A 72089-nucleotide genomic window follows, 5' to 3' on the forward strand; every position below is an offset into this window, starting at 1 on the left:
GTCCATCAGTAGTAGTTTAGGTATTATTTAGATCTAAAAAGTTTTTTGGATTTTGACACTATAGTAATTTTATTTTTTATTTGATAAATGTTATCCAATTATAAAGTAATTAGGCTTAAAAAATTTGTCTCGCGATTTATAGATAACTGTATAATTAGTTTTTATTTTGATCTATATTTAGTGCTCTATGCATGTACCGTAAAATTCGATATGATGAAGAATTTTGAAAAGTTTTTGGTTTTTGAGAGGACGCTTGTCAGTGCTTAATCATACTATGCAACACAGTTCATTGCACTTGCCTTGCTTTATGACACGCAACAGCAAGTCAGCAAAAACACTGTGGATGCATTCACCTCGAATGCATGCATGCACTCGCCAGTCTGCACAGCACTTGATTCAATGTTTGTGTTGGGATTTGGTCGAATTCCCCCCTCTACAAAGGCCTCGTTTATATAGGCCATGTTTAGTTCACCCCGAAATCCAAAAAGTTTTCAAAATTCTCTGTCACATCGAATCTTACGGCACATGCATGAAGCATTAAATATAGACGAAAACAAAAACTAATCATACAGTTTGACTGTAAATCACGAGACGAATCTTTTGACTCTAATTAGTCTATAATTGGACAATATTTACCACAAACAAACGAAAGTGCTACAGTTGCGAAAACTTTTCAGTTTTCGGAACTAAACAAGGCCATAGAATCGGAGCTCCTCTGCTCTAGAGAAGTTTTGCCAAACATTTTCTGAAGAAGTTGTTTTTAAGTAAAATATAGAGAAATCGGAGTCGTTTTGGCAAAACTATAAATTATAGCTTCTTCAAAATAGCTCTGGCTCATCTGGAGAAGCCCCTCGTGAAGAGCCTTGCCAAACACTCTCTTAGTTTCCAAAAAAAATTTCAAAATTTTTCAGATTCATCGTCACATCGAATCTTGCGACACATGCATGGAACATTACATATAGATAAAAATAATAATTAATTGCACAGTTTACCCGTAACTTGTGAGACGAATCTTTTGAGCATAATTAGTCCATGATTGGACAATATTTGTCAAATATAAACAGAAGTGCTACACTGCCATTTTGCAACATTTTTTTTGGAACTAACAAGGCTAAAATAGTTGGAACCCAGATTATATTATTTCGAGTCTGTGTCTAAAAAGCCATGACTGAAAGTACTGTTTATAGATTTATTGTGAGAGAAAATTACTAAGACAAGCGAACGGATTTCATGTTCTTTTTGTTATTTATGAGAGAGGGGGGGGGGGGGGGGAGAGAGAAAATATATATACAAGATTATTGCCTAGCTACGCTGTCAAGCATGGGCACACATGCCCTGAAACTTACTGATAAGATAGGCATAGCTTAACGAGCTGCAACATTGGAACACACTTCTTTGTGATTGTGATCAGGGTCACCAGAGATGCATCACGCATGCCAATATAATGTCAATGTCAATGCACGGTTAATGCCTCATCCATGTGCCCTGAAAAACAAACTTTTTCATTGGAGATGGCAACGAGTAGCAGTAGAGTAGTAGTAGTATAATATAGAGTGCTAGCTATAGCCTAACATAATCCCATTCCCCCTCAGTAACCCTTTCAGTTAACCACCGGCCCAATGCAAGAGCCGCTTTTAATCTGGCGATATTCTTTGTCTGATAGCTAGCTCGTGCCTGTAATTGGGAGCTGTGCTTCAATCATGGTGAACAGAAGGAACATGGGGCTTGTGATTCCTCCTCTTAGGCCAACAGTCAGTCAGTCAGAGGGTAGGCTACTCACATCTATGTGAACGGCTAACAGAATACTACCACTGACATCTTTTCCTCATTTCTTTTTACCGTCATGGGAACATGCAGCTTTTCATGAGTCCACTGGGCTCACATAGCTCATACTCTACCATGAGGTGGGCTACACCTGCTCTAGGACCATCCATGCCTAGAGAATTTTGGAAACAAATGTAAATGGTCTCTATCTCTATGGAGTAGTATAGGAGTAGTTTTTTTACTCTCAAGAGGCGAGTAGACTAGTAGAGTGTAGGAGTACATATTTTCACAGGCTCCTCCTTCCTAGAGCATTTGTGTATTTCAGCTGCGCGCTGTGTTCTTCCCCTCCTGTTCCATTCTGCTTCCATTGCATCAGGGAGGTACTCGTAGTAGCTAGGGCTGCTGTACTATGATCTGAAGGCATCTTTTTACTGTTGGCTACCAGTGAGATGAGCATGTGCCATGTTCTTGAGTGAGTGGAGAATGATTGCTCACACAGCCCATGCCAATATAATGCCAACAATGGAGATCTAATACCTAGTAGCCCTAGCATACTGATAATCTAGCTAGAGATGCACTAAACAGAATACTGATTCTTAATTAGCATCGACAATGCTAACTAGTAACTAACATATTGGCATAACATTCCTTACATTTCCATCTCAATAATTCGATAAGAACCCAAGGATGCTTACGTACAAGCTCCTTGAATTTTTCAAAACATTTTTTACTACATCAAGGAAACAACACACCATATTTTCATGCATTGCAGTAGATATAGTGTAGTATTATTGCAATAGGTAAATGCAAGTGAATGTGATGTTTCTGCTGGTAGCCACGACAACAGTAATGAAACATCATCAAATGCCCAATCAGTGGCTAGGTTTTGGACTCTATGATTATTAACCACTATTTTACTGCAGCAATTATTGCACATGAAAAGTTTCTCTGCAGACTGCAGTAGGCTGATGTGTGCTAGTGTTAGAAAGGTGATTGCGTTCTTAGAACTGTACTGACTCCTGAAAGATTTCCTGAACTTTTCTGGTAAAAAGTCGTGAGCTACATATAGAGCAATAAATTTTAATTTTAACACCAGTGCATGAACAAATTTATCACCTTGAAGTTATTTTGCATATGTATGTTAGAAGTTACCCTTTTATAATTGAAGTAATATAAACAGACAAAAGTTACTGCCAAACAGCAAGGACACTCACAAGAACCATAACAATCATTAGTGTGTATGTTACATAAGCTAATCTGCCCCCACATACTATTATCTAGCAAAAGCAGGATTTAGGACCACATGAGCAGCTCTGCCTGTCCCTGTGTGATGTCCAATGGGAAGCAGCCATAAGCAACACACTGCCAGTACCACCATTCAGATTTCAGAGAGGCTCATGATGACATCACACATCTCTCTTGGAGGACCCCACCTTGCCACTACCAACACTTGGGCCTTGTTTAGTTCCAAAAAATTTTACAAAATAGAAATAGTATCACTTTCGTTTGTATTTGACAAATATCATCTAATTATGGACTAACTAGACTCAAAAGATTCGTCTCGTCAATTCCGACCAAACTGTGCAATTATTTTTTATTTTTGTCTATATTTAATAATTCATGCATGCGTCTAAAGATTTGATGTGACGGGAACTCTGAAAAATTTTGCAAAATTTTTTGGGAACTAAACAAGCCTTTGCAATGGTCATGCTGCCATGGCACAGGCCTCTGACTCAGCTCAAGTGAATGGAGTATCTTTTCCAATGGAATCCCTGCACTACATAGGAATCCAGTGAAGGCATGTGGCTGCATCAGACATTGCCCATCAGCGGTTAGTTAATAAAGGAGCCAGCAGGGAATCTTTCTGCAATGTGGCATCTGCTGTTGCTGTGGTCTTGGTCTTGTGCCATGGATGAAATCCATGGTCCTTGCCTACATACACATAGTACACAGAGCTGTTGCAGAGGGTCTGAGGGTGGTCAAGGACACTTGTTGAGATGATGTGGAGAGGTAGGAGACATGGCAGTTGATATGTAGTACATGTGTCTTCTGCTACTACTGTTCCCTGATGTTAAGGCTCATGGTTTCACTGTCACACCAATGCTGATGCAACAGTTGTGGTGGTACTTAACTGTTTCATTGCCTTCAGTTGCAATCATCTGGTTAATCTGAAAACCTTGGATTATTCAGTCAGTTTAGAACTGTCCAAATAAAACACTGCCTATGGCTGGCTATCTTATCCGGGAAGCATGGAGTGAACAAAATCGCCAGTGTAATGTTCGTCTACATGCCTATTTTGCTCATCTGTCTTGCGAAAGGGAAACCCCAGTCATAATCTCTAGCAGGTGCATTTGGTCACCAGGATTAGCCTGTTTACAAGCATGGCCAATGCTGTTCACCGAGACAGGCACATGAGCATTACACAAACATGCAGTGCAGCAACAGCGGAGCGGCTCCCACATCACATGGGGCTGCTGCATCTGCATCCATTCTTGCATATGTCCTCGAGACAATGCTCCCTTGCTCAGCGCCCACCCATGATGATATGCATAGCAAATCACAAAGGCCCCTTGCTGTTAGTACAGTAGCAAGATTATATTTATTTCTTGATGACCACTTGTTGGTCCACACCACACACTCTAGATCAGATGCAGTGCAGGGACATCAGCTAGTAGCTAGTGATGTGGTCCATGGCTGCAGGATTGGTCTATACATAGATAATGTTCTTCCTTATGGGAAGCAGCAAGGAATGGTAGTAAAAGGGGGACTGATAGATGCATTTGAATAGTGCTAGCTTGGTTGATTTGAGGCATTGGTAATTGGAACCAACGTTAGTGACTGACCACGGTGCTGATGTAATATGACCTAATGCTGTGGGTTTATAACTAGGACAGAGTGAATAAGCTATTGGGTAGTATATCACTGTTCAAACCTGCAAGTGGATATGGCAATCGAGGTTGGATTCCCTTGATCGACGAGGATAATGCAAATTTTAAACCTGCCATTTCTGTCTAATATTCTAATGTATTATGCACCCAAAATATAACTCAAAGAATCCAGTCAAGCGGCACCTGCAGTCCATCTCTTGTTTTTCCCCGCTTTCATGCTTAATTAGCATATTTTTTCTCGAACACGATTAATTAGCATATAAGTACGTTATTGAAATGGATGGATAATAGAAGATCCATGGTAGTAGTGACGACAGACTATTTTATTTACTGAACTCCCAGGATATTTAGGAGACCGTGTATTCATTTGTAAATGCAAGTGTTTATTAAGAAACAAAAAAAAGTTCCCTTCGAACGTAAAATGATCTCAACTCGGAGTAGTAGAGTAAATTAGAATATGCTTATTAGATTGCCAAGACGTTGGGACATGTAATCAAAGTAAGTCATGTGAGTCACTTTTGGCCTTGGGCCTCATCTCCAAGGCAGGCACAGCCATGAGAAGACACAGAGACAACATGGGCACTGAACCAACCAATATCCTTGTGTGCAGGGCAGCAGCAGACAGTTTTTTTTTTTTCTGGTTCACCATAGATTGTCTCTGAAAACTCTGAAATCCAAGGCAGATGGATCACCAAGTGACCGTAAATGAGTAGCATTTACAGAGCTAATTAACCGCTCCGTCCGCTTAGCAAGTAAAACAAGTTACTCCGATCCTGACCGAGGTTTGTTTTCTTTGTTATAGAAGCACCTTGCTATTGATACTGCAAGACATCATCAGCATAAAACATGTACTGGTTCTCTTGGGGACTCACAACCGTGGAGCAAAGCACAACGCATGATGATCTGCAGTACTACCAGTTATGATTTGCTAGCAATCGTGGGGTTTTGTGAGAGTGAGGTCATCGGCCATCATAGAGAGCTGTGTAGTACAGTACTCTGCAGCCATGCTGAAAATATACTGCGTGTACTGCGTACGTATAGTACATTGGAGTTAGTAACCACAGCTCAGCTGTCAGTGGACTATCTGTCGGCAACCTCACCGTGTGTTGACAGATGCCCTCACTGTGGATCCCCCCGTCCCCATCTCTACCTTGATTTATCTCTCGAAAATATTGGCAGTTGCAAAGTCTGTTTTGGCGCTAGACAACTGCTGCTGTCCTCTTGACGTCTCTGAATCCTTTGCTTGCCTGTACCCTCTATATAGACTGTAGGCCGTGCCCATGCCGGCGTAAAAACTGGTGAATACTGAATAGTGTACTACCGTTAAGCTTGTGAATACTGTACTGCCGTTAAGTTTTTAAGGTACAGATGCAAAGAACTTTTCCAACCATTTCGCGCCTATAGTTTTATCATCATCGAGTTCCATGCACAAACCAGTTCATCACTAATTAAAAGACAGTACTAGCCCCCCGATACCAATACCAGTAATTTCAACCGCACAAATTTGGGGATCAGCTGACGAAGAACAATCAGCAGTCTCCCGGGTAATATCATGTCCGGGTAATATTTTGCTCGTGGACAAGAACGGCGAGTGCCTGCCTCCTTTTGGGTCAGCATGACAGTGACTTGAGAGAAGGCAGTGGTATTATTGGTGCATCCACTAGTTTAGCTGTTGGTATATGAGTCTGAAACCTTGCATCAAATACGATCAGCGAGGTGTCTGCCGCCAGCAACACATGCAATGGGGCTAAGCTAGCACATGGACGTGTTGGTGATCTCTCTCTACCGTACCTCTTGCTCTGTTCATGAGCCTTGCTGATGAGAAGCCAAGAGGCGTCCTAACAAAGCACATGTGACTTGTGAGTCGTCCTTGCAGGGAGAAACACAGCTGCTTCTCCCTTCAGATTTGCAGTTTTGTCCTTTGAGTACACTGACCATTACATTTACATTTACATTTAACAGAGTTTATTACGCGATAGAATGCGTGGTTCACTAGCTAGCATCATTGCTCCAATGGTGGTGGAAGTGGAACAGCATGCATTGACATGACAATAATGGAAGTTTCCATGGCACGATAACGAAATGCTGCAGAGCTGCGTAGTGCTATCGCGTGACAGGATCGCAGGTAGTAAGATGGAGAATCCTTTAAGCAGGTAACGTGGCTGCCTTCTCCAACACTTGGTCTCAAGACTATGCAAGTTAAGAAAAGAAGCTAATTGAGCAGCAACCTTTTGTTCTTCTAGGCATAGGACGGCATTTGTGGCTTGCAGCTGGTTGCCAGTTAACACATCATAAACTAAAAAACACCATACAAAATAGCTGTTAATTAAGATTGTCAGTTTGGTGGACGACCCTCATTCACAAAATTATTCTATGATCGAGTTAATCTCTATATCTTTATATAAAGAATAAGAAATGGAGATACTTATCCATTGCTCAAATGAAAATAATAAGAAATAGAGATACTTATCCATTGCTCAAATGAAAATAATAAGAAATAGAAATACTCGTCCATTGCTCAGCTGAAAACAAAAACAATTAATGGAGCAGAATATGAGCAATGATCATATTCATCTCTCAGTGTCACCGCTAACAAAATTTGTAGTTTATGATGGGTGCCCTACTAACATCCACATAATGCAGGCTACATGGTGATGGACCACAACACCTATAGACTTCATTTTTCTGAAATATGCTAGGTAAAGCTTGAGAGACCGAAACAAGTAATAATCTTTCAATTTAAGCAATAATAAATAGCCACTGTTAAACACTAAATAGGAAAACAAAAGTATTGATAGGGAAGTGACATAAAAAAATGTCCACCTTAAAAAGTCTTCATGATATCCAACTTATGAAGTAATTTGATTTTCTTTCTTCTAATATCTCAATTGAGCAATATTTGTGCCCAAAAGATCACTGAACTGATCGAAGCTCTCACTAGTCACTACAATAGTGTTATATATCCACAACCAGACTACAATATATACACATAGTCCTCATTTGGTCTACCATCAAAGTAAGTAGGAGTGCCTTGCTTCTTGCATGCCTGTGGCACTTGATTTGCATGAGCTTTCCTAAAACCTTACATGAAGCTCAGCATGAACCAGGATGGAACACATGACAATGATATACTTAACACAACAGGCGGAGCAATATGCAAAGGCTTCATAACCATTTTAGCATCTTCCCCATTTTTTTTAAAAAAAATAAACCGCAGGTCCTACTAGTTTACATACTAAAAATTAATCATTTTAGCATTGATGTATTTTTCCAACAACAAGCAATGCATGCATCTCATCACTTCATATATAACAGAAAACGGCACAGCCGGTTCAAAGATGGCAGATGAGGTGTTTTTTTTTTCCTATTTCGCGAGGAAGTTCTAGTATTTTCGTGTTGGTTTCATGTTCCTCATTGCGTTCCATGCACCATCGAGTTCACTGGAAGGTAGTATCGGTTGGACTACTCACACATTGGATTCACACCCTCTCACAGGTTCACAGCCATATATCAGACAATGGGTCCCACCCCCTATCCATGAAGAAATGAAAATGAAATGTTTTGAGAAGGAGTGTAAGAGCAGGATATATACTAGTCCCTATACATGTCTCTTTTGGGCCAGCATGACAGTGACTTGAGAGAATGGCAAAGGCATGATTCATCTCATAACCAACCATGAGAGTGAGACACACTGAACAATGATCCCATGGGAGGTGTTAGCGAGAGGGTGCCTGCCCCAGCAAGCATGGGGGCCGCCGCAGCCTCACATGGATTGTGTTGTGTGCGATCGATCGATCTCGTTCGATCCATCTCTATCTATCTCGCCCTCTTGCACACATCCTGCAATGCAAACCCCACATAGCAGCAGCAGCAGCAGCAATTATGCTCCTGTCATGCATCTTACACTTTCCGCTGTGTTTTCCGTCCCCAACCTTGCTCTACTCCCAAACAAAGCACATGTGACTATGCGAGGGCTTTGCCGGGAGCAGGAAGCTACTAGATCTTTATTTGCAGTTGCAGACGCTACAAACTCACAATGCTAGCTTAATTTTCAGACTCACAAGGCACACGGCAGCTATATATAATTAAAGATGATACTACGAGGAATTGAATGTCTCACTTGGTTGAAAAATCATAGTTGCTAATTTATTATGAGAGAAAAATGCTATTGAATGACTGACATATTAGACAGATAAACTCAAGCGAACAAACTTCAGATTTGTTGGTCACAAAACAGGGCATGATCCCTCTTTCTCGATGTGGCCATGAAACGGCACGTGCCGGATCGTGACGCTTGAAAGTTTTGCACCAAAAAAACAGTGGCCATGGTCGTCTTCCTCGATGTGGCCATGAAGCGGCACGTGCCGGATCGTGGACGCTGAAAAGTTCCCATGGCCATGGCACGACGCAGTGCGTGCCAAAGTGTGCCTGGAGCTAGTAGCGTTTGTTGACACGTGACGGGATGAACCAAAAAGGTTCTAGGACTCCATGCTACGCAAAATGCTAGATTGCTTGGCATGTTAGCATGGAATATATCCATCCTCCGGTGGTGGCTCCAAAAGCAGAGGAGCTAATAGCGTGCCCTGCCTTTGGGCAAATACTTCGGTCTCAAGGTTACCTAAAAGTTCAGTACATTTCTTTTTTACGGAAATCGCCCCCCTCTGCCCTTGCCGTACCACGGTGAAATGCTTTTTACAAAAGTGTGGTCTATTGGGTGGTGGTGGAGATCATCGGCGTCGCTCCGGACCTACAAGGTCCTCGTTCATCTGAAGCGGTTTGATCCACAGCTTCTGTGCAAAATTCAGCCCATGCCCCGGCCCCAGATCATGATATCTCGAAAAAAAAAAATACTCCGGCAGTTGGGCTCTATCTACTACTATGACAGATTCATTTCTAGACCCCAAGCCCAATACGCACAGTAACGGCCCAGTAAGTTGTATGATTGATGAGAGGCAAAAGAGAGAGAGACCATCAATCAGCTTCCTTTCCTGCAAGAAACGAGCAGAGCACAGCCAAACTGCCCAACCAAACAATGAGCCCAACTAATCCCAGCAGAACATGAACATGTTTAACCGACCAAGAAGCCCAAGAAGGTTCAGGCACCGTAGCCGATACATCTCATCACAGATTACTACAATGTATGTATATATGATTCAGCAGCCACAGGTCTGACAGCAGGGCAATCTTCAGGTTACCAGGTTTGTCTCAGTCTCAGAGGATATCAGGACAAGAACCACAGCGCCGCCGAGTCACGGTCACCCGACAGACTTGCTCGATCACTCCTTGACACCCTTGTTGATGAGGGACTTGTGGATGTGGGGGATGACGCCGCCGCCGGCGATGGTGCCCTTGATCAGCGTGTCCAGCTCCTCGTCCCCGCGGATCGCCAGCTGCAGGTGCCGGGGGCTGATGCGCTTCATCTTGAGGTCCTTGCTCGCGTTCCCGGCCAGCTCCAGGACCTCGGCCGTCAGGTACTCCAGGATCGCTGCCGCGTACACGGCCGCCGTTGCTCCCACCCGCCCGCTCGCCTGCGACCTTTCTTTCAGCTGGCGGTGGATGCGTCCGACGGGGAACTGAATGAAATTTACACATCATGATCAGCTTATAAGGTTATAATAGCTTATGTAATCAATCAATCATTTACTTGTTCATCTACTATTTGATGTTCTTCTGAAACAAGAGTGCATGATACTTCAGGAAGACACAGAAAATACAGGCGACTGAAGAAACGTTTGTGACTCTGGCAAATCAACACCTAACAATACATGAGACAATACTATCAACAACACAACAAATTGAGGACAGAAGCCAATGTCAGCCTAAACAGGTGCTACGTAAGGGCAGTCAGTCTGTAAAGACAATAGTCAATTTTTTCTTCATTCTTTTTTCAGTGTAGTGACTTTGACATGCAAAGCTCTACTAAGAACACTTCATATCTACAAACCATTGTTTTTTCAGAAGTTCAGTGGGCCCGAGTTGGCCCAAGACCCTGATGCCTAGAGGCCTCAGTGGAATAATCACATTTTAATAGACATTGGTGACACATGATCTGGTTTGAATCAGTGCAAAGATTAGGACTAATATATGATTTCCACTATGTGGGGAAGACATGTTTGAAAATATCAGGGTGCAAAAGGATATTGAAAACATGGGCAGTTTCGCCTTGGAATAGTTCTAGCAAACCCAGGGCTACACATTTCCAAGCAGAAACAGGGCACACAGTTGTGGCGGTATGATGACTTGGACAAGAAAAGCAAATCTCAAAGTTTTCTCAAATCCAAAGGAACAACAAATAAATGATAGCCTACTGAAGATAAAGCCTCTAGGGATTGGATTTCCTGACAAACTCAACTAACCAAAAATAGACCATCGTGCAGAGAGAAGAGCTAAAAACAAAATAAGTTCATTCCAATGTACAGTTTCACTAATTAAATTGTATATCCAACTCTGGATCAAGTAATGGACAACAGACAGGGATGTATAATTGAAACAAAGCTAGCACTTGTGCATATTCTGTATCATATATAGTTTGAATGAAACACAAAATAAGCATTAACTGTCAGGACAGAACATGAGAATTAGCATATAATTTGAATGAAACGCTAAATAAGAAATAACTGTCAGGATAGAACATTATGGCCCTAGGGGCACGACCAAGCAAGGTTAGCAATGCAGACAACTTGTAAGACCCATGTAAACCACCCAGACCAACAGTTCATGGGCCAATTTTGTGGATGGTGTCTAATATATATACACATGCTCTGAAGAAAAGATGAACACAAATTATAAAAATTCCACTAATTTCATAGCTACATATCTACTTCAACTAGCTTGGTTGCATTTTATCTGGGTGAACATGACAAGTCCTCAGGGACAGCTTGTCAGTTGGCACTAGAATACACATGATCAAAACATGAAAAGTTGAAGCCCAACGTATGTACTCTGTTCCTCAACACGTGTAAGGTAATCCAAACACAAAATTGATGTTTATGTTCAGTTTCACCTCTAGATGGTTCCAATTCATTCAGAACGTGGAGTTAAGCCCCTGAGCCAGAGACTCAAAGAAAGCAAACTTTGCACAACATCCCTACATATAGACCACAGAAGGAAAGAACCAGCACAGGCAATAATTAGATGACCAATCAATCAAAACTATACCATGCACCTCATTGGCGACCCTTGAATGTAGTATTGCACCCACACATGCCGTGTCAATGCCCAGAGCCCCAGAATACATGACCAAACAAGCAAATCAAACAATTAAACATCTTAATGAGTTACTGCCTACTGGTGTTCCAGGCCAACGCCCGTGATCAAATAAGCAAACCAGCAAATAAAAGAGGCCAACGCCCAATCCTCAAACAAGCAAACCAGCAAATAAGCATCTCGAACGTGAATGCTCTACTTCAAAAGTTCCAGCTTTCCAGGCCAAAGGCCGACTACGCAGACTAACATAAGAAATTCCCCAACCAAGAAGTCAAATCTTTTGGTCTTCCACTCCAAGCAGACGACCACCGCAAAAACAATCCACACCCCGTATGCTAAAGAACGCACAGAAAGCAGGCGTCAATCTCAATCCTACGCCCAAGAACGAGCCTTCATTGCGCAACGAACGAAGCAAAGCAACAACGCCCAACGCCAGGAACGAGCCTTCGTCACGGAAGGGACGAAGCAAAGCGACGACGCCCAAGAACGAACGCTTTCCACTCCAAGCGGACAAATGGCAGACCACACCGAAAACAATCGACACACGCCCCGTATGCTAAGAACGCACGGAAAGCAGCAGGCCTCACGCCCAAGAACGAGCCTTCATCGCGCAAGGGACGAAGCAGAGCGACGAGCGGACCAAGAACAAGCGAGCGGAGAAAAGGGGGCGACCTGGAGGCCGGCGCGCGCGGAGCGGGTGATCGGCGGCTTCTTCTCCTTGTCCATGCCGGCCGCAATCTTCGCGGCGATCAGCCCCTTCCCTCCCTTCCCGGCCATGCTCTCCTTCCTCCTCGCTCCCGGCCGCGAAGCGCACCTGGAAAACGAAACGAAAAACCCCCCAACGATTTCAGGAAAAACCACCAAAGAAAACGACCGGAATTTTGCGACGAAACCGTGTGGAAGAAGAAGAACAGAGACGCGCGGATTCCGGATGGAATTGGGCTAGAGGGCTTACGACTCGGAGAATGTGGTGGCGGCGGATTCGAGCAAGACGAGCAAGCGATTGCAAGGGCGGTTCTTGCCGGCGTTGGGGTTTTCGCCTCCCGGGCAAGGGTTTATACCCCGAGGAGAGAAAGCATGGGGGCATTTGCGGTGTGGGCTTTTACTGGGCTACAAAATAGCAGGCCCAGGCCCAGTTCGTCCTGGCCCCAAGACCTGTCACGGGGGAACGCTCCCTACTCCACTTCACCAGATGGGGGATGAATTTCGCCTATTATGCTTCCTGTGGGGATGGAAAACATCCTATTTTTATCCTCTAATAATGGATGAAATCCCCATCAGGGATTGGGCCCCTGTTGCCATCCCTTGACACAGGAAGCTATTTTTTTTTTCTTTTTTTTTTTGAGAGGAACGGGATATTATTCTATTATAATAACTGGGTAAATAAAAGGAAAGGCTCGCCAGGTAATCGCGTCTGGCGGCCTGGCCTGTCAGCCCGAGAACTGAAACCGGCCTGGAAACAAGAAAATATCTGCCAAACAATTTTCTACTGATAAATTGCCTGGATCAAACTCTTCTTAAAAAAAAGTTGCCTGGATCAAACTCTGCAAGTACCATGCTGTCACCTGGTGATTCTCTCAAGCATGATTTCAAGACTGCTTTGAGTTATTTTCACAAAATATAACAAAGAAATGCTGAACCTTAATTTATTCATTGCTATTTTTGTGAAATAAAATGACACCAGTTTACAGAAGCGTTGTACCTCTTTAATACGCTATTGTACAGACACAGAAAAGAAAAAGAAACATGGAAATTATTATGTGTTTGGACGATGGCTATTTTGTCAGAATTTTTTTGTATTTAGTTCAAATTTGAACTGAATCTCCTAATTGCCAACAAAATATCCATCATCCAAACCATCCTCTTGTGGAGTCAAAAGTGAATCAAGAAATGGTGTATAGGTGGTGACTACAAATCATGGAAACTGAAACCACTGTGTATACTGGTATATCATGTTGTCTGAGCCTCAGGCAACTGACTGGCGCGCAGTCGAAGTTCACTCCTTGCCATCAGCGGCACGAAGGGAGCCAAGCTGAACCGGGGCCTGGGTCTGCACGACCTTGGATGATCCGTATACCGACAGATCCATGCCCTCAGCCTTCTCCTTCTCAAGCTGCTCCTTGATCCAGAAGTAGGTGATCCTCAGCCCATCCTGCAGGCCAAATTGGGTTCAGTGCAACGAATGATCAGATTATGTAGGTGTGAGTTCAGGGACTGAAACGATGGTACATGTGAGATTTGGTAGAGTACCTTCAGCCTCATAGTCGGAGCCCAGCCAAGCTTCTCCTTAATGAGTGTGTTGTCCGAGTTGCGCCCACGCACACCCTCCGGCCCAGGAATGTGGTGGATGGGCAGCTGCTTGTTCTCAAAGCTCAGGACTATTTCTGCCATCTCGTTCATGCTCACCATTTCGTCACTTCCAATGTTTACAGGCTCACGGAAGTCAGACTTTGTTAACCTGATGCATTTGACAAAATAACAGCTTAGTTCACCATAAAAGGATTTCCCTTAGAACTTTCTGTGTCACTATAGTTACTCCTTATTCTGAAACTTTTCAATTTCATTTGAACCAAAACGAGAATTATTCAGAACTTAAATAAGCCTTTTTGTAGAACATGTGCAAAGTAATGCCAAGGGAACAAGATTTACTTGCTTGTTACTATAAAATAAGGAGCTACTCTTTAATGCATAATATTTACTAGCTTACTGTTACATGTTGTGCTGTTTTTCAACTCCGACCTCTGATGTACAAGCAGAGACAAAGGTGATGACAGCAACAGATTTTATGAGCTTTGGAAGGTCCTTGCCGCAGATGTATATGGCTTCAAGAATAGTCATTCAAAGCTCAAAAGCAGAAGGCCACATTCACATTGTTTAATTTATAATATATGTTGTGCTGTTTTTCAACTTCGATCTCTGATATTCAAGCAAAGACAAAGGTGATGACAGCACAGACTTTCTGAGCTTTGGAAGATCAAGGATACTGATTCAGAGCTCAGAAGCAAAGAAAGATAAATTCACTCTTTTTTGTTTTCTACCCAATGTTGTGTCGTTTTTCAACTCCAATCTCTGATGTTCAAGCAAAGACAGGGTGATGACAACATGGTTTTCTACCAAATGTTGTGTTGCTTTTCAACTCCGATCTCTGATGTTCAAGCAGAGACAAAGGTGATCACAACACAGACTTTGTGAGCTTTGGAAGATCCTTGCCGCAGATGTCAATCAAAGCTTCAAGGATACTTATTCAAAGCTCAGAAATGGAAGGCAGATTTCATAGTTTTTTTGCTTTCTCCAATGCTCCTTAACTATTAGTTGTTGGCAAAATAGTACCTTTTAGCAGATTGCACTGTTAGGTTGCAGTTTAAGGTTGAACTTATGCAAATATGGCCATAGCATCCAAGCTAAATAGTGACATAAACAACAGGACATTTTGCCTGTTTCAGATGGAGCATGTCTGTTTTAGAAGTGAAGAACTACCCTGTCATTGGATCTTGTAGAATTTGCAGTGATTATGAATTTCTAAAGAGCGAAAACCAAATTAGCAGTGCCCTAATCGATCTGTAGGGACTACATTAATGTTTCAAGAAAGGCCTTACACAAAAAACTAAGGCCCATATAAAACATGTTTACCAAAGCATATCATTTTGTCCAACTACACCCCTAGAAAACTGCATGTCAGAGACAACTAAACCTTGCTCTTGGGACATAGTAGCAAAACTAGGTTGATGTTAATTAGTATGATCTTAACCTAAGATATCTGAAAGAAAAGGAAAGTATTATATAATGTAGCAGCCAAAGGTGAGACGAAATTTTGCTTACCTAAGGACACCTTCAACACATTCATCAATAAATGTGAAGGATCTGGTTTGCAGGCCATCGCCCCACATCTCAAAGTGCCCAGTGGAGGTTAAAGCCTTTCTGCAGAAAGCAGCAGGCGCCTTCTCCCTTCCACCTATATTGCCAAGTAATAAACATAGGACAACCTCATTTAGAAAATTGAGAGCACCACCAAAAACTGGTAAAATATTACTAGATAGCAACTTACCCTTCCATGTTCCAAAGGGACCATATATGTTGTGAAAGCGACCGACCCGGCACTCAATGCCAAAATCCTTTGTATAGTGCTTGCACAGTTCCTCAGTAGCAAGTTTTTCCAAGCCATAAGCATCTTGAGGCTAAAAAAGGCATCACTTAGTTAAAACCATTTTGCCACCACAAGTCGCAGCTCAAGTAAGAGACAATTAACACAAGCACAAAGAAATTTGAAAGTTTAGAAACCTCAGCAGGCCAAGCATCTGACTCCTTTAAGCTAACTACAGTTTCCAACTGCTTAAATTCAGGGTAGATGCAGGCACTTGATGCATAAAAGAACCTGTCACGGAAACAAACAGAAACTTAAAACTTTGTGTCAAGAGATTAGCACTAAATGAACCTCAGTTGCATTCGACAGTAATGCTCTCATAAAGTAGTTTGTTTTAAAGCCTTCAAACAAACGCGACAAGAAAGTTATGAGAGGAACCTTATCTGCGCAAAAGAAATGGACAAGCTGAGTACCTCCACGTCACAACCAAGAGACAAAGGCACATATATACTTGTCCGGCATCACCAACTCAACAAGTGGAAAAACCCGCCAATGCATATTTCACAATGAGCTATTTATGTCTACACATGAATATGCTATGTGCAACATGGGAACCGGACAATAAATCTTAACATGATACTTTCCTATGTTGTCGCTTAGTGCCATCAATCAAATGAGCCTAAGACACCAATGAATACTTCCCCCTTGTGGGCCAATTCAAACCCAAAAAGGAATTTTCTTAAGTGCTGGTGCACGTACAAACATATCAACTGTAATAACTTTACATAATATAGTAATTAATGCGGACTGTTTAATTCTTCAGATGTAGAAAACCAGCGAAAAAATCCATGTACAAAAGTATTATCTTTGCAGTTTATTTGCATTTCAAGATCTACTCATTGAACAATTTCAGCATTGAGACAATAAGATTAGTTCATCAGGGGTAAAAGCATGGTAAACAAAGGGCTACCTTCGGGCGAGAAATTACCTCTTGACACCGTTAATTCTAGCAGCCTCAAGCATGTTAAAGCTGATCATGGTGTTGTTGTACATGATCACAGAGTGGTTGGACTGGATGAACCCCATCCCACCCATATCAGCCGCGAGGTTGAACACATGGTCAACCCCCGTGGTGACCTTGAGGCAGTTGTCCATCACCCTTAGGTCGACGAGGTGGAACTCGTGGCAGAACATGTCCTCGGACATGTGCTCGTTCTTCTTCCAGTCAGAGGCGATGATGTAGTGGCCCTCGCTCTTGAGGCGGCGCGCGATGTGGGAGGCAATGAACCCACCAGCACCAGTGATGGAGATCCGCAGCTTCTCGAACGGCCAGTATGGCTCCTTCTCCAGCTCCGCGTAGGTGTACTCCTTGTTGAGTGCCATTCTGAACAAGCGAAAGCTCAAGCTTTAGGATGAGAAGTATACTGAAATAGAGTCAGCATAGATCCTTCTATTTCTATAGCTCATGGCCAATGAGAATGAACCCCCAATCTTTCCAGGAAAACAGTCTTGAACGTTTGTAATAGAGAGCAAAAGTTTTCGCTCCTCTGTTTTTGATTAAGCAAAACAAAGGATCAAGAGCACCCACAGCCACCGGCGGAGCCAAGGCCCGGCCACCCTGGGCAGCTGGCCGGGCTCCCACGTTACAGCAGAGACGGGAGGGGGAGAGGGAGTTGCGTACGCAGGGTCGCCGGCCGGTGCGCGGAGGACGGAGGCGAAGGCGCGAGGCGACTGGCGAGAGGAGGGAGGGGGAGCCGCCGACGCCGCCGCCGAGACTGGGACTGCCCCTCCGTCGCTGGACGCCGTCGAGGGGGAGCCGCCGACGTGCGGAAGAAGATCTGCGCTGAGGACCGAGCCTGAGCGGGGCTGCGAGGAAGATAGAGCGTCTGCAAGGAGCCGGCGGTGAGTGGGTTTGATGGGCCACTAAATAAAAGCTCATACAATTTTTTCTTTTTTATTTTTCATTTTTTTTAGCAATTTTTATTTTTTTTCTAACCTCTTTTGACAAATTAGCACCTATACAATTAATATCTATATATTTAAAATAATATATGTTAGGAATCATAATAGTGTCTACAGAGTCCAATCACATAACATTGTGACATAACTATTTCTCTAAAAATATTTTTTTTAAATACAAACCCTAGAGGAAATTATGAAAATTTTCCCTCACACCTTTCCTATAAAAAGGAAAGAGGAGAGATAGACAAGGATATTCATTTGCTCTTTCTCAATTGCTCTCTACTCTCTCCCCTCTGTTTATTCGGTTTAAGATTAAAATTGTAATGTCTACTACATCACATAACTTTTAAGCGATTAATGACGCTTAAGCGTGACGCTTAAGCATGTTTAAACTTAGTCAGCGAGTCACTACTCGTTTAACACTTAACCTCTATTACAATCTTGTGTTATATTTATCTTGTTAGTATTAGTATGATATTACGTCTAGGCTTTATAAAATTTTGGCTCTGCCACTACCCATGGCAGCCACGCAACTCACTACGATTTTTAACTAGCACAGTTGACTATTTACAGGATTATCCAACATTCCGTACCGTAGTGCCGCTGTTGAATGAGTAGTGCTGCATCTGCACTAGTTCACACTTCACAACAAATAAAACTCCACCTCACCAGATATACGTCCTACGGCAGTGGAATCCATAGAACTAGGCAGGCTATCTTGCGCAATGGACAGGAATAAAGATTCGGATCTGATTCGTCTCGGCGAAGGAAGTAAACCCTACAACAATGGGATCCATTCAACCAGGAGAGCCACCCAAAACAAGAAGATAGCGCGGCGCCGGCCCCCAGGAGACAAAAAATTCGACTCACGGCGCCGGTGAGGGTGGCCCCGGCGACGGCGCGCGAGCGAGCAAACAAATGCGCAGGTACGAGCGCGCGATCCTAAACCATGCCGCGACCCTAGAACTGGTGCTCTAGAGTCTAGACCCTGGGCGCCGGCGGAACAAAAAAATCCCCAAAGCGCGAAGGGACAACTTGTATACCTGGCAATGGCAAACGGTGGCGCGGCGGGCCGACGGCTTGAACGAGACGGGAGGGAGGACCGGAGGAGTCTGGTTCCTGAATCTTGACAGGAGAAACGGCTCCTCCCACCTCCGGCGGCAGCTCTTAAATAGGAGTAGCAGCGATGGCGAGGCGAGACGACCTCGTCTTCTTGTCTCTTGTGGAGGTGGAGACGGAGAGTGTGGGGTAGGGCGGCTTGACTCTGTTTTCTTGCACATTGGACCCTCATTTTTTCAGTTTTCTTGCACATTGTAAGATTCAGTCACCACTCGTTTTAGCTCATTTTTTGTCCATTTCTTCTCTTTGCATGTACACAAACAACACCTGGTTCTAAAATCAACATTTTTTTTTGTGGCTGTAAGAACAAAGCGGCTTTGGACCCAAAGTATTCATCGAGCTCAGTTTTGATGCTCAAGAAGAAGAGAGGCAAACAAATAGGCCCACTCCCATAACTGGGCTGACTGAATCTTACACAAAACATGGGTATCCAATAAGATCCAGTCCATCGAAGTACAGTCAATGGCTTATTTGTTTGTACAAATTTCTAAGTTTGGATAGAGTTTCGTTCACCACATTGGGCTGCCTTGAAGTTTGTATAGTTTGTCTTTTATTCTGGTGCCAAACCCAAAGAATTTACGTCAAATCTAAAACTTTGTAGCTGATAAAACTTTTATTTGAGATCATATAAGGGCCACACAATACAAATTATTAGATTTTGAATTTCAGTCTCTTTATTTTTTTTCAATAACCTTGGATGGAGACACGCCTGTAGCAAAAATTTAGTGCTCAATAAGATTTAAAACTTTATTGTTGATTTTTCCCCATTGAAGGTTGTTTACAAGTTAAAATGTTGATTAGATTTATATGAGTTTATACAAAATGCATATCATATATGTAGTTATATACTTATATATGACAGTGTTGTGCAGTAAGTAGGAGGTGAGCATGTGAGGTAGTCTCAAGCAAGTTGGGATAGCTTTTATAGAATAGTTTTTAATGTAATTATATTGTTGATGCAAAACTGATCGCAAACGCAAAGGGCTAATACCCAATTCAAACGTTAAGGCGTGCCAGCCGATTTGACCTTACTATCGGCAAAGGTGATAACTCGAATACTTTAGTCCTGACAACAGCGATGCGTCCGGATGTCACGGCTAAGAGGTACTCACGCGGAACTTGAGAACACACCGAGCTTAAGTCGACGAATTCCTAAGAACTCGTAATAAAAGGGAAAAAGTATGACGAAGTCGTCGAAAAGTAGATGCTGGAATATGAGTAAAAACGTATGTTTGATTGATTGATGTCTCATTACAAAGCCCTAGGGTCCATATTTATACCCTGCTCAAAGAGCTATAGCTAAACACGACCAGAATTCGAATTCCAAATTACACAGAATCCGTATACAAAACGACTTAAACAAATAAGGAAATAACTTAGCTATCACTCGTGACAAATTGAAACTCTTCCACAACCCGATCAGCAGCTTCCAGACTCCCCCTCTGTATCATCGGCAGACTCTTTTGCCATGGTCATCGGCAGACCTCCTCATCATAGTCATCGGCACAGACACATCATCACCTGTAAACTTAGTCACGTCCAACCTCTCCTTTATCGGCAACCATCCTCATCGGCAACTCATCCTGTAAACCACATACTGTCATCTTATCCTGCCATCCTGGACACGTGTCCAAAAACGGTGTCAACACATGCCCCCCAATTTCGGAGTATGAAACTATTAATGCTCCGAAATTTTCTGCAGTAATGATGCCTTTTCCCGCAATTAATGCTCCTAATCTGGTAACCGACAACCTCAATCCAAACAACTCCGATCCTATTCTCCTGCAGATTCCTCGAAATCCTCAACTTCCTGAACGGGCACTTCCTTCTCATCCGCACATTGGCAATATTACCGTTACGTAGATCTACCGATGGACTAATCAGGACGTTCGTACAAATGGCTACCTTTACTTTATCCGCCCATCGGCAATATGACCGTTACAGTATGCTGCCGATGGACCGACCAGAAGATCCCGCACAGTAAAATATCTCCAGGTAATGACCGCTCCCCGTCAAATCACCTGCACAATCCCTTGATTACCGTGCGAACAGTTACCATATCTACCTGAGCATCCTCGGGTTTCTCGGATGCGGCAAAGAGATAAGTCAGATTTGCCCTTGCCCGTTTTATCCTATAAATAGTTCCTTCTCGGGTACTCCTTCTCCATCACATCATTTCACCATCCTTACTTTTACTTTTCCAGCGGCGGCGCCATTCACAACCTTCAAGACCTCCGACAAGCACTCCTCTTCATCAACTCCGGTGCCCTCAAACGTTCTCTTCACGACAAGATGGCCATTGGCTTCATCGTCCCTGAGGTCAGATCTCCATCTCATCTCCTGTATTTTTTCTCGTATTCCTGTTCATCCGCGATTCATCTTACTGAATATCTTCCTTTTCCTTTTTCTTTGTATTTTTTTATTCCCCAAAACACTAGGAGTTGTCCAACAAAATTGTCATCCCCACCGATCAACCACACCTCCAATGTCTCGGCCCTCTAGGGGATCCAGATCCAACTGACCTTATCAATGCAGAAACCAACAGGATTCCCTTTAGAGCCAAAAATTTTTCTTTAGATCTGTGGAAAGACACCTTTCGCTCTTGGCCCAGCCCTACTGTAGGGTGGAAAGACTGGTTCTTGAGAGTCAGCAATTCGAATGAAGTCCAGTGGGGTGAAAGGAAGCTAGCCCAATGCATCAGGCTATCTATTGCCGATATGCACAAGAACGAGTCGCTGTTGATAGCTGCGTCTTATTTTTGGTCAGATACCCTTAATGCTTTCGTCTTTGGCCACGGCCCTGTTTCTCCCACTCTTGCCGATGTAGCTATGCTCACTGGTCTAGACGTCTCTTCTGCCGATAGCACCCACTTCTTTGATACCGCTCCTAGTGCCAAAGTGGAGACTCGCGCTATCGGCGGTTGGTCGGGGTACATTCAGAAGTACCGTGGGAAAGGGCCTGTCACCATAAAGGAACAAACCACCTTTCTGAACAAGTGGCTGGACAAGTTCGTATTCTGTGGTCGATCGGCAGGACCGACTTCTGTCTATCTATCGGCAGCAGAGAGACTGGCTAACGGTGGCCAATTTCCTCTCGGCCGATACTTGCTTGGCGCTGCTTACCATCTTCTCCATCAGGTAGCCCAGAAACTCCTGCTTGGTCAGTCTATCGGCAACTTGGGAGGTCCTTGGTGGTTTATTAACATGTGGCTCAATCTGCACTTGCATAAGCGCCTTGACTTCAACTTGTTCACACAGCATTTCCCAAGAGATATAGCCAAAAATCATGTGTTGGGCGAAGAGGAATCGGCAACACGTGCCCCCCTGAACTTTGGCGAAGCTGCCATAGTTCTACCTGGTTCAGGGAGTAATCCGGATCAAATTGGCCGATTCTTCCAGACTCTGTATGAGGGATTGGCCAGAGATGAACGACCATGGTTGGCTTATGATGACCCAGACAGCATGCTCCCTCTAACCTTCAATCCATTTGATGAAGCTCTTGACAGGGATAATGAGGTGATGATGGCAATTCTGACTCCCAGAGCCATACCAGTGAATTTCTTTGGTAGCACAAAAACCTCTCCCCAAACCTATGAATTTTACAATCCATCGGCCTTAGCCCGTCAGCTAGCTTTTGGCCAGTTGCCGATTGCACTTCCTTATGCCGATGTGATAAAACCCAGAGAACCCATCACCAACTTTCTTGAATGGATTCGAGTAGCCCAACTACCACCAAATGCCGATACAGATGTAGATCTGTCAGAATGGGTTCCAGCTGCCTTTATTACTCAGGCATACAAGCTATGGTGGGCAGAATGGAAAGAGCATCTATTCTGCAGATCGGCCCTCTCATACCGCGGTATGATCGACCCCGAATACGAAGTCCCCGATGACACTGTAAGTATTTTAAACCGATGTTTCATTTTTCAATACTATTTCCATCGGTAGCTTACCCTTGTATTCTTTTTTGCAGGTTGACAACATCCCCCCATCGGTTAGCAGGAGTGGCAAGCCGATCGACTTGTTTCCATCAGGCCCGATCTCCTCAATCGGCCACAATGCTCCCACTTTGGCTTCCGTCGTGCATCGGGGTGTGCGCCTTAGGAAAGTCACCACCAAGAGAGCTCAGACATCACCTACGGTAGCTGCTTCCACTCTGGCGCAGGCTTTCAAGGCAATTTGTCAAATCTTTTTCTTTTACACTGACCATCTTTATATCGGCTACATCTGCGCTTATAAACCCCTTTTCGTTGTTGCAGCAAACCGGTACATCGGCAAAAGCCAAGCGCCAAAGTGCCGATGCCCCCCAGTCTAGCCAGCCAAAGAGAAAAGGCACCAAAGGTGCTAAGGCTGGAACAAAGCGCCAGAAAGTGGCAAGTCCCCCTCCTCCTCCGGTGTCTCCAATTCCGGTGGAGTCCTCTCCTTCTTCTCCAGGAGTCCAGACACAGCAAGCACCATCTCCCCAACCAATGCAGGAAGCACCACAGATGGAAGAACCCCAGCAGGAAGAACCTCAAACAGAAGGTACATCAGCTGACGTGGGTGAACAAACAACTGGCCCGGCAGGTCCAATTATATCATCGGCGGTTCCCCCGATTCAGACAACTGTTGTTCCTCCTCCAGGTAACATATTTCAACAATACTTCCGCCGATAAACTTATTCTCATTTAGTCTCATAACCCTTCCTGTCTTCTTTCAGTCGATATCGTCCCATCGGCAACCTTAGCCGATCAACCTGCATCTCCATTGGCATCTTTCAGACAAAGGCAGGAAATAGCCTTAAAACAAGTAAGCCACCCAACCTTTACTAGCATTATTTGCCGATTCTCCGAGTATGAACTAACTTTGCTCTCCCTCCGAGGAACAAGATTCTCCCGACAGTCTGTTCTCCTTCGCCATCGATCTCTCTGAAGAAGAAGGCGAAGAGGCAAGCTCTTCTCAGACAGTTGGCATTACATCGGCAGAGATCAGGACCAGACTGGAGGAATTGTCAGCTCTCCTTCACCAGGACACAGCGCAGTTGGTTGACGACTCCGACCCTACCAAGACCCTGTTCAGAACTCTCAGAGGCCAAATCCCAGCCGATGTCGAAGAAACCCTTTTCCAAGCCGCTCATTTGGAGAGTCGCCAGCTGCAGTACCAGAGAGCTTCTCGGCGTCTTGCCGATAGAGCTGCTCAGACTCAACTCTCCGACGAAATGAGGAAAGAGAAGCTCTTGACCGATGAGAAGCACAAGAACATCGACATCCTGAGATCTTCAGGAGACGCGCTGAAGCAGAAAATATCCGATCTATCGGCAAGAAGAGAATCCTTGTTGGCAGAACTCAAGGAAGTGGAGGACGCCTTATCCCAAGTTCAACAGGAAGAGAGCCAACTGCAAGAGACCATCAAGCTTCTTGAGCACGAGCGAAACGTTCATGGTCGCAAGGCACTTCAACTAAAGAAGAAACTGAAGCCGATAGAGGGTTCTGCCGATGATGACATTAAGGAGATAGAAGCAGCCAACCAAATCCGGCTACGTGCTATATCGGCAATCCAGGCGCTGCTTAACACATAAAGTTTTCATCGGCATCATATCTGTGCTTTCCTGCTTCCTCAGCTTTTAGTCTAGCCGATAGGACTGTTATCGGCATCTTTTGAAACACTAAGCCCCCAAACATTTGAATCCAGCCGATAGGAGTGTTATCGGCATTTAAACTTTTATGCATCGACCCATATGCTGGGGTAGTACTTCTTTAAATATTTGCCATTTAATGCTCTAGGAAATTCAACTCCTTCGAGAGTTTCTAGAATATAGGCATTACCAGGAGCCGATCGACTTATCCGATAAGGACCTTCCCAATTAGGAGACCACTTTCCAAACTTCGCACTTTTAGTCCCGACTGGCAAAATTAATTTCCATACCAAATCCCCATCGACAAACTCCTTAGCCTTCACTTTCTTATCATACCATCTAGCAACTCTCTTCTTATTTTCTTCTATACTCATTAAAGCTTTTAACCGATGCCCTGCTAGATCATCCAACTCATCGGTCATCAAAGTAGCATAATCATCGGCGGTTAAACGATCTTGAAAAGATAATCGCCTGGATCCGGCCTTAATCTCCCAAGGCAACACTGCATCATGTCCATACACCAATTGATAGGGTGACACCTTGGTTGATCCATGACAAGCCATCCGATAAGACCACAGTGCTTCATTTAACAATGTATGCCACCGCTTAGGATTTTCTTCAATCTTTCATTTAATAAGCTTGATAATCCCTTAGTTAGATGCTTCGGCCTGCCCATTGGCTTGAGCATAATAAGGAGAAGAATTCAACACTTTAATCCCCATACCGATTGCGAATTCATCAAACTCCCCCGATGTGAACATAGTGCCCTGATCGGTAGTAATTGTCTGAGGAATCCCAAATCGGTAAATAATGTGTTCCTTCACAAAATCAATCATATTGGCCGAGGTGACCTTCTTCAAAGGAATAGCTTCAACCCATTTAGTGAAATAATCAGTGGCAACCAAAATAAACTTATGCCCCTTACTAGATGGTGGATAAATCTGGCCGATCAGATCGATAGCCCATCCCCGAAACGGCCAAGGCTTGATAATAGGATTCATAGCCGATGCGGGTGCTCTTTGAATGTTATCAAACTTTTGACAACCTTGACATCCCTTGAAATACTTAAAGCAATCCTCAAGTATAGTCGGCCAAAAATATCCATTCCTTCTAATCATCCATTTCATCTTGAAAGCCGACTGATGTGCTCCACATACCCCTTCATGGATCTCTCCCATCAAACTCCTAGCTTCATCATCACCCAAACATCGGAGAAGAATTCCATCAATAGTTCGATAATACAATTCATCTTCGAGGAGCACATATTTGGTTGCTTGAAATCGAACTCGTCTTTCAACTTTCTTGGATGGATCCTTTAGATAACCAATAATTTCCTTCCTCCAATCATCGGCACCGATTGCCGATACTGCATTAACCATAGGCTGATATCCCGAGGCACGCTGAGCTAACCGATTGGCCTCTTCATTATGCAATCGAGGAATATGCTCTAATCGGAAATCTTTGAATTCTTTCAACAGTCGCATGCTTTTCTCGAAATGAGTTATGAGAACTTCACTTCGGCATTCATAGCTCCCGGCCAATTGATTTATAACCAACATAGAATCCCCAAAAATTTCAACAGCATCAGCACGAACTTCTCTTAACAACTCCAATCCCTTGATCAGAGCCTGATACTCAGCCTGATTATTTGTCGATGTAGCAACAATCGGCAAGGAAAATTCATACTTCCTCCCCTTAGGGGAAACTAATACAATGCCGATTCCTGCCCCCCGGTCACATGTAGATCCATCAAAGAAAAGTGTCCAGGGCACAATTTCCAAGGCCTCCACTACACCGCAATGCTGAGTCACAAAATCGGCCATAATCTGTCCTTTAACTGCCTTAGCCGATTCGTAACGCAGATCGAACTCCGACACTGCTAAAATCCATTTACCGATCCTGCCACTCATAACCGGCATAGATAGCATGTATCGGACCACATCATCTTTGCAAACAACAGTGCATTCGGCCGATAATAAATAGTGCCTCAATTTAATACACGAAAAATATAAGCATAAGCATAACTTCTCAATGGCCGAATACCTGGTCTCAGCATCAATTAATCTCCTGCTTAAGTAATAAATTACACGCTCTTTCCCTTCAAATTCTTGAATCAAAGTCGAACCGATAACCGTCCCATCGGTAGACAAATACAATCTGAAGGGCTTTCCCTGCTGAGGTGGAACTAGAATTGGAGGATTCGCTAGATATTTCTTGATTTCATCCAAAGCCAACTGCAGCTCTTTTCCCCAAATAAACTCTTGATCGGCTTTCAACTTAAGGAGAGGACTGAAAGCACGAATCTTACCAGACAGATTGGATATAAATCTCCTGATAAAATTTACCTTGCCGATCAAGGACTGGAGCTCAGTCTTGTTGGTAGGGGCCACTATTTTATTGATGGCATCAATAGATCTTCGACTAATTTCAATCCCCCTTTGATGTACCATGAAACCAAGAAACTGCCCTGCCGATACACCAAATGCACACTTATTGGGATTCATCTTCAACCCATGCTTCCTTGTGCACTCTAACACCTTTTGTAAGTCGGCAAGATGCTTTGAGAAATCCCCAGACTTAACCACCACATCATCAATATAGATCTCCACCAGCTTGCCGATGAACTCATGAAATATAAAATTCATGGCTCTTTGATAAGTAGCACCAGCATTCTTCAACCCAAAGGTCATGACTATCCATTCAAATAACCCAACATGACCAGGACACCTAAATGCGGTTTTTGGAATATCTTCCTCTGCCATGAATATTTGATTGTATCCTGCATTGCCGTCCATAAAGCTGATGACCCGATGACCAGCCGCGGCGTCAACCAACAGATCGGCAACAGGCATTGGGTATCCATCCATCGGCGTAGCTTTATTGAGATTCCTGAAATCAATGCACACCCGAAGCTTCCCGTTTTTCTTGTAAACCGGAACGACATTGGAAATCCATTCGGCATACCGACAGTGCCGAATAAACTTAGCTTCAATAAGGTTAGTGATTTCGGCCTTAATATCAGGTAGAATATTAGGATTACATCGGCGAGCTGGCTGCTGATGTGGCCGAAATCCAGACTTGATGGGTAAGCGATGTTCAACAATTGATCGGTCTAAACCAGGCAACTCGGTATAATCCCAAGCAAAGCAATCTTTATATTCCTTTAACAAATTGGTTAATTGCTGCTTACACTTAGGATTTAACTTAGCACTAATAAAAGTAGGCCTAGGCTTATCACCACTACCTATATCTACTTCTACCAAATCATCGGCCGATGTGAATCCCTGGCCTAATTTTCCATCATCGGCGAACCTATCCATTAAAAACCGTCGTCAGAACCGACTGCTTGGATCGGTGGAATCTCGTAATCGGCAACTTTGAGAAAATCCTTCTCCCAAACTTCCCCTGAAATGCACCTAGTCCTCTCATAGGTATCCGCCTCTGCTGATGCAATAACATAAGAAGAATCTCCTGGGACAATCTCAATTTTGTCGCCTACCCACTGAACCAGGCATTGGTGCATTGTAGACGGGATGCAACAATTGGCATGAATCCAATCTCCTCCCAACAATAAGTTATAAGCACCCTTTCCACTGATTACGAAGAAAGTTGTCGGCAAGGTTTTGCTGCCGATGGTCAACTCCACACATATTGCCCCTTTGACTGGAGACACGTTTCCTTCAAAATCCTTGAGCATCATATCGGTCTTGGTCAAGTCCTGATCCCCTTTCCCAAGCTTCCGATATACTGCATATGGCATAATATTAATAGCAGCTCCACCATCAACTAGGATCTTGGTCATTGGCTGCCCATCAACCCTTCCTTTGACGAACAGAGCTTTGAGATGTTGTCTCTCGTCATCGGCAGGTTTCTCAAAGATAGCCGTCATCGGATCCAGAGCCAGCTGAGCTATCTGATCGAAAAATTCCAACTCATCATCACTGGATGGTGCAAGAAACTCCATCGGTAACATAAAGACCATGTTAACTCCTGCCGATGGACCTCCTTTCTTAGGATCTGATTGCTGCTGATCTCCAGACTGACCAGAATTTTCACCCTTGTTTAGCTCCTCTTGCCTTTCACGCTGCAATCTCCTTTTCTGTGTCTTGGTCAACCCTTCATAACACCATGGAGGGAGTGGCTTTTGCCTTGCTGCCGGGCGTCGGTTCTCCCTTGACTCCATACGATACGTGTTAGCATCCCTGCAAAATATAAACTCATCGGGAACTCGCGCATTAGCCATCTCCTCGAGCTCTTCCTGGTTTCTGGGAAAATATTGGACACGATCACCAAGCCTATCGTGCACGCTAAGCCTGCCTCCCAGCCGATCATGAACCGATGCTCTTCCTCTGATCGGCCCATCAAATCGCCGATTGTCATCATGATAACGCCGATCAGTCCTGTCGTACCGATCATAACCATTGCACTCTGGGCAGTCTCTGACAGTAGGAAGCTTAATATTTTCCTCCCAACAATGGATGAAGAACGGGCAGTTCCAATGATCTCTATGCCGATTCCACTCCTGTCGGCATCTTTCTTCCTCCCGTCGATAATCTTCTTGCTGGCGCCGATACCGATCTTCCCGTTGCTGCCAGTTCTCCCGAGGTCTTCTATGAGTTATAACGATACCAGACCGAGGGGGCCTACCCGAACTGGTTCCTTTCTGGACTAAGCCCTTACTTTTTGCATCGGCAGTAGTAACTTGATGCTGAGGATCTACCGATGCACTTTTCTCGGCTGTTTCCGATGTTAAGATCTTGGCCTTCCCCTTGGCATCCAACATGTTTGTCGGGAAAGGATGTTGGTCTATCTTCATCGGCTTCTGGGTCTTGGAACTGTCAAACTTAATCCTCCCAGACTCTATTGCCGATTGCAGCTGCTGTCTGAAAACTTTGCATTCATTAGTGTCATGAGAAGTTGCATTATGCCAATTGCAATATCTCATCCTCTTCAACTCCTCAGCCGATGGGATCACGTGATTAGGAGACAGCTTGATCTGACCTTCCTGGAGTAGAAAATCAAATATCTTATCGGCCTTAGCGGTGTCGAAAGCGAACTTCTCTGGTTCTTTCTGCCCAAAAGGACAAGACATCGGCTTCTTGTTTTTGACCCACTCTGCCAAGCCGATGACTGGTTCCTCATCAGAATCGCAGCTCGTTGCTTCATCAACAAATGATACTTTCTTGTTCCATGCTCTTTTGGGCTCGAAAGGCTTGACGTCTTGATCAGAAATCCTCTGCACCAAATGACTTAAGCTTTCAAACTCCTGAGAAGCATACTTATCCCTGATGTGTGGCAATAAACCCTGGAAAGCCAAATCGGCTAGCTGCCGATCATCTAGAACCAGACTGTAGCATTTATTCTTAACTTCCCGTATCCTCTGCACGAAACCTTCAACTGATTCATCATTGCGCTGTCTCAACTTGACCAAGTCGGTGATCTTCTTCTCATGAACCCCAGAGAAGAAGTATTTGTGGAATTGTTTCTCCAGATCGGCCCAAGTAATCACTGAGTTGGGAGGTAATGATATGAACCAAGTAAAGGCCGATCCAGATAATGATGATGAAAATAGACGAACCCTCAATTCATCCCTGTTACCAGCTTCTCCGCATTGAATGATGAACCTGTTGACATGCTCCATGGTTGACGTGTCGTCCTGCCCGGAAAATTTGGTAAAATCCGGTACCTTGAACCGATGTGGAAGCGGGATCAAATCATATGCAGGAGGATACGGTGTCCGATAAGAGTAAGTGTTGACTTTGGGTTTTATCCCAAATTGTTCCCTCATTACTTCAGCAATTTTATCGGCCCAATATGCATCGGCATTCTGCCGATGAGGCGGCTGCGGGTCCGGTACTTGGTGGCGAACCTCCACGTGTCTGTTCGGGACGTGATCTGCACGGAGCATCGGATTGATCATCTGTCCTCCAATCTGCGGACCACCAAACTGCTGTCCACCGACTTGCTGTCCCCCGAGTTGCTGTCCAATATTTATTGGCTGGCTGGAGATCCCCTGACTTTGGAATCCGGGATAGATCTGTCCTTGCTGGAACCCCGTAGCCTGGTAACTTTGTTGGGGCGATTGTGGAAAGACTTGCTGTCCAAGCCATCCATTATTAGCGTTCATCGGCATAGGCGCTGCCGATGATTGGTAATTGGGTACCATCATTGAATTGACATACCCTGACTGGGCCATAGACCTCTGTTGCATCAGCATTGAATCTACCGATGCATTAGGCATCTGGAACATTGAATCTTAAGGATTCCCAGTGTGAGGCCTTGCAGTAGTAGTTGTCGTATACCGGGGACTCTGGTTCAACAGCGCATTGGGAAGCGCCGATGTCATAGGAGTCTTGCCCCTCATGTCGGTTATCTGCGATGTACCTGGAGGCATACCATAACCCCACCAGTTAGGAGGAAGAGTCAACCCTGACATTGCCGATGCCAACATATCTGTAGTCAGCTTATTCTGCCCACCTGAAGTCTGCGGGTTAGTTGTCATCGGCACAGATAGTGCACCAGTAGCTCCCGATGTACTTGGAGGGACGACAGATTGTGCACTTGCAGCTGTCAAAGCAGCCGATGGAGCCGTGACCTCTGGTGCCGTTGGCTGATGATGAGAGGGGCCCACATAATCTGGTGGGATTTGTCCTTCCTTGAAAGTTCTTGCCACGGCATTGAAAACCGTATTAGACAGTACACCAGCTTGGTTGATCAAAGCTCGGTTAATAGCACTGTCAACCATATCTTGAAGCTTGCCAGGATTGGCTTCGAAGGTAACCTGCCGTGGTGCCGGCAATGCATCTTTCTGGATCACCTCGCCGCTCCTGTTTATGCTGAAAGACCTCAGGCATTGCAGCTTGAACTCTTCCATGGCTTGGGCAATAGCTTGCTTCTGCTCATCCTTGAGATTGGCCTCCGTCACGGGGATGACGTTCTCCTGATCGAAGTCAGAGATCGACATGTTGATCTTGATCTTGAATCTTGTCCCACTGGGCGTGCCAAAAGATGTGTTGATGCAAAACTGATCTGCAAACACAAAGGGCTAATACCCAATTCAAACGTTAAGGCGTGCCAGCCGATTTGACCTTACTATCGGCAAAGGTGATAACTCGAATACTTTAGTCCTGACAACAGCGATGCGCCCGGATGTCACGGCTAAGAGGTACTCACGCGGAACTTGAGAACACGCCGAGCTTAAGTCGACGAATTCCAAAGAACTCGAAATAAAAGGGAAAAAGTATGACGAAGTCGTCGAAAAGTAGATGCTGGAATATGAGTAAAAACGTGTGTTTGATTGATTGATGTCTCATTACAAAGCCCTAGGGTCCATATTTATACCCTGCTCAAAGAGCTATAGCTAAACACGACCAGAATTCGAATTCCAAATTACACGGAATCCGTATACAAAACGACTTAAACAAATAAGGAAATAACTCAGCTATCACTCGTGACAAATTGAAACTCTTCCACAACCCGATCAGCAGCTTCCAGACTCCCCCTCTGTATCATCGGCAGACTCTTTTGCCATGGTCATCGGCAGACCTCCTCATCATAGTCATCGGCACAGACACATCATCACCTGTAAACTTAGTCACGTCCAACCTCTCCTTTATCGGCAACCATCCTCATCGGCAACTCATCCTGTAAACCACATACTGTCATCTTATCCTGCCATCCTGGACACGTGCCCAAAAACGGTGTCAACATATATTTATTCTCTTTTCATTCTCAACCAATCATAGCACTTTATATCTTGGATCTTGTGTAGACATGATATCTAATTTAGACTTAGTTTCTATAATTTTTGCACGCTCTCTCTCTCTCTTCAACTACCTTACCATATCAATAAAATATTTAGATAACACTGTAATTAATGACTCAAACCGAGTGGAGCGTTCCGGAAACATACGCACCACGTGTCACCATTTGAGTGGTGGTATATACCCAGTTTGTGTGGATACCGGATCCATCAAATTTTTTTCCATGCAACGTAGCCCGGTTGATAATTCGGCATGACTTGTAACCCACTGACATCCCTTAACTTTTACGAAAGTCCGTTTTTTCTCTCTAAACTTTAAAACCAAACAAACCACCTTACTTAACTTTTGAAATCAAATGTTTTATCCCCGTGGCTTGGTGGTAGACGGTTTTAAAGGCGGTTTTGTTTTTATTTTTTTATTTTGGCTAAATCTTTAAAAAATCATAAAAAATCATAAAAAAATCGTAAAATGGTAAATCTAGTTTCTTTTTTACTCCACATGAGTAGATCTACGCAGTCAATATATAATATGCTATGTTTTTTGCTATAAATTTTGATCTATTCTTTTCTATAATCAATTAGAATAATTCATAACTGCAGTTCCTATGATCCAACTGTGGTTAAAATTTATGGTGACCTAATTATTGTATGCTTAAACTGTAGTAAAAATTATTTCATACTGAGGCCTTGTTTAGTTCCAAATTTTTTTGCAAAATCGACACTGTAGCATTTTCGTTTGTATTTAACAAATATTATCCAATCATGGACTAATTAGACTCAAAAGATTCGTCTCGTCAATTTCGATTAAACTGTGTAATTAGTTTTTATTTTCATTTATATTTAATACTCCATGCATACGTCTAAAGATTTGATGTGACGGGGAATCTGAAAAATTTTGCAAATTTTTTTGAAGTAAACAAGGCCTCATTGGATCATTTCGAAGCTCAAAATCACATGTCAGGTTCTGTCAAAAAAAATCACATGTGAGCTACAGACTACAGTACATCTCATCCAATCATCACACTTGTTGTATGTAAGGTATTTTTACAATTACAGAGCTTCCCTGTATCATCACACTCCATCAGCAGACACTTTTGTCGACATAATACTTATATATTTAACAAAGAATTTTCAGAACGAAGAAGAACTGGAAAAAAAAGAGAGAACTACTGCAGTCGTAGTAGTAGCAGCAATCTTGTAGTTCGTCGTCCTCCGACCAGAGAACCAGAGTCGTCTTCATCCTCAGGACACGATGACGCTCTCCACCTTGGGCACCTCGACGGGGAACCTATGGATCTCCTCCACCCATGGGTTCCCGACGGCGCTCTCCTTCTTCGGATCAATCGTCCTCAGCGCCCGCCACACAGCGCTATTACACTTGAACCCGGACCCGAACGCGATCTGCCACGCGCGGTGACCTCGCCGGACCCGGCCCTGCGCCTCCGTGTATGCGAGCTCGTACCAGAGCGAGCTGCTCGACGTGTTCCCCCACCGGTAGAGCGTCATCCTCGACGGCTCCATGTGCCAGGGGCTGAGCTCGAGGTTCTTCTCGATGGTGTCGAGCACCGCCCTCCCGCCGGCGTGGATGCAGAAGTGCTCGAACGCCATCTTGAAGTCCGGGATGTACGGCCGGAGGCCACGGACGCCGAACACCTTGCGCGCCACGAGGGAGGCCAGGAACAGGATCTGCTCCGACATGGGCAGCGCCAGGGGCCCCAGCGTCGTGATGTTGGTCTTGAGCGCCTCGCCGGCGACGGCCATGAGGTCCTTGGAGAGCGCCACGCCGACGCGCCCCGTCTCGTCCTCCTCCTGGAACACGCACCGGTACGCGCGGTCGTCGGCGCCGTGGTGGGTGCGGACGGTGTGGAGGAGGTGGTACTTGGACCGGTGGCGGTCGGAGCCCCGGTTGGTGAGGAGGACGGCGGCGCCGCCCATCCGGAAGAGGCAGTTGGACATGAGCATGGAACGGTTGTTGCCCCAGTACCAGTTCAGCGTGATGTTCTCCATGCTCACCACCAGCGCGTACGTGTTCCGGTGCACCTGTTCAGAGTTCAGACAGCATCGTCGCCGGTCAGGTTCAGATGCTAATGAGGAAAAAGTCACAGAAACGAAAAAGGCAGTCGTCGTCGTCGTCGTCCCTGAGCTAGTGACCCGTGCGCATGCATCGCCATTGGCTCGAGAAGTTTCGCGACGCCAGCAGCCATCGGCCATCGATCTCCCAACTACTCCGTGACTTGCATTTACTCCGCGAGCTTTCTGTTACCTAGCTGTAGCCATCAATGGCGGACTGGTGGACTGCATACACAGCAGGCGATCTATGCCGATACGTGCAGCAGCAGCAGAGGGTGCACACTGTGCAGTTCGTGTTGGTTGGTCACCGGTGCGGTGGCTCAACCACCCTGAACGCTCGTCAGTCATCACACTCTCTGACTCCCTCTGTCCCTCAGCACTCGATGGCAGAAAGAAGGAGAGCAAAAGATCGATCGGTTTACCTGGAGCAGCTGCTTGGCGAGGTCGATGGAGATGAGGCCGGCGCTACACCCCATGCCGCCAAGGTTATAGCTGGCGACGTTCCCACGGAGCTTGTAGTGGTTGACGATCATGGCGGAGAGCGACGGCGTCGGGTTGAACAGGCTGCAGTTCACCACCACCACCCCGATATCCCTAGCGCGGACGCCGGTCTTTGCCAGCACCTGGTCGATGGCGCCGAACATGACGGCCTCGGCCTCGGCGCGCGCCTCCGCCATGCACGGGTTGGGCGGCGAGTTGAGGACGGCGGCGGGGAAGAAGGTCCCCTGCCCGAGCCCCGACCGCTCCAGGATCTTCCGCTGGAACGCCAGGTTGTCGGGGGTGAACACCCCCGCCGCCTCCGACTGCCGCATGAACGTCTCCCGCGTCACCACGTGGCCGGCGCCGGGCTTGTAGCACGCGAAGTCGAGCAGGTAGACGGCGCGCGGGCGGCGCATCAGGTACGCCGTGGCGAGCACCGCGGAGAGCACCAGGAGGGAGACGGCGAACGGCGGGTTGGACGCGAACGCGGCGGCGGAGGTGACGTCGGATGCGGTGTGGTGGGAGAAGCGGTGGGAGGCGTAGGCGACGGCTGGGGCGAGGAGGAGGTACAGCGCGTTGGAGATGGCGAGGTGGTAGCACTGCTTCAGGGTGCTCGTCCGGTGCCGCGCGTTCTTGATCGTGCTGTCGCCGCCGCCGCCGCAGGAGGCGGCGGCGGCGGGAGCCGTGGGTTCTGGCTGATGGGCGGCGCTCATGGCGTACTCGTGGTGCGCGTGGCCGGAGAGGGAGGGAGGAGATTGATTGGCCGGGTAGGGGGGAAGGAGCGTGCGAGTTTGGAAGGTGTGGTGGAGAGGGCGGCCCCGTTTATATAGGAGTACGTGAGTCTCGGCGACGCCTGCTGCGGTGCGCCCAATCCGAATCCATCGACCTCCCAACTACTCGATCGGAAGCGTTTACTCCGTGTGACGACTCGCAGTTACTCCGCGAGCTTTCTGTCAGCTAGCTGTAGTCATCAATGGCGAGAGCTAGCTGCAGGCGATCGACGATGCCGATACGTGCGGCAGCTGCAGCTAGACGAACAGCATTGACGTGGAAGGCCGACCGACCCCGGCGGGCCGGTCGCCATTAACGTTAAGAGCGAGCTTAGGTAGGCCCTGTTTAGTTCCCACCAGAAAAATTTTCATTCATCCCATCGAATCTGGACATATGCATAGAATATTAAATGTAGATAAAAAAAATAAACTAATTATACAGTTTAGTTGAAAATCGCAAGACGAATCTTTTAAGCCTAGTTAGTCCATAATTAGCCTTAAGTGCTACAGTAACCCACATTTGCTAATGACAGATTAATTATGCTTAATAGATTCGTCTTGCAGTTTCTAGACGAGCTATGTAAGGCCTTGTTTAGATACACCCAAAAACCCAAAACTTTACAAGATTCCCTGTCACATCGAATCTTGCGGCACATGCATGAAGTATTAAATATAGATAAAAATAATAACTAATTGCACAGTTTACCTGTAAATCACGAGACGAATCTTTTAAACCTAGTTACTCTATAATTAGACAATGTTTGTCAAATAAAAACGAAAATGCTACAGTGTCAAAATCCAAAAACTTTTTGCATCTAAACAAGGTCTAATTTGTTTTTTTATTAGTTTCTAAAAACTCCTCCCGACATCCTTCCGACATATTTGATGTGACACCTAAAAAATTTTCTTCTCCAATCTAAACAAGCTGTTACTCCCTAAAGTTTACTCTCTATCTCATCAAATATAGACTTAAAAAATTAATAAATTATAGAGAGATGATTTTTTTAATTCTAAGTAGTTCATGATTTGATAATATGGTGTTACTATAAACTATAATAAATATGTATTAATGATGGATTAATTATATTTTATAAATTTATCTCCTGGAGTGTTGAGGGCTTTTTATAATACTATCTAAATATTTCTATGTGATAGCCCATATAATACTCTAAAACTTTGTATTTAGAAAAACATGGTAGAGGGCAGGGATGAAAACGGTACGGATATTTTCCGACCGTATTCGAGACGGAATTCGTTTAGAGAGGTTTAGATCTGTCCGTATTCGAGTCCAAATATTCAACATCCGATACCGTATCCGTATCTGAATACTTAAATCGTATATTTATGATATCGACATCTAATACTATTTTATCCGATATGGTTGACATTATTCAAATTTAACCAAAAATATGAAAAACAATTATGATATTGGTGATATTCATTCGTATCCGATCTGTTTTCATGGCTAGTAGAGGGTATCTAAGGCGTGGAGTATTTAAAAAGTTCAAACCGGAGAGGAGCCGGCCGGGAGCAGATCGGACGGGAGGTAAAGGGTTGGTTGGTGAACTGGTGATCGATCGATCAGCAGCCAGCTCTCGAGCCCGATCGCTGCTGGTCGGCTCGCACACGCCACGCCAGCGGTGTTCTAGATGCTTGTGAAGCCAACGCTCCTGCATGCCGTCGCCCATTTCGAGTGATTGGGGTGATGGCGATTGGGTGGTGGGGGTGGCTGAGCAGGGCCAACAGATCAGCTCTTTGCGATGGTTGGCTGTTACAGGGTGACATGGAAACTATTCAATCCTGCAGGCACAATCTTCACAAAACCGGCAGATCTTTGCCACGAAAAAGGCAGGGTTCATTGTCATGGAAATGGTCGACATTTTCTAAACCACAAAAAAAAAACGGTTCCTAGTTGATCGGAAACTCATTATATTATCAAGATGCATATATGGTGCCGATATGTTATTATAAATAAGTAAATCAAAAGGTTACAAACCGTCACAGTCGATGTCACTTTTACGCAAACGATTCCTGCTACACACCACTTATACTTTTGTTACCCAGCCAGAGCCAAAGTTTGCTAGACTTCTCCGAAATCTAACCCTTTGGAAACTTTCAAACCGCTCTCAATATTTTGTTAAACGTTATACTTTGATGATACACATTTTTTTTGCTAATTGTTACTTTGATCTACAGCAAGATAAGGTCTTCGCGAAATATCAAGTGATTCTTCAAAAATATCTGCAAAACCGCACCGAATTTTCCAACTAGTAGCAATTTAAATATGTATCCCATACTCACATGAATTTGAGCGTGTTTATAAACTTTCCTACTTCTCCAAAAATTTTCTAAAATCAAAACTTATATAAAAAGCTTAATTTTGATAATTACTCAGGGTTTCGACTCCGTGTGCTCCTCATCTTATGGCATCTTTGGAAGGAGCACAATGGCCGAACCTTTAACAATATAATGTTTCTTTCTCGCTTCGACAGGTGCAACTGCTAGTGCTAGAAGAGACAGATGAGGGCACTCCCAATGCAAGACTCTATCACACAGTCCAAGACAATTAATTACATATTATTTATGGTATTTTGCTGATGTGGCAGCATATTTATTGAAGAAAGAGGTAGAAAAAAATAAGACTCCAAGTCTTATTTAGACTCTAAGTCCACATTGTTCGAGGTAATAAATAACTTTAGACTCTATAATAGAGTCTGCATTGTGAGTGTCCTGAGTGGATCGCTGCGGGCTTCATGGCGGTTGCCGAATTCCTAGTCGTTTCAGCTCAACCGTAGATTGGACACTAATTATTAAATAAAACAAAAATACTACAATAACTGTTAAACTTTAACACTCTCGACCAAACACTCATATCATCTCAGTCTTTGTGGACCAATACTTTATAGGTTAGGCTAACATTAATGTCTGTGGCTTGCTCTAATTGAACTCTCTCTTTTTTTTACATGTACATTTGCACTCTATATATCAGTTAGCTCACTTATGACTAACATATGTTTCTCTCACAAAGTTTCAGCCTATTTACTTGAGCATATTACCGAATCTGTGAACTATTCAACAATATTTTTCTCTCATAATAAATCAGCGAATAATATTTTCAGTCGTGACTTTTCAGCTAATCGAACATGTCCTTTCTTTAATTCTTGTGTACGTATGTAATAGCACGCTTCCCTTTTCTATCCTTATATCTCTTTCCTCCAACTGAGCGTAGAGTCGACTTACCCGATGTTTAGTATACGATCCCTGGGGTTTGGGTTTGGGTTTGGGTTTGGCCATCCTCCCCCAACCAACCAACCAACCAACCACAGCTAGCTCATTTATTACTCCAGCGGCTGCATCCCGGCAGGCGCGCGGCTCTAGCTTGCTGCACCCGGGCTCGCGTAGCACGCTGCACACATGGAGGAGTCAGCTGCAGCCTGCAGGGTTATAGATCATATAGATGACAACGCGCCGGTCGTCACGACGTCCGGCCGTCGTCGTCGTACGCGTACCAATCCAAGATGGTACTCGTACGTACGTGGCAAAACTCATATCTTGTCTGAATGATAATATTCTCTCTTTTTTTTTTCATCAGACGGGTTTAATTAGTACGACTAAATCATCTCTTCCCCTAAAAACTTTTTTTGATCGCACATCCAAATTAAAACCGTTTGCGTTGTGCTATATATGTCCCATCCGAGAAAATCATGAGAGTAGTTACGTTGACACTTGCCGGGTTACTTATACCCGTGTTTTATTAAGAGAAAAAAAGAGTCTGACAAAGTAACAAGTGCAAGATTATTAGGCCTTTCACAATGTGTGGCTTAAATGCAGCCACAAAAGAAGAGAGAAAAATTAGCATTACTCCAGCCCACTCGGGTTTTAACTCTGACCGACTCCAAGAAAAGATGGAGCGGTGAACGTTTTTGCTCCGGTTCCAATTGATTAAAAAAGTACAGTTTTCTATAGTGAAAGTAGTTGGCAGTGGAGCACGAGTTGAACGGATGCTGGAGACGATGATGGATAGTTTATTCGGTCCATAACAATAATTTATAAATATCTCAATTTTATACTCCACCGTTCTGTGGTGCCCCCAACTAATAACTACTGTATGTAGTACGTGCTCTCGATCGGCCCCTTGCTAGCCAATGCAGGCGCTATCTTTTCCCACCAGTTGCCTTTCGGCTAGCCACCCGAATTCATCAGGTCGGCAAAGCTGCCGGTGTGTTAGACCTACAGGCTGCCACATTCCGCCCGATAATTTCAATTTCAGGCTTTATTTAGTTAGAGAAAATTTTTGACTTTAGCTACTATAATATTTTCGTTTGTATTTGATATTTATTATCTAATTATATACTAATTAGGTTTAAAAAATTTGTCTCACAAATTTAAAAAAAGCTGTACAATTAATTATTTTTTTTATTTAGAAATCTTCAAAAATTTTAGAAACTAAACAAAGCCTCAACGTACCATCATCTGACAAAGCTGCACCTACACGACAGAGATGGATCCACACACACGTGTTAAAATATCTGAAGGATTCAACGTCCCGTATTTGTTTTAGTGTCAATACAAATATTTGTCTTCGTATTATTAGATGCTAAGTGGTGTATCCCTATGTTCTCTATGTGTTTTTTTTTTCTGTATTCAACGTATTAAAAAATATAGAATATTCGACATTATCTATATCCGCAAATAAGTACCCTGGAAAAGCAATTTTAAACTTATCTCTATGACTAGTTAGTAATATAGATCGTATCGATTTTAATATGGCTACTAAGAGAATGATATATATTTTACTACCACAAATATGTAATATAAATAATAATCTATAACTATGACTAATTACATGGTAATAGTAACAATATGCATCATTTAAACAAATTACAACTTAGTTCTTTGGCTACTAACATTATATTAATTTTACTACTGTTAACGATATATAAAGGTTAATTTGGTTATGGCGGCTAATCATATTAATTTTACGTACTTTAGTTGTTCATGTAATCATGTTTGATATACCTAAAAATATTTATTTATTAATATTATTCATAGTTTTAATTATTTTTTATTTATTTATATTAAATTATTAAAATATTTATTATATATGTTATTTTTTGAGTTGCCATTATCTACATGTGTTATATGCTGATTTGTTATCCACCAGACCATGTTATAGTTCGTAATTTTTTTTAGCTTTTTAACTACAATAGCGCTTTTGTTTGTATTTGATAATTATTGTTCAATAATGAATTAACTAAGTTCAAAAGATTCATATTCAATAATGGATTATCCACTATATCATGTATATATATCCACTACGTATTGCATCGTCCCGTGCGCGGGCACGTACTATACGGTTACGTGCTCTAGGCCTCTAGCTGTGCGTGCTACATATGGTCTCTGGCCGTCCGGGCCGGGTGGCAGCCGCTGCAGGTGGCAAGTGGCATCATCAGCTAATCTACCGGCCAACAGCACATTCTCCATATTATTATCAGGATTAGCTAGTAGTAGGCTAAGTTTCTCTACATGACCAGATCGGAATGTACATATATTACTACTTCTGTAATGTATTAGGTCACCTGGAATGTATTAGGTTAGATTGTAGATTGCCTAACTATTGTGCCGGCTTATTTAATCCCAGCCCAGACCTGGCAATTAATTGGTAGTACATTAGCTACTGGGACTGGTACTTTGCCCACCAAATGTGATCCGTCCTTTCCAAACTTGACAAATGTCTTTAGCTCAGAGTCTACGTTGCCCTCCTTTTGTTTCCGTCACGAACACTTGACACTTCGATCAGAACTCAACCAAAACTTTTAAATCTTGACAGTCGATAGCATTTCAAATTAGAAACAAAAAAGAATCTTGTGTAGGTAATTGAATACATTATTTTAAAAAAAATATAATGAGCCGGCAAGAGAGTTGCCCGCTATATTGAAAAGGTGAGAAGGCACGGGGAACTGTACAACCACACCGATATACAAACAAGCACTTAAATGCGAAGAGAAGAAAAACCCTCCAAGATGAGAGTGACAAATAAAAAATGCTGATAATGTTAATTAGCCAGATATTTTGGTCCCGCCATGATCCGAACTCTCATCTCGTCCTTGATTTTCTGAAGCACCGCAAGATTTTAATCTGTGGACTCCGCGTGTTCAAATATGTTTGCGTTTTTTCAGTCCTTTCAAATCTCCGAACAAATTAATTAGGATGGTAATCGAGAGGAATACTTTTATAGTATTATTATAATAGTGAGATATATAGTATTATAACTAGATGTATATATATACCATAGTATTATTATAATTGTGAGATATATAGTATTATAACTAGATGTATATATACCATAGTAGCTACAGTGTGAAAGAAAATCAATCAACGGCTAAAGCTAAATTAAACTAGAACGTGCGAAGACCACGTAAAAATCAACTACGACGTAGAGTGCATCAAATATTTATAAGCTGAAGGAGCCATCAACCTGCTCGGCGACCCCGCGACAGGGCCACTTACACTTGCCCACCACCTTCCCAACCACCACGTACTACACCGTCTTTGGTCTCAATTTTGCCTTTAATTTAGGCCTTGTTTAGTTTCCAAAAATTTTCAAGATTCTCCGTTACATCGAATCTTGCGGCACATGCATGATATATTAAATATACATGAAAACAAAAACTAATTACATAGTTCATCTGTAAATCGCGTGACGAATTTTTTAAGTCTAGTTACTTTATAATTGGACAATGTTTGTCAAATAAAAACGAAAGTGCTACAGTGTCAAAAACCAAAAAAAAAACCAAAATTTTTTGCCAACTGAACACACAGGCTTAATTTGTTCGTGTGGGTTTCGTGTTGTGTGTCGCGTTGGATAAACTACAGTTTTTGTGGCACGCACGTTATTGTGCTACAGGGGCGGACCACGGGGTATGCCAGGTGGGCCACGGCATACCCTGTGGGTCAGCCTCCTACTTAATTAACAATGTATTATATATATATATAAAAAATACAACTGTCATTATTGATACATCTTACTAGTCCAATGGTAAGTTTTTTGTTCTGTAACCAAGAGATCGCTGGTTCAAACCATCGGGGCTGCAATTTTTTTTTCCATTTTACGTTTTGTACTTCTTTGTTCAAACCGTCGGGGCTGCAAATTTTTTTTCCATTTTACGTTTTGTATTTCTTTATTCTCTGTTTTTGCCCTTTCAAAAATTAACTATATATAATATATTTCTTTCTTTAGTTTTTATATTTATCCATTTTGTTGTGTCTCGTAAAACCTCACCTGCGAATAGTTATTATTTTGAATTACATATTTCATCCTTTCTTTTACTATTTTTTCATCCCATCTTGTTATAAGTTTCTTTTATGGCTATTATTTTGAATTATTTGTATTTCTTTTCTTTATATCATAATTAGTTATAGTTTTTAGCTAATCTTTAAATTTAAGGCTTATCGTGTTATTTAATGGACATAGTTTTATCTAATTGGAAATAGTTTTACCGAATTGCGTAAAATTATTTTCTTATGTGGCATACCCTACCATAAAATTCTAGGTCCGCCACTGTTGTACTATACTAGTACTATCAGTATCAGTTATGTGACTGTTGACACGGCGATGTGTAGTGTGTGTGTATATGAGAGAGGAAATTAACCCGCATGTACACGTTCTAATTAAGTGAGCTGCTGGTATCACAACTAAGCTAATCTAAGGCTTGTCAATGAAATTAACCTTTGTCTCTGACACAGACAGAAACTATTGCATGCATCATCTTTGGATGCCTCAGTGCGATTAAAATTCAGTGTACCCCCGGCCCGAACTAATGTATAGAATGTCGTCACGTTGGTTGACGGTTGAATAAATCCTGGGTAGTCCTACACTGGGACAGAGTATATAAAAAAGGGATGACGGCTGAATGAACGAAATGCTTGAATCATTCATTCATTCAGTTCATTTGGATGGCACCGGCCCGTCAGCGATCAGGCTGATGAGCAGGAAACATCCGGAGCGTTTGGGGTCAGATTACGTGACGGATCCGCTGAATCTTTGAGCGTGACCGCCCCTGCTCGCTCTCAGCTGGCTATTTTTTTTATTTGATAATCGGGATAAGATATACTCCATCTGTTCTAAAAAAGAATATTTTTTTAGGTTTTCGTGCTACAAGTTTGACTCAATTTATAAAAAATACATATAATATTTTTATCTCTAAATAAATTTGTTAAAAAACTAGACTTAAAGATCTTTCCAATGATACTAATTATATACTATAAATATTAATATTTTTACTATACATATAGTTAAAGTTATTTCTCAGGAAGCGCAAACGACATTTATTTTGGGATGGAGATAATATATAGCAAGAGTTAAGGACAACAACAACAACAACAAGTCCTTTTAGTAGTGTTTTTCTCTTATAACAAACTAGGAGGATTCCTCGCGCGTTGCCGCAGGTATGAAGAAGGAATATAAATATATATAACTTTGTTATTAACATAATCATAGAAATTATATTCATAGTGGATGATGTGGCTCGCTAATGTGGATGCCATAATTCTTGTGCTAATGAAATTTAATGCAAATGATAGTAGATTGCTGAGGTGGACACCTTGCATGTCAAACGAAATTCATAGTGGTGAATGATAGTGGAGGCTGCTGAGGTGGACGTTTTACATTTTAAGAGAAATATATAGTGAGGTTGATAGTGGACTGCTAAGGTGAATGCATTGCATGTCAAGTGAGGTTGATAGTGGACTACTGAGGTAGATGCATTGCATGTCAAGGGAAATAGATAGTGGGGTTTTGCTTTATAAAAATTATAGATCAGCATACAGTACTTTCAGCTAACGTCTTTTCAGCCAAGCGAACAAGAATACAATACACACATGTCTGGACCTTGTTTAGTTCCGAAAAGATTTTAGATTTCGGTACTGTAGCATTTTCGTTTTTATTTGATAAATATTATCTAATTATGGACTAACTATGCTCAAAAGATTCATCTCGTGATTTACAAACAAACTGTGTAATTAATTTTTATTTTCATCTATATCTAATGATTCATGCATATACCCCAAGATTTGGTTTTTGGGGGTGAACTAAACAAAGCCCTGGTTTCAGTGGGAACTCGCGCGCACAAGCACAGCGGATGCCACAGTGCCACGGTAGGAAAGCGAGTCTAATACTTGTACTTGTCAGTTGATAAAGTAGCCACCGCTGGTCAAACGGACGGTCAGCGACCCATCCTCCAACCTACCAACCACCATGCATACATAATAGTAATGCTAACATAACCAAATAGTACGTATTAGCATCCATCCTCGGCACACATGACGGCGACGTCAGTCTTAGCTTAGCTTGCTATGGCTACCTAGCTGGTCATCGATCTGGGCCTGGGGTGGCAGGCTTTCTGGCAGCAGCAGGTTTGGTAAAATCAGCTCATCCACCAAACAAACAGCACCTTCACTATCAATCATCACGACACACGAATCCAAGATTAGATTTTAATTTCTCCGGGGATCGGATCAGATCGATCGTATGTATCCAAGAGTTCGTAGACGTGTTGATGTGCAGATGACGCCATTGGGGGGGGTCAGATTGACTCAGAAAGCAGAATCTTCAGCGTGACGGCTGGCAACCGCTTTGAGCAGAATTTGTATTTAACATGATGCTTCATCTTCATTTGGATTCTGTCAGGGGGACGAGGAGACGATACAGCGACATGGCAAATTCACTGCAGTAGGGGATGGGCTGCAAGCCCACTCGACGAAACCTCGTAACAAGCCCTTTTCGGATGGGCCTAAACATCATAATTCCTAAGATGTGCCTGGCAGGCCCGTGCCCATTGTTTGTTCCTCACATGGGACTCTTTGCCTTTTGAGATGGGCCCAAACATCGTAAGATGATGGGCCTAGAAGGCCGCTCATTGTTTCTCACGTGGGAAAGTCATAGAGCCGGTTCGTTTGAGTTTATTTATCGAATTTGTCAAATATTCAACAGCGTTTTTTCTCACAATAAATTAGCGAACAGTATTTTCAATCATAGTTTTTCAAACAAGTAAATAGGCTTGGAGGAGGGATGGGACTAGTGGGCGGCACAGCCGCACGGGGATGGCTATTGTAGTAGCAGTGTCTAGTGTGGATAGTGGACCGTGGATCGCTAGAAATGCTCACAGCATGGCCACGATGTTGGTGGAGCTTTTTTCCCCCCCTAGGAGTACCAGTAATTGAATTTATTAGATCAAATTATCACAAATTAAGAGCATCTAATGAAGATGAAGCATCATGTTGAGTTGAGAGAGCTGCTCTGCCGAGCACTAGTTTCTCTATCTTTTATCCATCTAGAAAGCATCAGCAACAGATCGTTCTCTTCTATCTAGCACAAGGAGTAGCAGCAGGAAACTCCTGTCATCTTTCTGCTGCCTTCTTCCCTCACCAACGCTCAGCGGCTCTGCCTACAAATATCTGGAGTATCAGAATGATCATATCCTACTCAACTAAGGTTCCAGAAGTATTAGCCATGATGCTAATCTCATTATGAATAAGGCTTGGAAGAGTAAAATCATCCCGCCTCTACTCAAAACCTTTGCATGGAGGCTGATCAGGCGTGCAATAGCCACTGGAGACGTGCAGGTAGGTATTCCAATCATATTGATCAACACTGCTCTTACTGTGGTAATATTGAGAGCGATCAACATTTGTTTTTCCAATGTAATTTGCCTACTGAGGTATGGTCTACAGCTAATCCCCCCTATATTCACTAACAACATTCTAGCTGAAGAAGAAGGCATTCAAATGACTATTAACCTGCTCATCACAAATAATCCCTCAGAATCTTTACTATGTAAAACTTTGTTTACTCTTTGGTACATTTGGAAAGCTCATAATGACAACAGGTTTAAGAGGAAAACGTGGACGTCCTTCCAGGTACACCAGGCAGCCAATGCCCACATGCAGACTCATTTAAGTGCAATACAAGAACATCAGGAACAACACGATGCTTTGACAGGCCCCAATGCCCAACGTGCAACCACTCATTTTGTAGGTGCCACTGAAGCAAATCAAGGTATGGGTTCTTCACATGCAGATAGAAATCCGACCACCAACCACGACACCGTACACTAGACAACACCAACAAACAGGTATTCTGTTACTTTCCCCACTTTACTTCAGGGGATTAGATGTTATATAGATGCTTCAACTCAACCAGACCTAGGTGTCTCTACTTCTAGAGATGCTGGACTAGACATTTTTATTGTCAACACACGGGTTCATCCTCCTCACAGCATCATCAAAGCTGCCATGAAGGACTCCTTGTTAGTGCTGATGGAAGAAGCAGCTGCCAGCTGCCCTTGCTCTAGCAGCCACGGTGCTAGAAGCTATGCACATGGTTGACTCCATTATTTTAACAGATAATCAACAGTTAGTACTCTTCCTAAACAGGCCTCAGCTTGATCATCCACCTGACCGGAGAATTAAACCCTACACTCAGTTTACCAGCTCCAAGATTCATGGTACAACTATAGCCATTCGCATATCGCTGATCAACTAGCTAGACAGGCACTGAGTGAATTAGTTTGCAATCAAACCACTTTTAATAGTGCTTGTTGTCATACTGCTCATGAGCAAGAGTGTCCTTTGCTTTTCGACACTCTCAAATATACTCTCTCCGTACATAGATTAGATGACGTTCTGGGTTTCCTTTGTGCTTTTACAAAGAATGAAGTCCTAGCCTCCGAAGGGCTCTGATGGACTGGACTGCCGTTGCCTAGTCTTCCGCCCGCATTAAATCACGCTCCCACGCGTCTCCCAGTCTTCCCGGGCGTCTCCATGCATGCATGCTAACGGACGCGAACGGCCACCGGCTCCAATGCATGCATGCTAACGGACACGAACAGACGCCTATGCATGCTAACGGATGCGAAGACGCGAATCGAACCCCCACCCTCGCCCAACGAGCGCTTTGAAAGCAGCCCCGATAACCATTTGAATATACAATGTTTCATGTCTCATGTCTAGGATACATCCGCGCCTCTATTTAATAAGGGCAAAATCGGAAAATTATCCTATAATTAATGACTCTTTGGTAAACACAATTATATGTCCTAAACATCATGTATTTCTAGTATGGAGGGAGTAACCATTAACTCTGTAATGGTCCTAACAGCAACCTGCTGTTAATCAATATAGTTTCTTTGTAAAAAAAAAAAACGCTCAGCAGCTGTACAACAGCAGCACGTCATCTCTATTTTCCTCATTGGTCGCTGGTTTGAAAAGTCATAGCTGAAAATACTGTTCGCTGATTTATTATGAATGAAAAACAGAAAGTACGACTTGTAAGACAAGCGAATAGATTTTCAAAAGTTTTCAAGATTCTCCATCACATCGAATCTTAAAACACAAGTATAGAGCATTAAATATAAATAAAAAACTAATTACACAATTTACCTGTAATTTACGAGACAATTTTTTTAAACCTAGTTAATTTATAATCAGATAATAATTATCAAATACAAACAAAAGTGCTATAGCCAAAGACAAAAAAAATTTCCCAACTACACGAGACCAAAATTATATGCGACAGTGTCAGCACGCGTCCATTCAAACAACGCGATGTATCAGGAAGACATGGTTACATGCTATATGTTGCTTAGGCCTTGTTTAGTTCACTTAAAAATAAAAAAAATTTCAAATTTTTTTGTCACATTAAATCTTATAGTACATACATGGAGCATTAAATATAGATAAAAATAACTAATTATACAATTTGCCTGCAAATCGCGGGACGAATCTTTTAAATCTAATTTTTTTATAATTGAACAATGTTTATCATATAAAAATGAAATTACTACAATGTTAAAATTTTAAAACTTTTTAGATCTAAACAAAGCCTTATTAGTGGGGCCTATATGCCATACACACGTCGCACGAAGTGCCCTGTGCGACACTGTTCGTTTGAGATCTGACAGCTTGTTTGGAGAAGTAGGCGACCTGGCCCACTGGAATGCTATGGTTTGGTGCATGAATCAATTTACGAAATAATTTTTTAAGTTAATAATTGTCAGCTACAATAGCCAAAGCTAAAATTTTTTTCCAACTAGACCAAAATTATGTACGACAGTGTCACACCGTGCATGGCAATTAGTGTCCATTCAAACAACACGGTGTATCAGGAAGACATGGTTACATGCTATTAGTGGGGTCTATATGCCATACACACGTCGCACGAAGTGCCCTATGCGATACTGTTCGTTTGAGATCTGACCGCTTGATTGAGAAGTAGGCGACCTGGCCCACTGGAATGCTATGGTTTGGTGCATGAATCGTATATAGACATTTCAATATCGATTCATCACTTCACCTGTCGTCCTGACTGGCTTCGCCTTGTTTAGTTTATTCCGAAATCCAAAAAGTTTTCAAGATTCCCCGTCATATCGAATCTTGCGGCACATGCATGAAGCATTAAATATAGATGAAAACAAAAACTAATTACACAGTTTGTCTGTAAATCGCAAGACGAATCTTTTGATCATAATTAGTTTATGATTGGACAAATTTTTCGGAACTAAACAAGGCTTAGTAGTACACTAGTACCTGCCTAAATCATCACGCCGTGGCGCGCCCAGCACCATGCAAAAAATATAAGCAATCATGACGGGGCCACGGGGGCTACAATTTCTGGCCGTCTCGATCCGTGGCCGTGGTTCATCCGGAGAGATCACGCGAGACGCGTGCGACGCCCTTGCCCTGAACACGTGCGTTTTAATTATTACTACGTGGTTTATTTCCAGTCCCGGGATCCGGAACAGAGATTTAATCCTGTTCTCACCATGAATTAATGTTTGGACCATTTTTTTAAAAATTTTTTGAGCGCGGTCGATCAACCAGTCGTGATCATCGACGTGAGCTGATCGGATCAGAGCTAGTACAAACCTACTACAAGTATTGCTACCGGTACTGATCACACTCCTACGCTACCTACCTGCCAGTGTCACTACTACTCCTCACTAGCACGCTTGCAGAGGTTGCAGCTCCAGCGAGCAACAAGGATCGATCAGGTCCATCCATGGCGGCCCCCAGGAAGGTCCTCATGCTCTGCGGCGACTACATGGAGGACTTCGAGGCCGCCGTCCCGCTCTACGCCCTCTCCGCCCTCGGCATCACCGTCGACTGCGCCGCGCCCGGCAAGCGCCCCGGCGACTCCTGCCTCACCGCCGTCCACGACTTCCTCGGCTTCGAGGTACGTCACGTCACATCACGTTCCCTACTCCTCTCCGAGTTCCTCGTCCCCGTCCTCACGAACGCACGCGCGCCGCCCGGCACCCCGCAGCTCTACACGGAGCTCACGGGCCACCGCTTCACGATAACCGCCGACTTCGCGGCGGCGGCGGCGGACCCGTCTCGCTACGACGCGCTGGTCATCCCGGGCGGGCGGTTCACGGAGCAGCTGAGCGCGGACGCGGCCGTCGTGGACCTCGTCGCGGCGTTCGCGGCGCTGCGGAGGCCTCTGGTGCTCACCTGCCACAGCCAGCTCCTGCTCGCCGCGGCCGGCGGGCTCAGCGGCGGCACGCGCTGCACGGCGTTCTTCAGCTTGCGCCCCGTCGTGGAGCTGGCGGGGGGCGCGTGGGTCGACCCGGATCCCTTCGAGCTCTGCGTCGCCGACGGCCACGTGCTCTCCGCCATCGGGTGGCCCGCGCACGCCCAGATCCTCGCCAAGCTCCTCGACGCCTTGGGCGCCCACGTCGTCGCCGCCGACGCCGGGCGCGGTGGCCAGCGCGTCCTCATCCTCTGCGCCGTAAGCTAAGCTACCCTACTACTAGTTGCCTTAATTGTTCGCCGGCCGCTGGTGGCGCCGCCGCTGATGGGAGACTGGCCGTACGGCCGTACCTGCAGGACTACGTCGACGACTACGAGGCGAACGTGCCGTTCCGGGCGCTGGCGGGCGTGGGCTGCCGTGTCGAATCCGCGTGCCCGACCAAGCGCAAGGGCGAGACCGTCGTGACGGCGATCTACGACGCCGCCGGCACGCCGGCGGTCACGGTGAGCGAGGAGAGGCGGGGCCACAACTTCGTGGTGACGGCGGACTGGGCGGACGCCAGCGCCGACGACTTCGACTGCGTCGTCATCCCCGGCGGCCGCGCGCCGGAGCTGCTGGTGACGCACGACAGGGCGGTGGCGCTCGTGAAGGAGTTCGCGGACAAGGGCAAGGTGGTGGCCAGCATCGGCCATGGCCACCTGCTCCTCGCAGCGGCGGGGCTGCTCAGGGGCAGGAAGTGCGCCAGCGGGGTGCCCATGCGGGTCGTCTCGAGGCTGGCGGGCGCCGAGGCCGTGGAGGCCGCGGCGGCCGTCGTTGATGGGAGGCTCGTGACGGCGGCGAGCTGGACGGACCTCGCGCAGTTCGTGGCTCGCGTCATTGACCTCCTCGGCATCTCCGTCTCCTTCTGAATGCCTGTTGTGTCTCTGCTCTTCAACTCTGGGAGCACTGAACACTCTGCTCTGAATGTTTTGTTCTTATTTCATTGTTCATGAGGTCTGAGAATGGCACAATAAGTTACATCAGTCTTTTTTTTGTGTGCCACAATAAAATGCATCTTTCTGAATAAAGCGCATCACCGAATTTCGTAAGAGTTGATTGATTGTGCTGCATTTTATTATCTTTCTGCATTTTTTTTGTAGCTCTGACTAAATTTTCGACATGGAGTGTTACCAAGTCCCATTTATCATGTTTACGCAAAAAAAGGTCCCGTTTATCATGGCTTACATTTTCAAGCTACTGTGACTCATTTTCAAGCTACTGTGGATTGCGAGATTGCACCTCACCAAGGCCACGTAGTGTCTCAGTCTTGAAATCCCATATGCCAATCTCCCTCAAATTGTGCTTATTGCCCCACATTTCTTCGTCAAAGACATTGGCAACATAAGCAGAGTCTGGACTCAACCGTGGAAAATCCTTGGTAGAAAGGCACACCGCAGAGTTATAACCAAGAAACAAAGCATGGTCTCCCATGCTCGTCAGCAACTCGCGATGCTGTTTATCAATGTCAACCTTGTGGATGAAAGAGTCTAAGCGAGATGCCAAGTATGGATCATCAAACTCATGGGCAACCCCAGCTGGAAGCTCAACGGGAGTGTCGAACCGCTCGATCTCTTTCGACCTCCACACTTGCAAGACATCACCTGACGGTGTAAGCATAAGATCTTTGATAGGATCATCCCACCGCATCGCTAGCGGCATAATGTCCTTGGCCACCACCGGAGAAGAAGAAGAAGAAGAAGAGCCATCGCCACCCAAATCCAGCGTGATCATGGAGCCATCGAAGCTGAGCACGTAGAACAGGCCGTCGATCTTGTTGTAGATAGCGTCACGGTAGCCTCTGACCGATCTGAGCGTCTGGCCAGTTATCCAGGTCCACCGGTCGTCACCGACGCGGGCGAAGGAGAGCTCGCCGTCCGGCCGGTGCAGGAGGAGGACGACGCAGTGTCTCCCCTTGGCAGGGCTGCAGGACATGACCACCTTGTAGTATAGAAACAGCCGCAGCTTCTGCGCCGGGTACAGCACCGGCACCGGCGGCGGCTCTCCGGGGCCGTCGTCCTCGCTCTCCTGCACGGAGTACACGAGGCTGCCCGCCGCGCCGTCCAGGAAGCTCTCGACGTGGTGGAGCGTGGCGACGGGCGGCAGCGCGACCTGCGCGCCCGAGAGCGGGTTCACGAGGTGCAGGTCGGAGGACGCCTCGTCGGCCGTGGCGAGCCAGCCGTGCGCCGACCCGACCAGCGCGCGGCTGCGCAGCGGCGGGTCTGGCAGGCGGACCCTGAACGTCGCGCCGCTCGTGGCGCTGTAGAGCGTGGCGGCGCTGGCGTCGGCGTCGCCGCGGGCCGAGTAGAGCAGGCACGGGGCCGTGTCGGTGATGGGGATGCGGACGCGGCCACGTCGGAGTAGGCGGCGTACCAGGAGGAGCAGACGCAGCCGGCGCGGAACAGGTCCGGGATGTCCAGCGACCCCATCACCGTGGCCACCATCTCCGTTGGAAGGCCCGCCCAATCCGGGGACGCCGTCGCCATGGCGTGCGGCTAGGGCCCGATGCGCGCGCGCGCGGATGCGCCCTTGGCTCCGCTCAATCCTAGGCTACCACGAATTGAAAGGGGATTGGGGAATTTGTGTTTCTGCAGGATCGTCGAGGCCACGAGTTGGGGTTTATTATGCGAGCGCTGGGGAAGCATTGCCAAGCATACAGCCGTACTTTCTCCATATTTATATAAAAAAAACATTTTAGATAAGATTTAAGTCAAATATTAACAATATAAATTATGAATAGCTTTTAAGTGGTTGAGTTTGAAAACATAAATACCATATGAATATGTTTGTCTTGAAAAATATTTTCATTAAAATATACATGTATCACTTTTTGATAAATACTTTTATCTTTCCTTAATATATAATTGTGAAAATTTCGGTTTACCATATCTTTATATGTCCACTGGTCTTTGGATCTGGTTTTTCTATTATTTTTAGTTTATTTTCTATTTATGGCACGAGGACTCCTGATCCAATTGGGTTAGAGGGTTAAAAAGAAAGTTATGAGCTGAATCTAACTCAGAAGCCTAACACGAATTTAAACCAATTTTAGATCGAAACAAACGAATAGTTGGGCTCGACCAAAATCTAAAACGGGGCTCGATTAAAATCCAAAACAACCAGAATTTTTGCCTTTTATTATTAGAGAAGAAGGAACTACAGATTAGTACTTTGATTTTTTTTTGCCTCTGATTGACATCTCACTAAATAAAAAAAGAGGAGCAAAATAAAGAACTTAATTCTTATCCTTTTCTATTTGACTATTAAGAGTTCTATTTAGAATACTTAGAATGTGACGAATTTATTTATATTAGGACTACTACTCCAAATTGGTTTAGATGCAAGTTATTTTAACTCGTATGAGCACGGGTTATATATATAAGTCCACATAAAAGAAACTCTCCATCATTCGGTACTTAGAGGAAGATAAAAAAAAGGATGGATGAAAAAAGAGCCTGAAAATTTTATCTCTTTTTATTAAGTATAGATATATATAATTAGGTAATAGAGATATAGATATAGATTTGATAGCTTTTTTCTCTTGTTACAACGTATGAATATTTTTGCTAGTAAAAATAAAGAGTCAAAATTAGATATTGAAGTGTCCTAAATGACTTTTATGGAGGGAGTACAGGATAGGTGTTGCAGAAAGTTTCGTTAGTGCTCAGCCCCCTATGCCACGACGTAACTAGAAATATTAAAATTAATATAACTAGTCATATTAAAATTAATGAATTTAATTATTATATTAGAAAAGTAATTAGATTTATGTCATAGTAATATTAAAATTGGTGTGATTAGTCATTACTTTTAAATTGTTTCAATGGACACACATACAAAGTAGTACTAAAATTATTATATCTTTGCTTGGGGCTATAAATACGTTCGAGAACCGACAAAAAAGGGTGTGGAGAAGCTGAGAAAAATACCAAGTGAGGCGATACTCTATTCTAGTGCTCTCCATATGCGTAGGGCTTAAAGATCACAAGGTGATTAGTGTAGGTGCTTTGCAAAGTGTTTTAGTTAGTTAGACCCACTGTTCGTCTAAACGGCCGTTTAGACCGTTTAAAAGCCGTGTAAACGCTACACAGTGGTACACCATTTTCGTTTAATCATCCGTTTAGTCTGTTTAATTGTCCGTTTAGCCCATCTAATGGACTGTTTAGGCCGAATAGTGGCTAAATAGTAGGTGACTGACTGTTTACCGTTTAGCATTTAGGAAAACATTGGTTTGACCATGCTCAGATGCACTCGCTCTAGGTTTAGACCTAGTGTTTAGTGAGGTTTGCGTATCTTTTACCACTCGGTGCTTGCGTGCAACATTTGTTGTACTCAGTGGGGCTTGTTGTCTTGTGCGACCACACCAACCAAGTTTGTGTCCATCACCGTGTATCAGAGTTATCGACGGTAGTTTGCATCTCTACCTCATCTTTAGCTTCTGCATTTATATGCTATCTTGGCTGTATGCTTTACCTTTCCTAGCTTAGTTGATAGGATGGAAACCTAGGTTGCATAACTCTTTTGCGGTAGAGATAACAACACACCTAGCAAAACTGTAGTTAAACATTTAGATAGTTTACTAAAAGATACCCTATGCATTGTTACAGTGATTACGAAGAATTTGAAATGAAATTAAGTAGAGAAGATGTTTATAGTTTGCAACTAAGAGGTTAGAAATTAGTAGAATAACATGACTATTAGTGGAAATGATGTAGATATCTAGCGGGGGATGATGTGAATGACTTGCATGTTGAGATAAACTTATAGTCGTGTTGAGCTTTATAAAAGATATAGATAAAATAGTTGTCCATATGGAGTATTTATAGATTGGTTTGGTACAATAGACGATCCTATCTCTTAGGTTGGTGAGGTTGACCAAGAACAAAATGGTCATGTACAAGGAGTACAACATATTGTTGTATGTACATTTGTTTTCTCCCACAAAAGCCTTGTTATTGACTCTGGCAAAAATAAAAAGAGTTGGTACGAGGGGTAATTACGCGAACCCAAGCTCCACGAAGTAGGCTACGCCACAAACGAAGCCCATGCTACAACCACTTATGATTTAGCACGATGGGTTTTGCATTCGTGGAAACCCTACAAAGCGTGCAAATATGTGTTGGGCTCCAACTGGGCCTGCTGGACCCAGATTGAACTAAACCCGCCAGCCAATGGGCCTTTGGGGGGTCAAAGGTTACCCATGGCCAGCCAAATGAGGGTAAAGACAAGAATCAATGTTGTCTTTACATGGGCTCAAGCGCAAAACCCCAAACGGACCCACTCTTTAGCCCTCCAAAGTTGGAGTAACAGGCTCACACCACCAAGCCTAGCTGATTTAGGTAGCAGAAATCATCCTATTTAAGCTGGTTTTAATGAGGCTAGCTTTCCGATATGGTACTAAATTTGAAACTGTGCTACGTGGAATGTGTGTTCCTTTCTTGTTATATTTAGTTGTTGGTTCTTATAAATCTTTATATATTTTTTCTTACAAGGACAACATATGAAAATGCATATTAGGTATTATAATCTGATCTGTGATAGGTAGAGATGGATCACCTCTATCGGACCATCAACAAGTACGTATCCATATTACAAGATTACATATCAAGTAAAGCAAAGCCAAATTGTAAGGCTACTTAAGATGTAAATTTCTAGTCATCATTATTGGGTATAGATTACGATGTACCTCATATAAAGAAGGCCTAAAATGGTTTGCTTACCAGCCACAGAAAAAACAAGGAACGTGAGAAAGCAACCACAATCACATGTCAAACACACAATGAGAAATTAGACTGCTTACCTTTAGGGACTGTCCACATGGCACTATTATCTCCATAGTAAGAGGGCACCAAACACATCCATTGGTAGAGTTGCGACAACTAATGCGTGATGATGTAAGCCAGTACCATAGCACTAGTGAGCTCAAATCCCTGGAGAGGTGTCACACTTTGAAGGGCACTCACCAAACAGGTGTTTAGAGGGGGTCACACTCCGGTTGTCCTAGATCAAGGTGGGTGTGGTTGGAATGCCTGTCCCATTGAGGCCATTATGGTCCTTGTCCATTGTTCTTTGCAGCCTTTCCTTGAAATGCGAAGCTAGAGGGAAAGAAACTCATGAGCTGCGTCATCATGGAGCCACAAGTAGCAGTTATTAGTTGCGCTCATTGTCGAGCACATATGACATGCATAGTATAAGTGAAACAACTTGAGACAAGGTCACATGCCAACTCTAGTAGGCGAACTTCAAGAGGACCGCCAAATTGGGCATAAGATGGGTGAATTGGTGTCATAGTGTTGCAGCACGGTGGACAGGGAGCGCAATAAGTAGGGCAGCACCATACCAACTGCCAGCTGTCAGAAATAAGGTGAACATTATTAAAATTTGCTAGCAAATGTGTCTGTGCGTTGCAATGAAGCCCCAATACATTTCGTAATCATTGCTAGATGTGAGTAGTTCCAACTCATATCAACACACATCATGAGTCCCAGTCATACACCCAATGAGTAGGGCGCAACCCAATACGTATCGAAATCGAACTCGGCATTTACTATTGCTAGACACGAGTTGTTCTAATTAAGTATGTGTCATAAGATATGTTGGCCATATATGGATACCATAAGTACCGGAAACATTATTCTCTAAGATACAGTGACATAATACGTCTAGTATTTATAATAATAATAATAACTACATATTATTTATCAATCTCATCTGTTTTTGCTTGTTGAAATCTTGATTCCACCTATTATTGGCTTGCTGCCCTGCTCGCGTGCTCGGAGCTTGGGCGTGAGGCTGCAGCCTGTAGCTGTAGTAGTAGGGTGGAGTGATATAGCCGCTCTTTGCTCGTCTGTGTTGTCAACTCACCGGTTTACCGCCAGCTGCTCCCTGCCCCACCGCTGGGCTTGGCCGACATTTGCCACCCTCCGGCCTCTAGTCGGCAGTCGGAGTTGGAGGGGGAGTCGCGGGATGACCGGAGATCGTGGCGGCGTCACTCTCTGACTCTCACGTGGAATGGAAGTTGGGGCTGTTTTCTTTTCATGGGCCATATCCAAATCGATCCAGCAATGTCTGATACTGCTATTCGGACCGGTAGTTATCCAGAATTTGCAATACGGCCTGGATATGTATGTAGGGCATATATGAGGCGTATACTTATAGCAACTGATATGTGTCTCTAGTACAACATGCAAGATTAGTTAGGGAGGCCGGATCAAAATAATGGTACCAAAAAAGGGTGAAATTTTTGTCTCTTTATTAAGTGTATATACTAGCAAACGTATCCGTGCGTTACAACCAAAGAAAAAAAATAGTGGGCTATAGTGCCACTATAGCTGCGGAAGAAGCTCAACGCTAAGCTATTCGTATTTTTTCTGCTATGACAATTTTCACCATTATTTGCCGTTATAGCACTGCTAAGTTGTATAGCTTAGCGTTTTAAATGGCGGCACTTTTCCAACAACCCATATATGTGAAAGGCTGGCAGCCTGCTAAGCCCAATGAAGCCCAAAACCAATGGAACCCTAAATTCTAAATAGCATGCACAACACTAGTGAGCCGTCAGCCACTCAGAGTGTCACTTCGACTCTCTTTTGTCGTTGCTGGGTGGCGGCTCTTGGAGACCTGGGCACGCGGCGCCGTCGGCTGGATAGCTGGGTGGTGGTGCCTGCTAGGCAACAACTGGTCCGACTCTGAGAACTCAATCTCAGACTAGATTGCACTTGTGTCCTTAAAATTGCACTACAATGACAGTCACAATTTAATTAGTATTTTCTACTTATCAGTTATTATTTGCTATTAATTTGGTATTTTGAACAATTAAACTTTCATGAGCCATGTTGTAATGTCATAATGTAATGTTATCTAGACTTGTGGAACCTTACAAGCATATTTATGTTCATCAAATTTCATATTTGCCATATTTTTTGTATCAATTACTGGTATTTTTTATATAAAAACGCTATCTGACATAGCATCGCTATAGCTACATAGCTTCTAGAAAAAGTTGCCCAGAACTTTGGTTGCAACGGGAGAAAAAAGCTATAAGTATTCATAAAATCGAGAACCAAAATGATACATATCTATTTACGTTTCACTCTTGCTATAAAATTTTGAAGCTATAGTTTATTAATTTTATGATAACTATGACATTCATGATATAAGCTAATTTTATATTATCATTTTAATATTACATTGGTACATGCATATTAGACACATTTATTTAGACTGATATGGACAACAAACTGCTCTAGATTGTAGTTCACAATTTGATTAGTTATTAGATCATCAGCTAAACTATACTACAATAAAATTAGTTTTGTTTCTAATTAAAATTACATCAATAATTTTGTTGGCAAATCTCTATTTTTAAGGAAGAGATGAATTTCAGCCGCTTATACTATTATTATTATATCCATTGTTTGCTTTTTTAATATTTTATATGAAAAAGGAAAATAGGACCAAAAATTCAATAAGAAGTTAGCGATGCAATTAGATGTGGAAAAAGAGGATTGCGAAAAAACGTAAGCCAATTGGATACGTAATATGGACAAAAAGAATACAAATAAACTTCTCACGCTTCTCTCTCAAAAAAAAGAAACTTCTTAAGCTAATAACAAAACAGGAAAACTAAAAAGAACCAAAACCCAAAACTCTTTGTGGCTTGATATTACGACAAGCTTTGTTAGATTTCTATTTTTATCTTTTTTTATTTGAATTAGAATTCTTATTCAAGTTGTTCAGGATGGAAGGAATCTATTCATACCTATCCAGGCTACCTTATCTATGTGCATAGCAGTTTCTATATTCATAGCTAGTTAGAGAGGGCCCAACCAAAATGAGCATAGAAATTTTATTTTTTTAATATTTAAAATATAGATATAGATATAGATATAGAAGAAGGATAAAGAGTAAAAACCTATAATATTATGTATTTATTATTTTATTATTTTTGTTTATATAAAAGAGGGGATAAAAAAGGAAAAAAATGTCACATACACAGCCGATAGGAACGTCTTTAAAAAGAACTGAAAAAGAACATGCCGATAGGAACGTCTTTAAAAAAACAGATGGTTTCTCCAAATTTAAATTAAGATTCTTACTATATGTTAGATTAGAATTGGATCTCGTATCATCACTAGACGCGAGTTGTTCTAACCCATGTGAACATGGGCTCAATATATTTTGGAATTGGACTCTGTATCACGTTAAATAAAAGCTATTTTAACTTATACAAGCATGAGTTATTATATATATAAGTCGTCTAGAATAATCTACATTGTCCGGTAGAACAAGAGCTATTTTAACTTGTATGAGCCTGAATTATTACATATATAAGTTTATAGATAGAAAAGGGTCACACTGATAGACTGTGTGAGGTGACTTGGCCAAAAGGGCAGCCAAAACCTTATGATCGGAGCTTGAGATGCCTGCCCCCAAAAAAGAAGAGCACGGGTGAAGGAGGTGGTTGGGGGGAACTTCACTCTATGTTGCCATGGCGGTCTAGCTCAGGAGGTTCAGGAAGTAGAGGTAGCTTTGGGAGTTGGGGGAAGTCAGAAGATCGGAAACGGAGTGATGGGCCTTCATGGAAAAAAGGAGTTTCTGATAGTGTGGAGGAGAAGGATGATAAAGGGGGCAAGCGTGGGGAAGAGACGGAGGTGACGAGCCCTTTAAAAGTACTAGTTGCGGTTGATACAACACTGAAGGGGAGAGGTTCTGATGCTAAAAAAGGACTGTTTGGTACAGCGGTTCTCTCTGACGTGAACAGTACCATGCAATCGGGCAACGTGGTGGTTGAGAAGGGCGATGAGGGGAAGGTGAAAGGAGTTGCCGCGGGCGAGGCCGCTGAGAAAAAAGGGAAGTGGAAGAGGCAGCAGCAGAAGAGGGGGGAAGCCCAAGTTAAAGCTAATTCAGTGGATGAGCAATCCTCCCAGGCTGGGAAAAAACGCAACCGGGAAAGTTCATCCCCGATGGATATTGATGAGGCAAAAAGGGTGAGGATGAAGGAAGATGGAGAGAAGAGTTTGAAGTCAGAGTTTCTTTTGGAAGCGGGACCGGCGGACCGGTCTTGCGAGCAGAAATGAAGATAGCAGTGTGGAACTGTCGGGGGCTCAACAACTCCGCGGCAGTTCGCGGACTTCTGAATTTTCAGAAGTCCGAGGGGGTGGACATCCTCTTTCTGTCAGAAACTCGTATGACGGAAAAGCGGATGATGCGTTTTAAGCAAAAGTTGCAATTGGGAAACATGGTGGCGGTGGACTCGGTAGGAAAAGGGGGGGGGAATTGCTGTGTTGTGGAGGGGTGGAATCGATGTGATGATTCGAGGAAAATCGAAGAATTACATTGATATGGTAATAAAAGAGGATGACGGAAGAAGATGGCGTTTCACTGGCATCTATGGTGAATCACGAGCAGAACTGAAGCATGAGACCTGGACGGTGATGCGTGATCTCCATGATCAGTACGTACAAGATCAGATGCCATGGTTATGTGCCGGTGATTTTAATGAGATCCTCTTTCACCATGAGAAGGAAGGAGGGGTCCCACGTGGCCAGGGATGCCTTGATCGATTTAAAGAAGCCCTGGAACATTGTGGTTTGGAGGATTTGGGCTTCTCGGGTGATGTTTTCATGTGGAGAAATAAACAGCAACATGAAAAAGATTATATCCGTGAAAGACTGGATAGAGCAGTAGGGAACGAGGCTTGGAGGGAGTGGTTCCCGTTAATGCATGTGAAAAATTGTGACCACTTTCATTCGGATCACAGGCCGGTGCTGGTGTCTCTGGAAGGAGTGCAACCGGATGATCAGGTGAAAGGGGATCGAGCTTTTAGGTTTGAGGCGAGCCTTCTTAGGGAGGAGAACTGTGAATCAATAGTTGTAGATGCATGGGAGGCCGGGAAGGATTGGGGGAGTGGTAGAGTGGTTGACAAGCTGAAAAGTGTCGCAGCCGATTTACAGTCGTGGAAGGTGAATGTGTTAGGAGATTTAGAGAAGAGGGCGAAGAAATTAAAGAGAGATTTAGAAAGATGCAGAAGGCAACAGATTGATGCCTCCTCTGTCCAAAGGGAAGCTGTTCTGTCGTACAGACTTGACAAAGTAGAAGAGCAAATTGATATTTTGTGGAGACAGAGAGCTCATGCTGATTGGCTGGCAAAAGGAGATAGAAACACAAAATTTTTCCACAGCTGGTGTTCGGAGAGGAGGAGGAATAGAATAGGAAAGTTAGAAAAGGAGGAGGGGGTTTGGGTGGAAGATGAAGTAGAGAAGCAGGATTTTATTACTAATCATTTTATGCAGCTTTTCAAAGCGGGGACTGTGGGCGACACACAAAGGCTTCTCCAAGCAGTGTCGCCCATGGTAACCATGGAGATGAATGAGGCTCTCATGCGGGAGTTCTCGCCAGAGGAGGTCAAATCTGCCCTCGATTCGATTGGTGATCTCAAGGCACCGGGTCCGGATGGTATGCCAGCCCTCTTTTACAAGAGGTTCTGGGGTACTGTTGGTGATCAAGTGACTCATGAGGTTCTTGCAGTGCTGAATGGAGGGGAGATGCCGAAGAGCTGGAATGATACTGTGATTGCCCTCATACCAAAAGTGAAGAATCCTGAAAAGGTCACAGAGCTACGCCCCATCAGTCTGTGTAACGTGATCTACAAGTTGATATCCAAGGTACTAGCCAATAGACTCAAAGTTTTTCTCCCTGAAATCATTTCCCCCACTCAGAGCGCTTTCGTCCCGGGTCGGCTTATATCTGATAATATCCTGATAGCTTATGAGCTCACTCATCATATCCTGAATAGAAAGAAAGGAGAGAAAGGTTTTGCTGCTATAAAACTAGACATGAGCAAGGCATATGATCGGGTAGAGTGGAGTTTTCTGGGACAGATGATGGAGAAATTGGGCTTTTGTCAGAGGTGGATTCAGTTGATAATGAAATGTGTATCGACTGTCTCTTATCGCATAAAAGTGAATGGAGCTTTGTCTGAAAGTTTTGAACCGGAAAGAGGGCTTAGGCAGGGCGATCCGCTTTCGCCATACCTTTTCTTGCTATGCGCAGAGGGTTTCTCGGCTTTGTTGGCTAAAGCTGAGGAGGATGGTTTAATTTCGGGAGTGAAAATCTGCAGGAACGCTCCTAGCATCTCTCACCTACTATTTGCTGATGACTCTTTGATTCTGATTTAGGCAAATGGGGAGGATGCAAACCAGCTCCGAAACATTTTGGAGTTATATGAGCAGTGTTCCGGGCAGATGATCAACAAGTCGAAATCAGCCGTCTTGTTCAGTCCAAACACGCCAGAACATATGAGAGTGGCAGTGAAGGATGCAATTGAAGTGCAAAAAGAAATAATAAATGAACGATATCTGGGCTTGCGTGTTCATGTGGGGATCTCAAAAACAAATACCTTCTCCTATTTGAAGGATAGGGTGTGGAAAAGAATACAAGGCTGGAAGGAAAAATATTTATCTTGGGCAGGGAAGGAAGTGCTGATCAAAGCCATTGCTCAAGCTATTCCCACCTTTGCTATGGGGTGTTTTGATATTACCAAAACTCTCTGTGATCAAATCAGTGCCATGATTTGCCGGTATTGGTGGAATCAACAGGAGGGAAAGCACAAGATTCACTGGACTAGCTGGGATGTGATGATTAAACCCAAGAAAGAGGGTGGATTAGGATTTCGGGATATCCATGGTTTCAACATGGCTATGCTGTGCAAGCAAGCGTGGAGACTATTACACTCTCCGCTATCTCTCTGCTCAAGAATATTGAAGGCTAAATATTTCCCGAACAGTACTGTCCTGGAAGCGCAGCCACGCAGCGGTATGTCTTATGCATGGAGAAGTATCCTGAAAGGGGTTGACTTACTGAAACAAGGCCTCATATGGCGTGTTGGTCATGGCGCCGATCTGAATATATGGTCAGATCCTTGGATACCTAGAGATATGTCAAGGAAACCAATCACACCAAAGGGTGCATGTCTATTACAGAATGTTGCAGAATTATTTGATCCAGGTACGGGTACCTGGGATGTGCAGCTGGTTCGTGAAATTTTTTGGCAGGAGGATACAAGGCTGATCTTGGCGCTTCCAGTACATGAAGGTATGTAGAACCGGGCTGCTTGGCACTTTGACAAGAAGGGGATCTTCTTAGTTAAGAGTGCGTACAAAGTCTATAGAGCAAATACTATCCTGAGCAGCCGAAGTGGAGGTGCCTCATCCTCAGGTTCAGACCAACAGAAGAATGCAGTCTGGGGCAAGATATGGAAGCTGAATTGTGCAAACAAGGTCAAACATTTCATGTGGAGATTCTGCCACAATAGTCATCCATTACGGATGAACCTCAAACGCAGGCATGTGGACATTGACACAAAGTGTGTGGTGTGCAACAGATTTGATGAAGATGGTGCCCATTTGTTCATGAAGTGTAAGCCCATGAAAAGAGTCTGGCAACTGCTGAACATGAATGAGCTTAGAGAGCTACTGATGTCAAAACGATCGGCCAGGGAAGTGGTGGAGGAAATCATGATTCAAAAGGAAGATATTCAGTCCTTGTGCTGCATCTTGCTGTGGATATGCTGGTCAGAAAGAAACAGAATCAGAGAAGGAGAGCATAGTCGAGATCCAGAGATCCTAGCTCACCTGAGTAGGGTAATTGCGGAGGAATGGCGACAAGAGAAGAAACCCCCTGAAGCTCATAACCCAGTAGTGCCGCAGCGATGGGAGAGGCCGGAAAGAAACTTTGTAAAAGCCAACTGTGATGCTGCGTTTGATCCTAATAGTGGCAATGGAGGCTGGGGCTGCATTCTGAGGGACTCGGATGCTGACGCAGTGATTGCGCTGCGGGGTCGTGTCGAGGCTTTGCTCAGCCCACTGCAAGGAGAGCTAATTGCATGCATTCAGGGTGTCCAAGCTGCAATCTCGGCCGGTGTGGGTCATGTCATTGTTGAAACCGATGCAACTGAGGTGGTTTCTGCTGTCTACTCCAGTGAGTATGACCTAAGCCCGGTTGGGAACCTTGTTGAGGAGCTCTGAAGCTTGTTGGACTGGAATTTTACCACATGGAAGATACAACAGCGACATCGTTCATGTAATCGAGTAGCTCATGAGCTAGCTAAGTTAGGTAGTGTGTGTGATCTGGGTGTGGAACCAATCTTGGATCCCATTCCTGCGAATGTTTCATGTGTAATTGCTGATGATTCAGCTTTGTCTGAGTAATGGAAATCACTATTTCCCCTCAAAAAAAAACCCAAAACTCTTTGTGGCTTGATATTACGACAAGCTTTGTTAGATTTCTATTTTTATCTTTTTTTATTTGAATTAGAATTCTTATTCAAGTTGTTCAGGATGGAAGGAATCTATTCATACCTATCCAGGCTACCTTATCTATGTGCATAGCAGTTTCTATATTCATAGCTAGTTAGAGAGGGCCCAACCAAAATGAGCATAGAAATTTTATTTTTTTAATATTTAAAATATAGATATAGATATAGATATAGATATAGATATAGAAGAAGGATAAAGAGTAAAAACCTATAATATTATGTATTTATTATTTTATTATTTTTGTTTATATAAAAGAGGGGATAAAAAAGGAAAAAAATGTCACATACACAGCCGATAGGAACGTCTTTAAAAAGAACTGAAAAAGAACATGCCGATAGGAACGTCTTTAAAAAAACAGATGGTTTCTCCAAATTTAAATTAAGATTCTTACTATATGTTAGATTAGAATTGGATCTCGTATCATCACTAGACGCGAGTTGTTCTAACCCATGTGAACATGGGCTCAATATATTTTGGAATTGGACTCTGTATCACGTTAAATAAAAGCTATTTTAACTTATACAAGCATAAGTTATTATATATATAAGTCGTCTAGAATAATCTACATTGTCCGGTAGAACAAGAGCTATTTTAACTTGTATGAGCATGAATTATTACATATATAAGTTTATAGATATAAAAAACTACATTAGTGTGTAGTTAGAGGGAGATGGATAAAAAAAGGATGGACGGAAAAATAGATTAAAATTTTGCCTCTTTATTATTAAGTATATATATATTGATATTGAGGCCTTGTTTAGTTACATCTAAAATTCAAAAACTTTTCAAGATTTCCCATCACATCAAATTTTATAGCACATACATAGAGCATTAAATATAGATAAAAAAAACTAATTGTATAATTTGCCTGTAATTTACGAGACGAATCTTTTGAGTCTACTTAGTTTATGTTTGGACAATATTTTTTTACAGCAGTTTTTTTTAATTGAAACCGCTTGTAAAAAAGAATCTCTACGGTCAGCATAGAGCTTTTTTTATACTAACGGAATCGATAGTCTCTGTTACCTTAAGGGATTGGATCAGAGTTAGGGATGAAGAGAATGACTAGCAAGATAGGGGAGCACGCAGGTGGCAGATATCAGGATTTATAGAGTTGTTATGTTTTCTCTTTCTTGTCTGCCTTTTCATGAAGATCTGTCTGGTGGCACGGGCTGCAGCGCCGGCCGGGCTCATCTAGTCATCTCCATCGACCTCGCCAAGCAGCTGCTCCAGGTAACCGACTTTTGCATCGGCATTGATGATTTTGGGTTCGTTCGTGTTCCGTGCATCGCGGTCGTAGCCGCCATTGACGACGACAAGCTCGTGGTCGTGGAGAACCTGCTTGGCTAATGCCCAAGTCGAACTTATTGCAGGTGCACCGGAACACGTACGCGCTGGTGTTGAGCATGGAGATCCTCTCACTTGACGGGTACTGGGGCAACAACCGCTCGATGCTCATGTCCAACTGTGCCTCTTCCGGATGGGCGGCGGCGCGGCGGTGCTCCTGACCAACCGCCGCGCGGAGCGGCGCCGGGCCAAGTACCAGCTGTGCGTACGCACCCCACGGCGCCGACGGCCGCGTGGGCGTCGTGCTCTCCATGGACCTCATGGCGGTGGCCGGCGAGGCGTGCTTCCCATGTCGGAGCAGATATCCTGTTCCTGGCATCGGTCGTCGGCGGCAGAAGAGAGAGAGAGAGAGAGCAGGGAAACTGGCCTCAGGGTGGTGATCAACTGTTGGTAGAAAATTGGTATCATGGTCAGGTGGACGATGAGACAGACCGTCGGCAGCTGGCCTAGGTGTACTAACATATATATATATATCGTTCGTCCAAAGCTAGACATACAGAAAAAGAGTGCGATGGAGATTGCAATGTTTTTACCCATTGGTTACCATGATCTGTCCTCTCTGAGACTTGAAAATGTTTGTGAGAGCTTCATGGATTGTAGCGTCGTCGTCATGTGGGCTGACAATTTTCCTCTATATATATATATATGAACCATGTTTACTTTGTTCTGCTTGTACAGATGGAAGAACACGTTTGTATCCCATTATCATAGTTGTAAGACTGTAACCCAAGCGAATCCACTGGGTTTAGAACCTGATCTTCCATTCTAGATCTGATGCACTCACACACACCGGCACTCAGCCCGTGCAATTTCTTAGGTGCCCGTGCAATGTCTTAGGAGCTCTCGAAGCAAGCCCAATCTATGCCTGAAGCGGATGAGTGGACTCGTTAAAGCGCTCACGGGCTCAGCATTTTGTTCAGCTCATCAGTCAATAATATAATGTACCAAGTGTTGTACTCCTCCTTGGGGCTTGTAAGTTTTGTGATCCACTAGCTCCAACCAAGTTTGTGGAGTGGTCACTGGTAGTGTATGGCTACGGGAGGTCTTTGGCGGTTTGACCAAAAGCTCTCTGTGGTTAACTTTGAAGAGATGTAAGGTGAGGTGGTAGGAGTAAGGAGAGTGAGAAAAAAAGTAAGGCCTTGTTTAGTTCCTACCAAAATCTAAAAAGTTTTTAAGATTCTCCGTCACATCGAATCTTACGGCACATGCATGAAGTATTAAGAGCAACTCCAACACTACCCTATCCTTCACTTGGCAAATCTCGGATTTTGCCAAGTGCAAAACTCATTTGCCAAGTGAAACAAATAGGCTTCTCCAAAACTACCCTACTTGGGCTTGGCAAATTTGAATTGGTGGTCCACATGTCACAAATTTTGGTGGCCTGGACCCGTCTGCAATCATTATCTTGTTTAAATATATCAGTTTGTATCAGTTTTTGTTGCCATGTGTTGCTGCTGTCAAATGATTGCTGCTGCTGCTGCCTGCTGTCAAATGATTGTGTTTTTGTTAGCTGCTGCTGCTGTCGGGCAAGATTTGCCGGCCACCAAAACGCTGCTGCTGCTAACAATCATCACGAAATCATCACCAAAACGCTGCTGCCGCTGTGCTATCAACTGAAAAAGACAACGAAAATCACCGATACCAAGCGTACCAGCGCGCGCAAAGATGCGCTCAACAGCCCCCTTTTGCCAAACATCCTATTTTGCTAACTGGTTTTAGGGTAGTGTTGGAGGGGCTTTTTTTTGTTTTGCCAAAAATTAGAATTTGCCAAGTGCTTTTGGTAGTGTTGGAGTTGCTCTAAATATAGACAAAAATAAAAATTAATTACACAGTTCGCCTGTAAATGGTGACACAAATCTTTTGACTCTAGTTATTCTATAATTGGACAATATTTGACACAAACAAACGAAAATGCTACAGTAACGAAATTCAAAAAATTTTCACATCTAAACAATGATGTTATTCCATTCTATATGGCTTGGTCATAGCTCTGTGGTTGGCCTTTGCTATGAACAAGCTAGCAGCATGAATGATTTGGATGCAGGCGGTGTATGCACAATATTCCAGTCAGCTGCTGCTTGGCGACCAGTGGTCCAGGCAAACAAATAGGATCCGGCTTTGGACCAGGCCCAGGCCTTGTTTAGGCCTCGTTCAGTTTCCAAAAAATTTCAAGATTATCTGTCACATCGAATCATACGGTATATGTATGGAGTATTAAATATAGATAAAAATAAAAACTAATTGCACAGTTTATCTGTAATTTGCGAGACGAATCTTATGAGCCTAATTACTTTATGATTAGACAATGTTTGTCATATACAAACGAAAGTGCTACAATAGCATTTTCCAAAAAAATTTGGCAACTAAATAAGGCCTTAGTTCACCCCTAAAAACAAAAAAATTTCAAGATTTCCTGTCACATCAAAATTTATGGCACATGCATGAAACATTAAATATAGACAAAAACAAAAATTAATTACACAATTTGCCTGTAAATCGCGAGACAAATCTTTTAACCCTGGTTAGTCTATGATTGAACAATATTTACCACAAACAAATGAAAATGTTACAATACCGAAATCTAAACAAAATTCACATCTAAACAAGGCCCCAGTTGAAAAAAAGAAACAAACAAGGGGGTGTTGCAGCAGCTAGGCCTGCCCTTGCCTACCCTGGCTGGGCTGGTACATGCAGGCTGGACACATCCATGCAAACCTTACTTAGTATGGGCCAGGTACGTGCTGTGCATAGGTAGGTACAGATCCTGATTTGACCAGGTGAAAAATTATTAAAAAATAGTTAATAATGAATTACATGATTGTTTTAAGATTCACACAAAAAATAGATTTTCTGATGGAGCTAGATAGTGCAGTTTTTTTTCATACATATTCCATATATGCTTTTATTACATCATATATTTAATATCTTCACACATCGAAACAGGACACTTACAAATATGCAATGATACATTTCTCACACATACATGCATTTTAACAGCATATTCCAGTTTTATTTCACACATACTATATAGGTATCTCGAGCACAAGTATATATATCATCAGTTAGGCCCTTGGGAGTAGTTGAATGTGATATCCCTGTGGGAACATGATGACTGCCTTGCGGGATACTTCCCCTCCTTTGATTTTCGTCCATCTGTAACACTCAAAATTATTCAGAAAAGCATGTCAATTGTCAAAGCGCTGCCAGCATAACGAATGAATAAATAGCAGATTTGTCATGTTCCAGTAAGTACCTATACTTTGTCACCAAAACATGGAGGAAAAGTGCCATGAAAAGCTTGCTAAACTCTGCGGCAGGACAAGCCCTCATGCCTAACCCAAATGGCACAAAATTCTTCTGTGCATTTCGCTTTGACTCATCCTGCATTTCTGGAATTGTTAGTATTTTCGCAATGGTGATAGGAATGGGTAGTAATAATTGGGTCTTAACTTGTCACTGACCAGCCACCTCCATGGATTAAAGTCGAGTGGATCGTCAAAGAATTCTGGGTTTAGATGCACTGCCATGGGACTCATCATAACCATCCACCCGGCTGGAATTGTATACCCTTCATCGAAAAAAAATTACTCAGCCACATGCATGTGTAAGTTCTTGTATACACTCATGCAAAAATAATTATATACACTACATAGCTTTGGATGCTTCATCTCCCTAACATGGCAGCTAGGTTCCTAAACATTAAACTAGAGTTTGTATCTAATTTCACTACCACAAAAGTCTTTGTCATGTTGGTACGTTATTCCATAACCCACACGTCAGTGTTGGTTTGGATTCAAGTGGCAGTGATACTCAAGGATACTCCTTGTCCTTGGTGACCAAAAACTAGCAGCAGTTCCATTGTCATTGTTTTGTTTCTAAACTAGAACCAACACTGCAAAAATCCTGTTCTGTCTACAATTACAGGTCATTGTTATGATCAGACAATAATAATAAAGAGGATCAATGTTGGTTCCAAACAGACAGATACATTAGTATAGGTTCTAGTTATTAAGACATGAAATTGTTACATTAATGAGTGTTAGTTTCTAAGGAAGTGAAATTAATAGGGCCCTAGAAATGGTTTATTTTGTGGTGATTCGGTCACTTCTTTGTGTCATGTATACTCCAGAAAACACTACCTAAACAATAATGAAAAATTCCAACTAATTTTTTTGGGTACTATTGTATAATTATACCATTCACTTGCACGTCTGTTAAAGTTTTCCTGAAAATCCCTGGTGTGACATTGCTCATTCTCGTAAGCTCATTTATTACCTTCATGCAAAATGAGAACAAGCTCTAAGTTAGAGAAGAAGATCCAAACAGGCTAACCCAGCCCATGATGAAATGGAAGCATAAATAAGGATAAACATCACCATATTAGTGAAGGTCAATGACTTGTACTCCTCCCATGTGAAACCAGAACTTGATTCCTTTCTGTTCCTCAATATTGTGTCATGCTCCTCCTGAATCAAAATGATTTTGCATTATTCACGTCGGCTATATGTACTGGATGTAAAATGTTAATAATCATCTCTGAGTTTAACCTTCCTTCTCAAAAAAAAGAGAGTATTTATCCCTATCCATATTTATTTCTAGAGTGAAACTGTGACACATGGTTATGCGGAATATATAACCTAGTAATAATTTAGTGATACCTTGAGAGCATCCAGAACTGTTGGGTTATCACTGAGGAACTTGAACGCTAGTGTGAGATTGGGTGACAATGTCACAAAGCTTGTAAACAAGAGAGCAGACAGTGCATCTGTAGCGAATTTCTCATCTATTGTCGGCTTTTCACTCTGTATTTCTTCAACCATCATGTTGAGAACATCTCCATGCTTTTCCTTAGGCGTGCTTATCCTCTTTCTCAATAGATTTGACATTAAGTTTAGCATATTGTTCTTTCCCTGTTCACAAAATATAGTACAATCATGGGGCTTATGAATAACTAAAAACCCTGAATGTCAACATGCTCAAATACTTATATTGTTATAATTGAGTAGCTGAATTGCATATGTGTTGAATATGAAGAAAATATTATGTAATATTATATTACTTAATCTGTATGTGAAACAAAAAATGTATTACCAACCTGCATGCACTGGTAAAACGTTGTCCCAGGAAAATATATGGGGAAAGATATCAATCCTTCTAGGAAAGAACTGTAGTTCTTTCTCAATTCTCTTGACTTTGAGGGATATGGAGTCCAAGCATCTTCTTAGCCACAAGCACAAAGATTACCTGCAAAATAAGTCATGTCAAATTAATGAGTTTATCATTTAATAATGTTTGAGTCGCCAGTACGTGGCCATTAATGTAACATACTTGTAGACTTCTTGTAGAGTGATTTAATTTGTATACTAGCAGGACGTAGTACTCATTAGTGCAACAAAGATACTTGTAGACTTCTTGTCCACAGAAGCTGGTTGTTGGCTTGTTGCTTGTGTCCAACCAAATTGATCTTTTATAACCAATAACTTGATGTATATGAGTTATGGTTCTCCCAAAATGAGGTTTCACAGTTGTGAGTTCTAGAATATTATTATTGAAATTAATATCAAGCTTAATTTTAAAGTTTAATACTATTTTTTGACTTGTTGGAAGATTAATTAGTAGTCTTCCTTTGCACTGTAGAACAATTCTAACTTTTGGAGATATAGCATCATGCAACAGTCATTCATAGAGGATTATTTTTACATTTACATTATTTGGTGCTACAATTGAGGTTGGATTACAGTATGAAAAAATATTTAACTATGTATACCCCGCATCATTATACATTTAGGTTCTCCCTTGGTTTCATAATCTAAGTCACAGCCTTCGAGTATGACACTGTATGTCCTTGTGATGATTGGTTACTTTCCTAAAAGAAACTTCGAATACATAGATTTATCAGTTATTAGAGGGTTGGAATGTCTATGTAATTTTAGGTTAAGATTTTGCATTAGTCTCTGCACAATGATGGACACAGAGAGTTTTTTTATAAGGGACGAACAAAGTAAAAACAAAAAAATGGAGAATATACTCTCTCTATCCTCAATTAAATCAATTTTTAAAGTCATCTTAGGTTAAACTATTTTAAATTTAACCAAAATTATAAAATAGAGCACCAATATCTATAATATTAAAATAATATCAGCAGA

At 43.3% G+C, this 72089-nt stretch overlaps 5 protein-coding genes and 1 pseudogene across 6 annotated transcripts; 1 reads left to right on the top strand and 5 right to left on the bottom strand.

The window, feature by feature from the left end:
- Positions 9613-12881, bottom strand: LOC8071983 (probable histone H2A variant 3). Its single transcript, XM_021461158.1, has 3 exons — positions 12814-12881; positions 12531-12672; positions 9613-10225 (listed from the first exon to the last, which is right to left on the bottom strand). The coding sequence occupies exons 2-3, from the start codon at positions 12633-12635 to the stop codon at positions 9929-9931; spliced, it is 402 nt and encodes a 133-aa protein (XP_021316833.1). The 5' UTR covers positions 12636-12672; positions 12814-12881; the 3' UTR covers positions 9613-9928.
- LOC110435745 (GDP-mannose 3,5-epimerase 2) lies at positions 13491-19042 on the bottom strand. 2 transcript variants are annotated; one of them, XM_021461755.1, is made up of 7 exons: positions 17621-17825; positions 16928-17323; positions 16137-16230; positions 15904-16033; positions 15678-15810; positions 14109-14316; positions 13491-14010 (listed from the first exon to the last, which is right to left on the bottom strand). In XM_021461755.1, exons 2-7 carry the CDS (start codon positions 17320-17322, stop codon positions 13855-13857), a joined length of 1116 nt encoding a protein of 371 aa, XP_021317430.1. In that variant the 5' UTR covers position 17323; positions 17621-17825; the 3' UTR covers positions 13491-13854. The 2 variants fall into 2 exon arrangements, with proteins under 2 accessions (XP_021317430.1, XP_021317431.1); XM_021461756.1 differs by lacking the exon at positions 17621-17825 and adding an exon at positions 18945-19042 and having other exon boundaries at positions 13504-14010.
- LOC8071984 (3-ketoacyl-CoA synthase 20) lies at positions 33336-35753 on the bottom strand. Its single transcript, XM_002450983.2, has 2 exons — positions 34888-35753; positions 33336-34435 (listed from the first exon to the last, which is right to left on the bottom strand). Exons 1-2 carry the CDS (start codon positions 35656-35658, stop codon positions 33638-33640), a joined length of 1569 nt encoding a protein of 522 aa, XP_002451028.2. The 5' UTR covers positions 35659-35753; the 3' UTR covers positions 33336-33637.
- On the top strand, positions 49496-51332 carry LOC8071985 (DJ-1 protein homolog E). The gene is made up of 3 exons (XM_002449723.2): positions 49496-49945; positions 50036-50500; positions 50599-51332. Exons 1-3 carry the CDS (start codon positions 49772-49774, stop codon positions 51148-51150), a joined length of 1191 nt encoding a protein of 396 aa, XP_002449768.1. The 5' UTR covers positions 49496-49771; the 3' UTR covers positions 51151-51332.
- LOC8062679 (putative F-box/kelch-repeat protein At4g12820) lies at positions 51491-52764 on the bottom strand. The gene is given in 2 exon segments (XM_021460754.1): positions 51491-52624; positions 52627-52764. Coding segments are annotated over 2 exon segments (1266 nt in total). The 3' UTR covers positions 51491-51496.
- Positions 69006-72089, bottom strand: part of LOC8062680 — a 6252-nt pseudogene continuing 3168 nt past the window's right edge.

This window comes from Sorghum bicolor, chromosome 5 (assembly GCF_000003195.3).
Source record: "Sorghum bicolor cultivar BTx623 chromosome 5, Sorghum_bicolor_NCBIv3, whole genome shotgun sequence".
Classification (NCBI taxonomy): Eukaryota; Viridiplantae; Streptophyta; class Magnoliopsida; order Poales; family Poaceae; genus Sorghum; species Sorghum bicolor.

Bases quoted from the DNA above. Each gene is read 5' to 3' on its own strand.
- LOC8071983 (XM_021461158.1), bottom strand. From the start codon at position 12,635: ATGGCCGGGAAGGGAGGGAAGGGGCTGATCGCCGCGAAGATTGCGGCC. The intron at 10,226-12,530 runs GTCGCCCCCTTT...AATTTCATTCAG, and splicing joins CCGCGCGCGCCGGCCTCCAG to TTCCCCGTCGGACGCATCCA.
- LOC110435745 (XM_021461755.1), bottom strand. From the start codon at position 17,322: ATGGCACTCAACAAGGAGTACACCTACGCGGAGCTGGAGAAGGAGCCA. The intron at 16,231-16,927 runs GTAATTTCTCGC...TTTCCGTGACAG, and splicing joins AGAATTAACGGTGTCAAGAG to GTTCTTTTATGCATCAAGTG. The intron at 14,317-15,677 runs GTAAGCAAAATT...CAAATGCATCAG, and splicing joins TGTGTTGAAGGTGTCCTTAG to GTTAACAAAGTCTGACTTCC.
- LOC8071984 (XM_002450983.2), bottom strand. From the start codon at position 35,658: ATGAGCGCCGCCCATCAGCCAGAACCCACGGCTCCCGCCGCCGCCGCC. The intron at 34,436-34,887 runs GTAAACCGATCG...AACTCTGAACAG, and splicing joins TCGCCAAGCAGCTGCTCCAG to GTGCACCGGAACACGTACGC.
- LOC8071985 (XM_002449723.2), top strand. From the start codon at position 49,772: ATGGCGGCCCCCAGGAAGGTCCTCATGCTCTGCGGCGACTACATGGAG. The intron at 49,946-50,035 runs GTACGTCACGTC...GGCACCCCGCAG, and splicing joins ACGACTTCCTCGGCTTCGAG to CTCTACACGGAGCTCACGGG. The intron at 50,501-50,598 runs GTAAGCTAAGCT...CCGTACCTGCAG, and splicing joins GCGTCCTCATCCTCTGCGCC to GACTACGTCGACGACTACGA.